At 30.1% G+C, this 72,089-nt stretch overlaps 1 protein-coding gene and 1 long non-coding RNA gene across 2 annotated transcripts; one reads left to right on the top strand and one right to left on the bottom strand.

Moving 5' to 3' along the window:
* Positions 1–32,343: 32,343 nt before the first annotated feature.
* On the top strand, positions 32,344–50,940 carry LOC121115582 (neuropeptide F receptor). Its single transcript, XM_040709660.2, has 5 exons — positions 32,344–32,462; positions 44,575–44,704; positions 49,156–49,395; positions 49,719–49,903; positions 49,997–50,940. Exons 2-5 carry the CDS (start codon positions 44,576–44,578, stop codon positions 50,772–50,774), a joined length of 1,332 nt encoding a protein of 443 aa, XP_040565594.1. The 5' UTR covers positions 32,344–32,462; position 44,575; the 3' UTR covers positions 50,775–50,940.
* Positions 50,941–63,352: 12,412 nt separating this feature from the next.
* On the bottom strand, positions 63,353–67,110 carry LOC121115581 (uncharacterized). Its single transcript, XR_011779731.1, has 6 exons — positions 66,678–67,110; positions 66,001–66,623; positions 65,243–65,913; positions 64,314–64,693; positions 63,844–64,226; positions 63,353–63,752 (listed from the first exon to the last, which is right to left on the bottom strand). It is a non-coding gene; the product is annotated as an uncharacterized lncRNA (long non-coding RNA).
* Between the last annotated feature and the right edge of the window lie 4,979 nt (positions 67,111–72,089).

Here is a 72,089-nt window from a genome sequence, read left to right on the forward strand (position 1 = left end):
GAAGTTAATTTAAACTACTACTTTAATAGTCAAACTTTTTAACAATACAGCACTTTCGACAACTAACGATCGTAGTGCATTGGGATGGGATACATAAATTTAATTTCACAGTTTGTAGTACTTTGTAGTCTCTGTCTTTGCATTTTTATATTTACACTACTTTGGTTGAATAAAATATGATCCTACTTACTTTTTCCTTTATTAAAAATATTTCAGTAATATATTTCCTTTCTATATTTGTTCAAATTTGCATCCGTGGTAATTAACTTATAACTAAGGAAACTAAAAAGTATTACATTTTATACTTAATATTCTTCCCCATTACAATTAGTAATTGTAGGAGGAGGAAAGCTCTATAGTGAATAGATTTAAATTGTAATCAAAAGTACTCCAGATGTGCAATGATGATTCATGGAGGGGGATTTAAAATTTAGGACATTTATGAAGGACCAATAAATGTCACTGATTTTACATCCCAAATTAAGGAAAGACACAATCAAAACAAAGTGTCTTGTTTTGCTGAAAGGAAATTGGAGATAATACAAAAACATTAAACCCGATATGCTCTAGATTTATTAGTTTTCTCTACAACTATTTTCCATTTTTCTGTCAAAAAATATACATATTTCTTAGAGTAAATTAAGTCAAAGTTAAATTAAGTATTGTGAACTGTTTTCACGATAATCGTGAAATAAATCACTTTTTATGAAAAAACAGGCAATTTCCATAACTTTGAGGTCGTTGGACATAGTTCAATTTTGCTGAAACTTCCCCAATTGTTTTTTTTAATCAAAAGGAACGGTTTTTTACTCGGCACTTATGACATATCGACAAAATAACAAATAAGCAACACCCTACTATGCATTTTATCAATTCGTGTAGGTCAAATAGCCTCATATGCGGATTGAATATTCATAGTCTACAAAAAACAATATTATTTCAAATAAATTGGTTTTATCCAATAGAGGGCGCATTACTTTCCCCCTAAAATGTGGAAGAGATACGTGGTGAGTCAACTATAAATGACGCTTGAGTAAAAATCAAGTTATTGAGAATTTCCCCTTATATTTATTTACCTAATAAATATTACCGCCCAAATAGTTTATATTTCTTCCATTTTGGGATTTATATTCAAATTTGAGGGACGGGATAAAATATTCAAGAATATTAGCTACAAGATGATTTCCACTAATTAATGTGACTCTAATTGGCCCCGTTATAACCTTTTGAATATAATTGGTCATATTCAATTATTCAAAGCATCAGATATTTGTTAATATTGTTAAAACGAAGTTTGTCATAAAATAAAGCAAAGTTGATCTGTTCTAGCTTTATTGTCATAGGAACAATATTATTAATTATTATTATGAACTATCTCTTCATTATACACTATTAAGCGATTAGATACTCTTATTACAAAGCTAGTATCCAAACTTTATGAAATGTGTCTATATCGGCTTGTGAAAAATGTTATACCATTCTCTTGTATGATGTACAAATATATACTGACTGGTCAAGAGCTACTAGCTGGGATTGTGTGCACGTGATAGTATCACCTCATGCCCCTAGTTAGAGACCCAACTATTTATATAAATAGTTTTTACTTAATTGAATGTGGGTTGATGACGAATATTTTGAATGAATATTTACAAAATAATTAACAATATAAATACATCTATAAGAGTCGAGTATCCTCATAATTTTGTAAACTGTCGAATAATTGACACTTTATAAATTAATTGATAATGAAACAACAAACATTACAAAAAATACAATCCTAAACACATAGACGTACAAAGAAAAATTATATATACTGTATTGTGTTCTTATTTGTAGCAAATAATACGGATTTCTGACGATTTTGGATGTATTTGTGCTGTATTCTAGGGTACGTAATTGATTGACTAGCATTATTAGTCAACCCCGGTATCTTGACTTTTCCACTAAAGGTTTTTAGGAATGCTCTATTTCTTGTTATAATTGAACTTGATTCCATTAGGACTTTATGTGAACATCCAGATTAACATAATTCCACTTTTTTTCCTTTTTCATCCCATAGTTTAGTTTTTACATTTTGAATGATGACAAAGTCTCCCCCTTTGAATTGCAGTAAAGACGGAGTAGTACGATTCAAGATTGTTTCCTCAGATGCTGTTTCTAAGGTTGGTAATAAAGTTCGTAATTCTCTTCCAAGAAAAACTTTAGCTGGGGATGTTTTATTGGTTGTAGTGACCATAGATCGCAAATACATAATATATTCGTTGAAACCGTTCTTAGATTTTGATTTCTTAAGTAGCATTTTAATACGGTTGACAGAAGACTCGGAGTTAGATTGTGGATTGTAAGGTGAAGATGTGATATGTAAAATTTTGTGATAACTGCAAAAATATTTAAATTCTGTGCGAAATTTTGGACTTACATCAGAGATGACGTAATTAGATATCCGAACATGAAGAATAAATTTTGAAGTTTTAATATTATAGTTGAGATTTTCATGTTTACAATTTGTTCAACAAACTTAATTTATCTACTATTACTAAATGTTTTTGACCTTTACATTCAAATATATCCATACAAAAAGGGTGCCAAGGGCGACATGGATCTAAGTAACTTTGTTCTTGTTTTTTATGTTGTGAATTTTGAAAGGTTTGACAACTTCACAATTATTTATAAGGTTCCCAATTTCCTTAGACATTCCAGGCCAAACGAATAAGTTTGAAGCAAGGAGCCTAGTTTTGGTGATTCCTTGATGTGCCTATGAAGGAAAGAAAGAATTTCCTTTCGAGCGGAGAGTGTGTTGTGTCTTGACGAGGTTGAGGAGACACAAACTATTTAAAGGTGGAGAGATCCAGGACGACCGAGAGAAGTGAGGAGAAGGAAAGGTGTGGAATAATAATACAACGGTTATTTATAGGAAAATTTGTATTCTTATTAATACAAAAACCTACTCTAATACATACATAATCACCAAATCTATGCCGGTGCTTAAACAGGTTCCGCTCCATGAACAGAAGCTTATTGATCCGCTCCATCCATAACCAGGCACGGACAAACCATTTGCTCTTGTATTTAAAAATTTTATCTCCATAGATCTCTTAGTCTATGGAGATAAGAACGCGCATCGGAGAAAGGAGAACACTACTCCTCATAGAGGTTTTAGGAACACGAGCACACTGCCCGTTCCTGGGAGAAATATCGTTCACCCTTATAGAGGTTTTAGGGACACAAGCACCCTGCTCGTCCCTGGGAGACATATCGTTCACCCTTATAGAGGTTTTAGGGACACAAAATCCCTGCTCGTCCCTGGGAGACATATCGTTCACCCTTATAGAGGTTTTAGGGACACGAGCACCCTGCTTGTCCCTGGGAGACAAATCAATCTCACTCGATATACCCTCATCCAACTCTGGATGATCCAGAAGAGAAACCATTGCACATTCATAACCCAATGATGTGAACGGGAGAGTAGGAATAACAGAGAACCAGAACTTCATAGGATGAAATACATTTTGAATGGTGTGGTCCCGGATACGGGCACACACTTCCCTTCTTGTAAGTGACCATGGTTCTCTAACCTTCCTCCACGAGTCCCAAACTGAGGCACATCCTGGAAGGAATCACGAATACATTACAGTGTTGTACAACAAGACGATTACCTTGGTACGTGATTCATGTAATTGAAGAGACACTATCAATATCTAAGAGAGATAGATAGCCCCATATCGAAGAGAGTTGATGTGACTCATGAAGGCTTTGTAGATGGGATCCAGGCTCTTTAGGTTGCAATGACGATATGGTTCCTTAATTAGCTTCATTTAAATGTTGAAATGCAGGATCAGAGACTGCCCTACACATGAGACTATCATCATACTCTTTCAATGCAGTTTCTGGTTCCCATGAAAAGACGGGTGCTCGGCTAAGTGCGTCAACGGCTAAATGTTTCTTTCCTGACATCCAAATAATTTTAATATTCTATCCAAGAAGTTTCTCTCAGAGTCTCATGAGACGTGGATGTGTAATTTCATATATACCTTTTTGAAAGAGGCGTATGAGAAGTCGATGTTCGACAATAGCAAAGAACGAATTTATTCCCTGTAGAAAAAATTTGAATTTTTCCACTGCTCTAACAAGTGCCAAAAGTTCTAACTCTATTGTGGCATAACGATACTGAGTTTCGATTAGAGAAAATGATCCACATTGGATTAGTTTGGAATCAGAATGTAAGAATAAAAGGGATGATATATTCGAAGTAATTGTTAAAGATGAGCTCTTAGGTTGTTGAATGAGCAAGAATCCAATTCCGTCGAGACGAGATGCGTCTGTTAAAAGTATAGTGTTGTCTTGTTTATTGAAGAAGTTGCACTAAAGATGACGAGTGACGATACTTTTGATCTTTTTGAGTGTAACTTCGTGCTCCGTAGTCCATAGAAAACTATTTTTATTTTTCAATAATTCCCTGATACATTTTGATAGATGAGCCAAGTCAGGTAAGAATGCAGATAATTGGTTTATTAGACCTAATAAATTTCGACACTCAGTTATACTTTTGGGGCACAGAAATGATTCAATGGCACTAATCCGATTTCCGGAAGGAAAGATTTTACTTTCAGAAAGTTCATAACCGGCGAGTATAACATTACTCCCAACTTGAAGTTTCCTTTTAGATACATTGATCGAGTTTTCTCTACCATTTAAAAGGAACAATACTAATTTTTTTTTTTGATCAACTTGTTGGAATTAGGAAAAATTATCATGGAAAAATCATATTTATCATTGATATATCCATCAAACGCCCTTGTTTTTCTCATTTTTGGACTGAAAGTCAATTGGAAACAAAGTGGGGCCTACTTTTTTTTTCTGAAAATTGAATGTCTACGCAAGATATTTTATAGAAAAATGTCTAGAATTGGTTTAAAAGTGGCATTCTTTAGTAGTGATCAAGGTGCTAATTTTTCTGTAATGTTCAATCGTTTCTGCTCCATATTCCATCTTTATATATTACAGATCTACTTACTTACAATTTCTTCCCTAACAAAAAACAAAGAAACACATGATAATATCTTATACAATGATAAATCAAAAACTAATTATTATCTCTTTAGCCGTGGCAATAGATTACTGGTAAATTGATATATTAAAGTATTAAAACATATATTTGTGAAATGATGTTAAATAAATATGAGTAAATTAAAAAAATACAAATAATAAAAATAAATTATAATTAAAAATAAAAATAATAAATTTTAATGGAAGTTATATGCAGAGAATCAGACAAATTTAAAATGACAAATGTATAGAAGTTATTAATATAGAATAAAACAAATAGATTCAACAAAGAATTAGCGACAAATGTAAGTTATAGATATACAAAAAAGATAATAGACATTTTTATACAGAAATAAATATACTAATTAGCAGAATCGAATATGCTAGAAGACAAGACTATCAAGAAAAGAGAGGCACATTATCTCTAAGAGTCTAGAATCCTCAACCCATTTTTCTTCCGATGAAAAAAGAGGCACACAAGTAATAAAGAAATCAAATATTATGTTGAAGTGTCTAGATTATAAAATTATCCTTATAAATTATACAAAACAAGCGCCACTTTATAAATGGAATTGATATCAATGTGATGAATTATTTATGCTATATATGCATCAAGGAAACTGAAGGACTCTTATCAATGAAATAGTTGTCTTAGAGTATACACGAAACATACTTGGCTTAAAAAGAAAATTCAGAATTTCATTGAAGGAACAGTGGATGGAGGATGATAACTCTTTTTCTTCCTCACTGGGACTTTCGGTCAATTATTCTGTCTTTAATTATTAAGAAGTAACTATCACAGCCTTGATGGAAAAGTGCATCCGCACAATGAACTATCCTTCGATTAAAGAAGATGAGATTCACCGAGTGAGGTACAAAGAGACAAGATCCCTTAACCAGAACATGAAGAGAGTATCAGAAGGGGTGTGGCTAATATCCAAATAGAAAAATATGAACTTCACGTAAAATTGTCATTAATTGGGAACTTTTTAAAGCATTTAACTAATAACATTAATTATATTCAAGATTGCGTAACCATAGAGACTTTATTAGAGGGAGATGTTGTACAACAGTTATAAAAAATAATGAATAAAAAAGAAGAAAGACCGCACACAACAACAGGTTTTTCTTTTCTAATCTCAAAATAGTTATATAAAGAAAGATGAAACCCAGGTTTAAATATTCATAAGAGATCAATAACTGAAACTAACAGAAAAAGTGCTACATATTCGATACTACATGCACTCGCCTGCAATATTTCAAAAATACGACTGCATCGTTACTTCTTAAAACAATATATGTTTATAATATACATCAAGAAACGCTATATCCAGTCCACTCCGTGACTGATTTTCATACAGATAAACTTTGATTTATTAATATAGATGCTAAGAGGTTGTGCATGGCTCTTTATGTTTCTAAATTTCACAATTTTTTGAAATAACAGTCGAAATTGAGCTTTTTAAATTAATAAATATTTTAAATGAATATATATCATAATATTCTACCCAAGTACACAGGGTTTTATGATAATGACAATACAAAAATTATTCATACAGTAGTAATAATGAAAGACAGTATGAATCCGTGTATTATAATATGTTAAAGCAACAATTGATGCATTTAAATTTCTACGAGTTTAAATAAATACCCTCATATAATAGAGGAGGATTGTTGAGATTACAAGTCATGGGTGAAAGGATTTAAATAGAATATGCATTTATTCTAATAACGGGAAACATGTATAGACCCAGTTGGTTTAACTTCTTTTATATTTAAGTATAGCTCTAATCTATTGAAGCTATACTTTTTTAATTTTCTATCTGATAAAAGTAGCCAAATGTCGAGGAAGTTTATTAGTTATTGAGTTCAATATTTATAACTATTAATTCTATAATTAAACATATATAACAAGTAATTTATATATTTATATATCATAATTTAAAACTATTAAATTTAGTAGATCTTAAGATGACAATCTCAATGGAACAACTCCAGCTGAAGAGAAAATTAAATTACGCTTTATTTACCTATTAGCTATTGAATTTAATAATAGAAACGCGATCTTATAAGCAGAGCTTAAGTGTCTTAGCTTAAGAGCTAATTTAAGTACAAATTATTTGGGCGGTGATTATGTTTGGCATTAAATACGTCTTGAAATTACGGAAAGTTCCGAACGTCACTTACTTCATCCTTTAGGTAACACTACTCTTCACTATTGGAAGATAATTCCAGGATCATTCATATAAGTTAGAAATCCTTCATTAAAATAGATATATGAATTTGGGTCCTTAAGCTGTAAAATAAGACTATATAAGACTAAATTTTTGCAGGATATTCTGATCGTGTTGAAGATCACTATAATCATCCATAAGATTTATTTTCGGCCTTTTCAACAGTAAAGAAATTTCTTTGTATCATGATGTATCCCTGCTAGAGAAATTACTGTATTGCTGGTGAATATAATAAATTTGATGGAATCATGTATGAATTTGGAACTCCTTCATACGTACTATTGTCAATACTCGGATTAGGAATACTGCTTAAGAAAAAATAGAGGATATTAACTAAGTATATTTAACTAGTATTAATGTCATACTAAAATAAAGAAGGTGGCTAGTAGCTGTACATTTGTTGAAAAATAAAGAAAATGTTTTAAACTAATAATGAATTATTTAAAAATTTGTTTGAAATCATTTATATTATTTATATTTTATGTAATTTATATTCATAGCTATCAGTATAATAAGAAAAACAAACTATGTAGTAACAATATATCGAAGTATAATTAAGTAACTAGTTCATGTTAACTTTTTATAGTTAATGTAATAAATATAATATTTAAGTAAAGAGCATCATTTTTCATATTTTTAGACGTTCTACTTTGTAAAATAAATTATTATAGAATGTAAAAGTTCAATTTTTGTAAATTTAGTTTTTTGAGATACAAGGGATGACAAAGATTGAACTTTAAAAAAAACACTATCAGTTCTAACCCATTCTATAATAATTTATTTTACAAAGTGGAACGTCTAAAAATATGAAAAATGATGCTCTTTATTTTGACGACAATTTGTGCAAAATAATAAAATATAATTAACCTATGTATTGTTAAAATGACTCTAGTGTCTGTTTATAATTTTATTTTGTAAACTACAAGAACGTACAAGGAAGGAATTCCTTTTAAAAAATAAAAGATTATATAATGTTATAATGAGTACACTAGTCGTGCCATTGAAATAAATAGAAACATGAAAATAATGACAATTTTATTACTTCATAAACATATTCAAATGAAATAATGAAAGAATATACGATACTATAATTATTGTGAACGGTAAATTCTTTTTTCATGTACACATATATTAATTAATTATGTATCACTTCATATCTTCTTCTAAGATTAAAAAATCAAATAAAAATATGTAATATTTTTTTAAAGTACATAATACGTAGAGTCAGCTGCTTTAAACCATGAAAGAGTCAAATTATGAAATTTAATAAACACAATCGAAAGGAAAATACACTGCATCTCAGTTTTTTTCAAAAAGTGAGTCGCATTATATTTAAGTTGAACTTTGTTTTGTTTGTAAATGAAAGAGGTTTTTTAAAGCTCGAAATTAATTTAAGTACAGCTTAAACTTAAGTTGAGTTAGTGTAATGAAGTTTAAGAAAAAAAAAAACGAAAAATGGCATGTTAACCTTGACAATATGAAGAATGTTTTTGAGGAGAGCAACTTGTATTGTTGTAATTAGTTGTGTTGCAGAATTTGCTTCTACGCTTAAAGTGACATGATTTGCATAGAAATCAATAAAATGTTGAGATCCTTCAAAGCTGACCCCAAAGGCCTATATAGAATTGATTCCATTTGTTTGGTCAATACTCCAGAGGGAATCCTTAGATTCTTTGAGAAGGCTTCTTGCTCTCTAACGGCTATAATTTGACCCATCCCCCTTTTTCGGAATCAATGGATTTTTTTCTTTTGTTGTGATTTGGGTAGTCGTCTAAACTTTTCCAAAGAACGTTCAATTTTTAAAAAGATATGTAATCACTTCATTGTTAAAATTCGAATATATATTTTTTTCTGACAGGCTTTATCATCCTTATACTACCTAACTATAAAGTTAGAAATAATATCATTGAGAAGATATAATTTCCGTGAATCGTAAAAATTATTTGTCGTTTTGAGCCAACAATATTTTGGAAATAGAAATGAAAAAAGTTTAACAAATTTATAACCCAGTGATAACTTTTCTTTCATGAATAACTTTTTATCCAAAAAAAAATGTCTTCCTTAAATTTTTCTTAAGCCTTCTACGGCAGATCCATCTAAATCAAGCTAAATCAAGAATGAGCATCCGAAATTTCATGCTCATTAGTACCATATTTCATTACTATGTCGTAAACACAAATGTGTTCCACAATTTCTCTTCTAAAGCACAAACCTTATGCATTTTCTATTGCAAGTAAATATGTCTCACATTTATAGATATTATTCAGGTTCACACGAACCACTACATCTTTATGAATTCTGTTATTTTCCTTAAAGAAATTTGAGTAACCACTTTTATTGATCCTCGATGACTTCAAGATATTATCATTAGGAGTTTTGCAGTTTACTGGACATATTTATGTGAAAAGTTTTTAATATTTCTATATAACTCCATAAAGAAATATATATACTCTTATAGTGATGCAAATCAAGTGTAATATAGGCACGTTTAAAAATAAGAAACCAAAAATCAACAAGGCAACCCAAACAATTTGAAGAATGTTTTGTAGGAGAAGAAGAACAATGCTCATGACGTTACATTAGATCAGCTGTGACAAGGGAGGAAGGAGAAAATTAAATAATTAAGGAAATTTTCTAGATTTACTCCGATCTAGTCCCCAATTTACTCTGAGTACAACAAACCATTGTAACTCCGTAAAAAATCCTCAGCGTTACGCTTCGTCTTTCATGAGCAAACCCGACATGTATTTAAGACAGTATGTTTACTACTGAGGAATTAAATAATAACGATAACTATAATAAGGAAAAGAAAATGGATTCTCCAAATAACCAATTCAAAAAAAAAAAAAAAAAAGATCTGGCTAAAAAAATAAACTGGATTTACATCGCTGTATATATACATAAATTCCCTCCTAAAAAGAAGGAGAACAATAAGAAACAACGACTTGCTTTATCTTCAGGATCACAGAAGACCACCTTCGACTCTCAAAAACTGGCCTCCAGTACACTGCAGTCCATAAATTACGTCGGAAAAGGGATTTCTATAAATTTCCCCTTTCACTAAAACTATTTCTATAAAAAAGGGGGGGGTTGACGGACTAGTGTTCCAGGAAATTAGTAGAATGAGTAAAAAAAAGTGACTCCTGCTAGATGAATAAAATCAACAATGTTTCCCTTGAATATTGTCGGCTCACTTGTTGGGTTATAGCTGAGTGGTTCATCCGCTAATAAGAGGATTAACAATTAAGCTATCCTAAAACACTCTCATTTTAAACCAATAATTAACCAGTTGTTATTACTTAAAAACTTCATTCGGTCCAGAAAATATTAAGTTGTAGAAACTATGTCAGGTTAATCTTTCGAACACGCATTTGATGCTATTTGTCTAAACATCTTCCATTTTAATTACTCCTTTAGCAAACTAAAGTTAGGTTTCTCCAAAGTTATGTATTTATTAACTGAGTCCAGTTTCTAGCTATTCAGTGAAATTGGAGATATATCGTTGGATTTTTAATAATATGAGATGTTTTAGTAGATTCTATTAAAAATCAATTCCCATAAATGTATACAACATTTTCTCTTTTTTTCTGATAATTTCATATGCTTTTCACTATTTTAGGCAGCTGAAGATGTATTTTTATTTAAACCATATTTTGCATGATTAACTTAATACATACCCTGTACCTTTTTCAGACTATTAAAATTAATTTAGTAAAAAAAAGTTTTTTGATCCACCCTAATACGCATGTTGGGATCCTCCCTGTTCCAACGATTATAAATGTATTGCTATAAATTTTATGTAATTCTTAATAGTTTTCGTTTAGGCATAATTATTGTAAACTTTAGCAAAAATTTATTTTATAATATACACAATATTGAAAATAATTTTTTAATTTCAATTTAGAATTGATTTATAGATATAAAAATACATTCTGGCAAAAATTTAATTTAACCCATTCTATTTCTTTCAATTAATGAAATATCCAAAGAAGAATAAATATTAAATATATACTATACCTAGTACATATGTATACATATATTTTGTTAACTGTAAATTTATAGTGAATGTACACGTATAAAAAATATACCAATTAAAAAAATGTATGATGGATAACATCAACTTTCAGAAGCAAGGTCCTTAACTAAGTACATACCTAGATACACATCAAATATGTACATTAACATTAATCATATTCTTCCATTTATATTAATATAATATTGTATTGTATTACATTTGTGCCAAAGGCACTGATTCTTCCATCTATTTCGTAGTAGATTTTTGTGGAGCGATGGAGATAGAATAATTATTTTCTTGAACACACACTAAGTTTTAATTAGTAGTATAATTATAATTAATTACAAATGCCATATAGAAACAAGAATATAAAACTCATTTTAAACAAAATAAAAACATACCTTCATAATTACTATAAAAATTACGCATAGTAAATTAAGATTACATTTTGAAATAATTAAATTACTAAGTTTATATTTAAAAGCGCTTAATTAATTGGTTTCTCGTATTTCATTTGGTATTCCGTTTCCAATTTGTGGGATTTTTATTCTTGGTAGAATATTTAGACTATATATTCCTTAAAATAAGGCATTTATTTTATTATCACGTCAATTATTTCTTCGATCTCCTCCTCATATTTAAAAATAAGTAGAAATGTGTCACAAGTAAAACTCGCCAATGATAATTCCAGTTTTGTGAAGTAACCAAAAGAATTTTAAAAAAATCGGATCTTGAGCATAAAAGCAGAGTATAACTGGGAACCTGCCAATTATAACTGGAATCCATTTAGCTCACTGTAATTCCTTCATCAATTCTATAGTAACCAATTTTAAAAATAGACAAAATAAGCTTCAAAGTATTTTCATTATTTGTCATTTGTTTCATTAATTTGATAGTCTCTTTCATTTTAAATTTAAGAAAAATAATATATCCAGCATGTTCAACAATATCAATAATTTTATAAACTTCTTTATTCAAGAAGTTCTCTAGGTAATTCAATATTTCAAAAAAACAAAAAAAACAATCAATCTTTTCACATGAACCCACAGGGAACATATTTTCTACCAAGTATCATTTTCTTGTAATGTAAACTTTGTATTTTGTTTATATTTTTTCTTTCTTAAATATTTTTTTTAGATATTATTATTCGTTCAAATCTTGTGAGTTTTTCATGCGATATCAGCGTCTTGCATCAGCTTACAAGATGTGTCAGACTATTTGGTATATTTTCGATAATTTTAGAAAACAGTCATTGCTATGTTTTTTTAAGCTTTATTAATATAGCCCCAGAAGCTTAATTTATAACTTTTAGTTTTACACTATTCTTTCAATTTTTGAGGTAGTATTTAAAAGGCTTATGCGCAGGGCTCGACAGAAACGCCGGTTGTAAATAACCAGACGCACTAGTACCCAGATCGTTATCCTAATAATGTTTAACTAAAAGTGACATTTCTAAGCAGGACCACTCTATAGATTCCAATTCCATAAACAGTCGATCTATTTAGCGTATTCTGTAAATCACTTTTTGTCCTTATTTCTGATTTGACACAACGGTATAGCATAAGGGTTTTCCTTCGAATCTAGGCCAATCAAAGATCTCCTAAGTATATAAGTAGTTTATATTTTGTGGTATTCTGGGCTATTAAATTTTTCACAGGACTAGAAAAGAAATTCATTGACTAGCCCTGTTTACTAGTGGCTAAAGACCGTCGAAACCTTATGTTATATCTAGCTTATCTCCATTATCATATATACATATATGAATTAACTTTGCCACTTTCATTTGTCGTTGTATAACCCTATGTTTAAGGAATTAGTTGATTATTTTAGTAGGTGTCTAACAAATTTTATTACATAACACTTTTAAGAACTTTTTTAAAATCAAGATCTTTTTTTCCTTTGTTCTTTAAACATTTTACAATATTTATCATATATTACTTTTTTATTTTAACAAATTCAAGAAAATAACTACCTTTTTCATTTAAAGTAGCGGTTTGTGTCATCTGCCTTTGAAAAATTATGCAACAAACTTATCCCAATAATAATATAAAAATCATTAACGAATTTGCCAAATCTTCATAATCATCAACTTTTTTGTCTTTAATTTGTATCACTTTTTGACATTTGTCAGAAGAAGTTGATTCTCTGTAAGAGTATTCCTTAATATTTATGGATTATTTTAATTGTATTTTATGGCTCTTACAATGACGCAAAAATACATAGATGTATACAATTTCTAATTATATTTATAAACGTGTCGTGTAAAATTTTTCAAAAGGATGCATGGAAGTTAGAAAATATATTTAATGAAATTTATTTAGGCATAGTAAAATATAATATAAGGAGAAAGAAAAGACACGACGTATTTATTAAATGGTATGCATGAAAATATTTATATTAACTTGGGCGGTTGCATACTAACTTTTAACTATAATCATCACTGTTGAATACTTTAAAAAAGATGCCACAGTCATAAAAATTTTTTCAGCAATTGTATTAAATGCATTTTACAAAAAAATAAAATTATATACATCTGATAATGGTGTGTGTGTGTCCCCCCTCCAATACAAATGTAAAGCCATTAAATAAGTAAGAGTAGCTAGGAAAGCTATTGTTTAATTAATTAATAATATATAAACCATATTAGTGAGAATTTTGTTCAGAATGGTTGCTACATATGATGATATAAAATTATAAAATATAAGTTCTAAATCATCTTTAATATATATAGTTATATCCATTTCCGTTAGTAATGCATAATGAACATAATATTATAATCTAGTTGCTGCTTCAAACCCGAAATGGCGTGGATAAAGTGATTTACATCTCCAAACAATATAACTTAAAAATATACGTTTTTTGTATCAACAAATTAATCTAGTTGAAATAAGTATAAAAACACAGCGTAGACAGAGTCAGTAAAATTTGAAAATACATATATTTATGTAATAAGAAAATAACAAAATTTCACCTAAAAAGATATGCGGTACGCCAACATAAAAACAATCTCGAGCAAAAATAAGGAAATCGAAAAAAATTCAATATACATTTACTTACTTCATATTTAAACACAACCCAATAGTACAAATATATAATTGGATCAATTATAGGCAATGTTCTCAAATTGGTGGAATGAGTAAAGATACATTAGAATTTTAGCTATGGTTAATAACCTTAATTTGATTTAATAGTCTTATATTGCATTTCAAATGGAATCTATTATTTTCTCATATTTTAATTGTAACGATCAATTTTCACTATTTGTTCAGCAATTTAAAGTACACCAAAAGGATTGATATGAATAAATTGACAATAATTTATTTCCTTTTATGTTGACGGGGACATACAGGGAGCGGGGATCAAATTGTTGCCTACTTTAAACCTTGATAACTTGAAGACGACATTATCAAATAAAAAACCGGTTACCAAATAGTAAAGCTATTCTCGTCAGCTGACGACACGTAGTTCAGTTAGCATCATTCTGTTATCATATGAGGAGATAAAGAGCTATAAGTGGAACGAGGAGCTTTTGAGGTCCGCCGTAGTCATGGCATTGGTTAATAATGGTGATGAAATCTCCAATTCAACAATTGCTTCAACCTTAGGAGTGAATTTACGGACTGTTCAGCGTATCTGTAAGAAGCTAAAGGACACCTGGGATGTCGATGCCACCATAAAGGGGGCACCCAAGGAGGAGGGCGCCGTCAGGAAGGTCAGGGACACCGACTTTGTCGACAAGGTGAAGAAGTTGGTTGAAGATGACCCTACCAGGTCCATGAAGGCCAAGGGGTAGCCGGAGACAGGCCTTGGGTGTGGCAACAGGACTCAGCACCCTGCTATGTGTCTAAAATCTCCATGCAGTGGTTAACCGAGAACTTTTATGATGTAGTAACCAAGGATTTGTGGCCTCCTAACTCTCCTGACCTTAATCCTTTGGACTATTTTGTCTGGGGCTATGTCGAGAGACATACCAACAGACATCCCCATAGCACCAAGGCCAGCCTGATGGACTCCATCAAGGAGGTATTCGGCAGCATGAACAATGAGATGGTCAGGAGAGCCTACGGCCGGTTCAGAGGCCGTATTGAGGCTGTTATTGATGCCAACGGTGATTATATCGAATGAATGGCTACTCTATACCAAATACTCGTCATAGTTTTGATTTTCAATAAATAAGTTTAAAAATGTATATTTTGTGTTGTTTTTTGTAGAAAAATATTTTGGCGACAATTTAATATCCGCTCCCTGTATTTAATCAATTGAAAAGCGAGCGAGATAGTGCACCGAACAAGTTGACGTTTATTTAATTTCCTGGAAGTTTCTACGTGCTGAACTTTAGCATTTTCGTGGAATAACTATCTCATTGCGTTACCTTGGTAATAAAAAAATACCCTATGTATTTTGATATCAGCTGTCGATTCCTTCGTCTCACTTGATACGTTATAGCTATTTTATATATAATTTTTGATAAATAAACGAAGTTATAAGTTATATTAAACTTATACTCAGTTTCCATAAGGATAAGAATACTAGCTCTTTTTTAATTCCATATAGTCGTCGAATATTTATATATATATTGGGCAATTTGATTAATTCTATTAGATTTTTTTGGCTTTTGGCTATCATGAAAAAATAGAAATGTATAGTTACGCTTTTCAGTAAATAATACTGATCAATATTTTAATTAAAGAGGGGATTTATGTAAAAAAAAACTGTATATAGAGATTAGAAAAGGATAAATAGTTCATCCATGTGGTTTTTCTTCATTTTCTTTATTATTTAATAGGTCGTTGGTGTGTTATTCGATGCTTCATGCACTCGCCTACAATATTTCAATAATACGACTACATTGTTACTTCTTAAAACAATATATGTTTATAATATACATCAGGGAGCGCTATATACAGTCCATCACGTGATTGATTTTCATACAGACCGATAAACTTTGATTTATTATTATAGATGCTTAAATTGTGCATTGGTCTTTAAGTTTTTAAATTTCACAATTTTTTGCAATAATAGTCAAAATTGAGCTTTTTAAATTAATAAATATTTTAAATGAATAATCTCTAATAATATTATACCTTATCTTAATAAGTTCGACCACCCAGTGGCCAGAATTCCTGTTCTAAACATTATAGTATTGTTACTGTTAATGTCTTCTCCACCTCAAGAGTCAACGGTAATCAACTTCCTGGGGGAATTGTAGAGATGAGAACATGGAAAATCGAAATTTTGAGGGGATTTCTGGGAAATTATCAGAAGAAAGGTGAAAATGAGGGCATTTTTAGTGTATAAGGTACAATTGACAACTTTTATAAGTAAGTAACTACAGTTATTATACTATTTCTCAGTTTTGCTTATGAAATTACAGTGGAAAGTTTGCTTTTTGTATTTTATTAACACCGTTGAGAATCGAAGTGCTTTTTGTTCTTAGCCTGTTGCTTTTTTTACACTGACAATGTATTTTAACAATGTGACATCATTGATAAATTGTATGTCAAGATAACGAGCACTAAAAGAAGAGATCCCACCAAAATTGTAAGTATACAAGCTACGGCCTATATTTTAGAAAAAGAAGGCCAGAATTAACAAAGAAAAACTTAGAATTATACAGTGGATCTTTAGTAAATTACTGTCATTTTTTATAACATACTTTTAAAAGGAAAACATATTTTTTAATAAATATTTTAATATTTGTATTACAACTTGAAGCCAACAAAAATTTCAAACCCTATATGTACTTAATTTCTATTACTACATATCAATATTAAATTTTTATATTATTTTTTTAATATATTATTAATTATGTTAACAATGTACAGAGTGATTTATATTTAGCTGGACATTGAAATGCGTCTATACTGACAAATATAAAAGTTCTTGAAAAATATTTCTTATTTGATTTAAAATAAATAATAAAACTATATATTCACATAATGTTGTTCAAATCGGCTTCCTCTGCACTTAATTTCAGTCCGAATTATATTTCTTAGAGAGTCGTATTTTTGAAGGACTAATATGTTAGGGATTTTTTCAAAGGATGCTTCAGTAGCTGGCATCAGCACGTCCTTGGCGGATCCGGATATAGTGTTGGTCTGCCTCTCGACCTACCCCTCCATCTAAAAGTTAAGGAGACTCAAATCAAGTGGGAAGGGAAGTCTTGTTTCAGAAGTTCACAAAGTTTTTTTGACACTAGTTATGAACAATATTTGTTGTATGAGCTGAGCCCCGTTCTATTGAAAGCAAATTTAAACTTTTATAGAAGGCGGCTAAGAAGGAGTAATTTATTTATTTCCATTCGAAGGTACTACTCCTCAGGTCATTACAGAGTTGGTTTTTCCGGATTTGATATATGTTTCGGATCTATGGAAAAATACTTGAGGGCTATTTCAGCGTTATGAATGTTATATTCGGTGAGAAATTGGAAACTAAGCTCAACATTAACAAGCTATTGATGTCAATTAGAAAATTTAATATACTTATTTTAGTTATATTGGTATAAAGATAAGCCTGCAATATGAAATATTTTAAACCTTTGGATTTTGAGAGAAGTGATAAATACCCACCGTTATGGATGTTACGGAAATGGACAAGCTTTTTGGACTCCCTGAACACATGATGAAAACTCTGTGATGTTATCCTCCAAAGACTAACAATGTTAAATATCATTTGAGGGAAGGGTTTTAGGTACCCAAAAATCATATTTAGAAAAAAAAAATTTTTTCCTGTTAAAGAAAGAATCACAAAATATTGCAGTTACGGATGTTACATTTTTGGGTTATGAATGTTACACGTCTGAAATAGAAAAAAAAATATCATCATAAATAGGGTTTTGCCCACATATGTTAACTTCAGTTGCCCATTTAAAGGGGCAAACCAATCTGAAGGGCTGACTCTTGTTTAGTTATATAACTTAGTTTATGAATATTGTTTGTCAGCCAAACAAAGAGAGTGCAGCCATTTGCTGGAAACTGCAAACTGTGGACTGTTTAGTTGGTGAAGAAAGTATTTCTATAGAATCACACAACTCTTTCACACACAACTATCAAACAAATACATCTATACTCACCACTATCACACTCACTCTCACTTAGGGATTTATTATTTGGTGTTATTTGTTGATTTTTATTTCTTTTTTACAAGCTAAAAAGCTAGGCCTTAAAGCATATTAAGTTCATATTAAAGACATATTGAAAAAATAAAATCTCATTCTAAAAGTGAAAATCAAAATTAATATAACCATCAACACCTCATTTTTTTGTGGGAACTGAATTTCGGTTTCCTCAGTTTCCTGTGTTGTCTTTTTGTGGTTCTGGTAGTTGAAGAGAGAAAATTGTGCAGGTATGATGCTTGAGCCGTTTTGATCCGTCCCCATGACACAATCTCGACATGATGTACTCCCTGTGTGCTATGAAGGCATCTTGCCACTTGCCTTTGAGCTCCTGTTTGTCTGTGAAGCTCTTAATCATATCAGGAGTCCCCTCTTCAATTGTGATGGTTGGGCGTCTCTTTGCAGCACCTCTAGCAAAATAGTATATTTATTCATAAATAAAGTAATTTTAGCATGCTAAATCTTATATTATTAAAACTGTATCGGCATGTACGTCCGTAACGCTGGGAAATAATAATGAAAATAAGATCAAGATGACACTTTCTGCTGATATGTCATCTTTATAAAACTTAGCCTTGCATGGAAAAATTGGTGGACATTGCATTCAAAATGCGTGTTTTATGAAAACTGTTCCTAAAAACCGTTATGGACGTTACATGAGTCGTCCCATAAACGGACATCATAACAGCACGGTCCATCAGACAATAGAAGGACACAAAGTACAAAACTGATTTACATATTGACACAACAATGAAAAGTAAAGTTAGAAGACATCTTTAAGACATTTTTCACCCCATACTGGCGATTAAGAAAGTCTTTATTTTGTTCGCTGAAAAATAAATATTTACTGTATTGTGTTTCATCATTGCAGTGAGAAAAACTTGTATTTTTATTAATACTATGATCAAATGGATTTTGTATTTCAAAATATGGACCTTGATGATACATTTTTCGTATGTTTTGTTATTTATTTGGCAACTTTACTTTTTCATGGTGAGGTTGACATTTGCAAAGAATTGCCTATAAATCATCCTTGGACAATATAAACTTTATGAAAGCTTCAAAAAGTTTTTCTTTCAAAATATCATGATCACTTCTGGATTCTTTGCTTGTTTGACTCTTCCTGCTTTATTTATTTAGTTTTTCTTTATGTTTTTAGGGTTTCAACATTCTAACCTTCAGGTTATTTCCTTTAATCCGAGCTAGTATTGAAGAGAATAAAAATAGTTCCAGCACTAATACTAACTCAAAAAAGAGTTTAAATAAAAATATATTAGACTTTTTTACATACTTGTTCAATATTAAGTAAAAGAAAATGATTTATAAATATAAAACCGTTAACAAAATATGTTACTCGAAAAATAAACTTTAATAAATTACATGCAAATACTTTTGATTTGTAATTTAAATCATTAAATTTAAGGCAATGTGCTACATTGTGATATATGTACATATTATGTAAATGATATAAAAACCGAAGCACGGTTTTGTTTTGTTTTCATTAAGAAATGTAAGATTTCTAAACTTTAGGGTCCTTGAACTACACTAAATTGTAATATAAACGGTTCAAACTTTGGATCAGACCATGACAATGAAAAGAATATCAGAAGGCAAATGTATATCCAAGTGAAAAAAATAATAGACCATAGGAAAAGGAATGACTGTAAAAGTGGAGCAGGGATTATAATACTTACTATGAAACCCCCAATAAATGTTCTTTTGAAGTTTAACCACTTAAAAGAACTGCAGAATATTGATCAAGGGATGTGAGGGGACTAAAAAGAATAAGGAGGTTACAGGAACCTGTCGAAGTAAGAATTAAAGATGAATCCGAAGTTGATCTTGTGAAGCTAAACAAAATTATGAAACAATATGGATCACATAGTGGGAAAATAGAAAACATATCATACTCCTTTCAGCTTAGAGATGGGGTGAAAAAATCATTTTTAGAAAAAGTAAATAAGATTAGCTCAGGGGGTTTGAAATTTAAAATTATATTATCCAATCCAATTTCTGCAATTGTCCCAGTTGCCGGAAAAAAGGTGGAATTAATTTGCAAAGTGCAGCAATCCAATGTTTTAAATGTCTTGAATTTGGACATAAAAGAAGTAATTGCAAGGTGGAGAAAAGGACTTCGTTCGATGAGTTTGAGGAAAAGTTCAGAAAAAAATTGGAACTCCCAATGTGAATAAAAATAATATGACAAGGACTATGGATGGGTCACTCATTAAGATGAACCAAAGTGATCGGTGGAGAATGTTGAGGATAGCTCAACAAATCCGGAAGGTCTTAATGTAGGAGTTAAGTCTGTACATTCAGATCTACAGGATAAGATGTCTGACAAACAGGAAATTAGTAAGAATTATAACGAACGTATTGAACGTGTTTCCACATCTAAAGTTGGACTACACTAAGTCATAAACCCCTTTATAAGAAGATTCCAAATAAGACATCAAGTCCTGGGAAAGAGTCGGAATTGAAGAAATCAAAGGAACATAGCGCTTCTGAAGATGTAACAGACATTGGATAGATGAATGAAAGAATGGAACCTGATATTGATTTATAAACAAATTATGAATATTGTATCTCTTAATGTGAATTCTATTGCCATATATGAGAGGAGAAGATAAATATTGAAATATGTGGCATCTTATGTTGATACTGACATAGTGGTTCTAGTAGACGCTAGAGCTCATGAAAACACTAACTTGTTTCCCATTACTGAGGATAACAATATAGCGTACTCATATGCTACCCAGAGAGAAAAACATCCATCGAGAGGTGTCATACTACTGATAAGAAAAGGTATTGAATACAAGACCGAGGAAAAGGACAAGGGTGGAAATTTTGTTGTTTGCAATGTAAAAAAGAAGCGTACCTGATAAGAACAGTCACACTTTATGGCCCAAATGTTGATGACCCCTTTTTTTCAATAATATTGCCCATAAATATCTATATGATCTGCCTGAACGAGTCTACCATTATAATGGGTGATTTTAATGCTGTGAATGACTTCATTAAGGACACAATGAATTATATCCATGGAAATAATCGCGGTGCTGTAATCAAAATAAAGGAATTGATTACTACTTTTTACTCTGATCACTGAAGACCCAAACGAAATTGCTGCAACTCTTAAAGATTACTACGAAAACCTTTATAAGTGTACAGATTGTAATGAAGATAATATGTGCCGGAAATGTAAGTACAATACAGCAGATTTTGTTGAAAATATAACTTTTACAAAGAGTAGTGATCGAATTCTGAATGAGGAAGATAAAAAAATTTATGGATACCAAAATTAGTACAGAGGAGATTTTGATTTATTTGAAAAATTATAAAAAGAAGAATAAGTCTCCTGGAATTCCAGGATTCCTGATGGAGTTCTACATAACCTTAGGGAATTGCTGGCTCCAATACTGAGCAGGGTATATGACGAATGTTTTGAGAAAGGACACCTTCCAATTTTTAGTGGTGGAAAGTTTAATTTCTTTAATACCAAAAGGGGAAAAAATATCCCCAGTATGTACAAAATCTTAGACCAATTACTCCTTTAAATAGTAGTTATAAAATAATGACCGGAATTCTCACTGGAAGATTAAAAATGGTTTTAAGCAAAATTATACATCGAGATCAGAAAGGGGTTGTCCCTGGTAGATTTATAGAGGACGCAGCGAGGAGTCTGCAAGACTTGTTGGAGGAAAAAGAAACTACTACGATAGCAATTGACTTTGGAAAACCATTTGACTCTGTTTCACACATTCACATTATCAAATCATTGAAATGCAAGAATTTTGGAGACGTTTTTATTCGGTATGTGGGGACATTGATTTCGAGAGCAGAATCTTGCATAAGTGGAAGTGGTCAACTAAGACATTTCAAGATCTAACGTTCTATTAGGCAAGGAGACCCTTTATCTGCCTATATATGTTTATAGTTGAGCTGATTGATACAATATATAATAATGACTGAATATGTAGGATATTAGTCGGAGACATGAAGGTGAAGACAGAAATTTATGCAGACACAATATTTTATAAAATAAATAGCCTTAATTTATTTTGAAATTGTTGAAACTACAATGAAAATAAGAATGAAAAAATAAACCGTTGTGAATAGAATGGTTCTTCTTAAATTGAATCTTCCATGTAGATTTCCTCATTAAGGAATATCGTCTATCAAATTAAGTAATAAATGGCTTATAATACGTTGATAAAGAAAAAAAATAGATGGACTGATGAGAGGGAATCAGTGTCATATTTTTTATAATATAAGGTAGATAAGTAATTCCCTTGGAATAATTACACTGAAAATTCTAACCAATCAATACACATTATTATTATTTTTTACCTTTGGGGAAAAAGTCGTGATTTTTGGGTTACAAGAATAACCTAATTCATTGTGTCCTTAATGAAGCCATTCACAGTATTAAAATCACTTATGAGACAAAAATTGCTATAAAAAGAAAAATACAGTTTATTCCTACTCTCTTATTTCTTTAGGAGTTCATTCTTTGTGTTCATCTCACATATGTGATATTTTTACTATTTAAATATGACACCCTAATCATTAGTTACACACGCTCGTTAGTACATTGTTATTTCTTAGATCGACAAGGATTTTACGACATCTAAATTTCCAGACGAACTTTACTTTATTAATATAGATTATAGACTGCCACAAGGAATATTAAAGTAGAATGACAGGATTCCTTATTCAAGGAATGCTGACGCAACGAATTGGCGATGGGCCTAATGCTCCTTAGTCCCAAATAGGTAATTTTTCAATTCTTTCAAATAACAGTGACATGTAAATTTGTTACTATAAACTTGACGTGTCTAAAAGCCCAAATTTTAAGTATTCAACAGGTAAAGAGTGGGGTTCATTTTCTCCTCTTCATTCCTCCAGTTGCCGTAGTCTTGAATTAACTAAATATTTATTGAATGAAGGTTGACTGTCATTTCATATGATACAATGATGACGTTATAAAGAGATCCAACAAAAAACTTTTTAGTTTTAAAATTTTTGGGAAGGGAGTAACTTCGAAGTTGTGTTATTTTATTTATTTTTTTTTTTTCAAAATTATGACATTTAAAATTTTTATACAAGATGACTTTTTTTAATTCAGAAATTTGCAAAATTGGAGAGGGGAGATACATGGTCCCTATGATTCTGGCATCACTACTTAAGATTAGATAGATAAACGCTTTTTAACTAATACATTTTACTAATAATTTACAACGATCATTAAAGTAAATATATTTAAAATATTTTGACATTGAATACTTGATTAAAGTATGAAAAATTCGATAGTCACTAATAAATAATTATACTTGAAAATAGAAGAAAGTTGTATTTAACATATTTAAGTCTTCTAATTACTTAATTTACCAACGAAATATACATGATAAGTACAGTTATACCTTCTTTTTTTTCAATCTACGAAAAACGAATGAACTCAGAAACTTTGATTAATTTAGTCACACTTAAATAAAACTTCATAATAAAACTATGTAGGATAAAATATATCGTTAGTTAATTAGAAGCATCAAACCCATCGTTGCAATAACCTTGATAATTTGAAAAACCTTTTTCTGTGCCATCGGAGGAGAAGGAGTTTGTTAAATATATATTTCATGTAATAACTATAAAAGAAGACAATATACTCCACATTTAATGTAATTAATTAATCACCAATCAATATTTGATGCTATTAATTTTTATCATTATATTTATAGATACCCATGATCTAGTTCAGATACACATAAAACATTTTCATAATTTATTTACTCGATTTAATTATTTCCTGTAGATGCATCTATGACTATGATACAATATTTATTTAGTGCTTTTGATTATGTACAAAAATTAACTTCAATTACCCATGAAATGAGACCATTTATTAATCATGATCGGTAAATATATCCTCTTACTTGTTATTACAGACAGACATAGTTATATACCCTATTATATTTGTAAACCCACACGCCGAAGTTGAATATAAAATAATATAGGCAAGAATATAATAAAAAATAGTTTGATATAAATTTTGATATTAATATTATATATTGTACTAGTTGAAAATACACAGTGTTGCCTGGCATTTTAGATTTAAAATAAAAAATGATAATAAAGAAATCCCAATTCAAAAATATATATTCAATGAATAATGCAAGTTATTACGAAGCATATTAATACTTCCATTTCAAGAACAGATTTGACAGATGATTTGAGGTAGGGTCTTCTGCAGTACCATTTTGTCCCACCATCGAACTACCAGTTCCAAAAAGAAAAGTAAGTTCTCAGAACCATAGAACCCAAATAGTTTGCTTGCTGTCTCCATAGCCACTGCTCTTTAGACGAATGCTTCCTATATCAACTTGTCTACCTCTAAGTATCTAACTCTTATCAATGAATGCGTCCCTCAAAATTAAAAACCTGTGCTCTTAAGCAGTAATTGAGTGGACTTCACAGTCATAAAACAGCTTCTTCAAGATTATGATATACGTAGGCTGCTACATATATTTCTGGCCTAATAATGAAAATGCGGATATTGATCATCAAAAATGGTTTTATTGTTTTTCAAAGTATTCTCCAGCATGATTTACATATACACTTTTGCATGCGTTCAAACCAATTTCCGAAGCTCTTTTTCCACTCCGATTGAGACACCTCCAAAACAAGGTTTTTAAACGCTTCAACAGCATCTTCTGGCGACGAAAATCGTTGACGACGCATTTTTTTTTTGATATGCGAGAATAAAAAGAAGTCATTGGTTGCCAAGTCTGGGGTGTACGGCGACCCATCAATTCGACGTTTTGGCTAGTAAAAAAAGCAATGGTTTGAGCCGATGTGCCAGAGTCATTTAAAAATAAATAAGAAGGAGTATCTCATTTATTACATCAACAATATAATTGATGCGTAAATTGTATATACAAGAAATATATTCCTTATTATATTTACATCATAAAAGGGTAGGGCAGCAAAAAATGGGCACGAGTGATGTACTCATATATACATCAATAAATAATTTTATTTTTTTAATTATAGTTAACAAAACATGTAGACAAGGTTTTTGCATAAAAAAATTTAAAAATCACTCAATATGGCTACCTTCATTATCAATCACAAATTTTATATGTTGCCTGAAGACCATGCGGGAGTTGATGAAAAATTCTTCTGACAAGTTTTCCCGCGCAGCCACTATGGAGGACTTCAGTCCGTCACATTTGGGTGTGAGGTCCTTTTGGTTTATCTATCCGAAGTGCCCCATATAGAAAATTCCAGCGGGTTCCAATCTGGTGAAGAAGGGGCCATATCTCTTTGGACCAAAATCGAGCCATGCTATCTGCGTAAAACTTTTGGCACTTGATGGACGTGTGAGAGGGTGCGACATCCTGAGTAAACACATAGTAACCCTCTGGGTAAGTGGTCTTTAGCCCAAGCAAGATGTTGTACCTAAGCACCTTATAGTAGGCCTCTAGGCCGATTTTATGTCCAGCCTTGATTAAGAACGGAGGCATCTTCTTTTCATCAGAGAGCACAACGGGGAGGACCATTGTTTGGGCCGGATATTTGGTGTGATAAACCCCTTGGGCCTCTTTTCTTATTACTGCAAGCCAGCGATTGTGCCAACGGTTATGGAATTGATCAACTCTTAAAATCTTTTTATCCAAGGGGTTTACCTCATCAGATATTCGCCCAAACAATGGTCCTCAGCGTTGTGGCCTCTTATAGAAATAAGATACCTCCGTTCTTTTTTAAGGCTGGACAGGAAATTTTCACAATTGGTCATTTGCTTTAATACATGTGAGGATTTTCTTGCACTTGTCGAGCCTCCTGGCTGTCATGCCCTCTGTCAGAAGGTAATGTGGGGTCTTTGTGACAGAAACTAATACCAAGTTGTGCTTTATAGCCCTCCTGATGGTCCTAGGAACCGCAGAGAAGTTGTAGACGAGGTAATTAATCGACTTAGTGGGATCTTCCTTTATACTTTTCTCCAAACTGAAGAAGAACTTCGAATCCCTCTTCAAATAATTATGACATCTCCTACCTGACATCCTGAAGAGGTTTTCCCTATGTTTTTTCATATTGGCCAACTTAAAAACCAGGCTCCTAGAACACTTAACAATGTCCGTAATCTTCATCACATCAACTTCAGCATCTAGGAAATCTGAGATGCGCTGCCTTTTTGCATGTTGCTTAATCATGATAATGAAATGACTAAATGATTAGTAAAGTTTGTTTATTTTAAAAGGATGCCAGAAACAGAATATAAAAAATAGTCATTAAACCTTTTCATAGTGATGAGAAAATAAAAATTAATTAAAATTCCCCTACTTTGAGTTCAACTACAGGGCAGAGTAGTAAAACGTACACAGTTAATTAATGTTTATTTTCTCCTGACTAAGACCAAAAATCAACAACAACGACATAAAATATAGAAACCCACGATAGTCAAAAGGGAAAGGAAAAAAATTGAAAGAAACATATGGTAGCTAGTCTTCTGTATTTTCCTTGTTACCAACTATTAATTATTATTTATAGCAGAGGTGCCCAACCAGTCGATTGTGATCTGCTAGTCAATCTTCAAGTACCCGAAAGTCGATCATGGGAAGATTTTGAAAATTCATTATTAGTTTTGTTTACATAGTTTTATGTCAAGCGGAATTTTAAGACAAGGATGATCGCTCGTCAGCCACTTTCTCTCCTTTTATCCTTATTTTTATGGGGTTTTTTTCTTCTTGGTTAAAAGGTATATCTGCATTTCATTAAATAAAAGATGCAATCAATAAAATAATAAAGCATGAATAAAATACTTAAACGGAAGTCACATAAAAGTAAAAAAATGGGGGTAGGATGACGGAGAGTGTAAAATGGATGATACCACATGAAAGTGCAAAAACTGCACATAGGATGTACATCCGATAAAAACTTTGAATCACTGAGTTTCCGGAGAGTACACGTTATTTGAACCACTTTTCAGAAGAGGACAGCATAATATTTTTTATAGCTTCAATAGCAAAAACTTTATGAAGATCAAAAGTTTCTACTCTTCAAATAGTTGATAAAAAGTTTTTCTGTTGGTTCTTAGCGAGCTTTTTTCAGGACAGAAGTCAAAATGATTACCAAACACATTTGAAAGGGAATGATGGGCCTTGTAATTGGTTTATACTTTTCAAAAATACTCGTGTAACACTCAAAAGCCGCCTTGTTAATGAACGACTTCGAATGAGTAGTTTCAGTAGCTAAATCCAGTCCAATTGTTTGAAATTCCGTTAAAACAATATAACTATAGGAAGAAAATGCCCAAACCAAGGTATTTTCAAAGAGTTGAATCTTCTTTCCGTAGATCTTAAGAGCAAAACTGAAGTCAAGTCAGCAATCAAAGACATGCAGTTGATGATAAATTTAGTGACAAAGAGATATGAAAAGATGGAGGATAATATCGTAAATTGTAGAGCAATATTCTCATGTTCTAGGTGTTTTTCACTTCAGTTTGATGAATCAAAAGATGTGGTTGTGTTGCAAATTTACTTTTTCATAAGAATTGTGTTTGAGGACATGAGTGCAAAAGAAGAGCTTGTTGCATCTTAAAGGATATAAACGAGGTGAAAACATATTTTAAGAGTTCATGGAGTCTGTTAAAAATATCTAGCTGCCACTTGTTGAGCTTGTTTTTATGACAAACGTTGGGTACATTTTGAGCAGAAATAATGGGTTTATTGAACTTTGCAAAAATAATAGGACTTTTCCAGACATTATTCATTATTATTGCATCATCCACCAATAGACTTTATGTGGAAAAGTATCAAAAATGGGAGATGAGATGCTGTAAATAATAATCGCTCAATTCGATCAAGAAGTTTAAAAAAGATGATTTTCCGTAATAATTTCAAAGAGGCCAATGTAGGCCATACATACATGCTTCTCCATACAAATGTAAGGTGGTTAAACATAGGTAGGGTTTTGTAACGATTCAGGCAGTTGCTCAAGAAAAATAAGCGTTTTTCGAACAATTTTAAGATGCAGATGGATTGAGGATTAACAAAGCCTCCTGGATTTGGCTTCCCTTACTTATATCTGAATTAATTAAACATATAATTGCAGGGGAAAAAATTTAATTTACATTATAAACTCTTTGAACACAAAGTTTATAGCTGCTTTCAAACAAGCTTCAGCATTGGAATCTGCGCTACTTTGATCAAATGCATTTTTAAAACAAATAGTTCAAACGACAAGCAACAGAATGTCACACTACCATACAAATTACTTCTTTCTTTTTTTTGCACTCGTCCTATTAAATGAGATCATTCATCAATCCATATGTTATTGGGTTTTTTTTTCCAATTTTATGCATAATTGCCCTTTTAAATTATTGAAGAAAAGATGCTTAAGTCATGTTGCATATTGACGCATTTTATACTTGTACATACAATTTATTAAACGTTTACCAATAGTATATATTGAGAGGTATTGCAGGAATAAAAAATGAGCTATCACAGGCTTAGACATTTCAAAAGTTGTCACATGTAAATAAAAATCAATGCATTAAAATAAATTTGCCCAAAACTTCTGGCCAACACCTCTTTTTGTCCGGAAAGGTTTCGGTACGAAGTTAAAAAAATGTCTATGAATCAAACTTTTTTTTCCAATTATATGAAAAAGCTTTATCAATTTGAAAAATGACTTTGTGAATTATATTCTAATATATATTCCTATTATTTTTTTCCCCTTATATGCCGTGTTTTGACAAGAAATCCTGGTGAGCAGCAGGACCATTACAAAGGTGCATGTTCTTCTGTAGTTTTTTGTTTAGCATTAAAAGAAAATAAAACATCGAGGCAGATGTAACCTGTAAAAATTTAGTGCACACGCTTTGCCTTTTTTTATTACAAGATGTCACTTTTGAATCAAGATTCTTACGTCATAATTCCGTACATCATGTATAGAATTGTGACGTAAAAATAACATATATGATAAATGTTATTAATCTCATTCAAATATAATTTAAATCATCATTCATTCAAATATAATTTAAATCATCATCCATTCAAATATAATTTAAATCACCATCCATTCAAATATAATTTAAATCATCATCCATTCAATTCTACTTACTTCATTCTTTCATGATTACGAGTATTTGATTTTTTCTTAGTTTCATTATTTGTCATATAAGAGGGAACAAATTATTTTAATAAATTCTGTCATTAATTTATAGTTGGCCAAAGCAAGATAAATTCTATAGCTAACATTTGAACAAAATATAAAAACCAAAACAGAGAAGATGCTGTTTGCTTCAGAAAAACCGTAGTCTTGATCTATATAGAAGAATTGTACATGATAGCTGTTTTTTATGGCAAAAAATCGATACTTGAGACAATTGTCTTGAATTTTAAATTTAAATTCAGGGACATCCTCTTCTACAAGCACATATTTATTGCCCTGGTTAGAGTCGCTTGCTTCAGAACATCGAAAAGTAAGATTATTTTTTTATGAATTATGTTATTCTACACGCAATTCCTAAATTAAATTCAGAATCGTAAATTTGCTGTCGGTTCTATTTCAATAAAGTAAATATATTTTAGTTTTCATTACATCAAAAAACATACTAAAAAAGATTTGAGATACTATTAATCCTAAAGTTTATTTACTTGAAGCAATCCTTGTTGGTATTTGAATTTATTTATTTCTTCTTATCACTTAAAACGCTCACTACATCTTAAGAGTGGAATGAAACTGGAAGAGGGTTTACAACTAATTATCCATGATCACTATATTTAATTATATCCCACTTTATCACAATAACTTGTTCTTTAATGCCGGAAGTGATGAAGTAACACGATCTTTTCTCAGATTAAATTCGCCAAGGAGCCTCTATCTAGTATATTTTATTTGATGAAGAAGGCTTGTGGTAATCGATAGGCATCCTAACAAATGACAGTCAATACAAATTACTAATTACAATACATATAGATTGACTATATTTTCGTTCTTGGATTGAATGATAGAATTGATGACGACAAGGCTAAAGAGTTACCGAAGAATAATCCTTCAATTTCATTTTCCTAATGGGTTTGAGGGAAATCAGACATTCCCCTTCATAGATTGTTTTGACAGACCCGGACGAAGGGGACGCGGGACTCCTAACTCTTTGAAATAAAAGAGCATTGATAGATTTGTTATATGAGAGCCATGAGACGAATGTCTTTGACTTTAATGGCGGAAATATGGACCCCTAATATCCCGAAACATGGAGTAGATAAGGAGGATAGATGAAGTGGATGACTGAATAGAAGTCGAATTTGAGATTCGAGTAGTAATGAAGTTATGAACACTCGAGTTTTTAAGAATAAAATGATTGGAAAATCGAGTACTTTCACAAGGAGTCTAATTTGTTCATACATTTTTAAGAAATATTGGAATATTCATGATGAAATACTTGTGGCGTATCACTTATATTACCGAAATAAATATTTGTTAACTGTAAAGCAGTGCCTTTGTAAAGAGATCAACGAATCTAGCTGAGATAAGGTGCAACGAGGGTCACTTTTTATAAAACAAAATTTAATCAGTTATTTTCGATACGCCACTTTCTTTTCATACTTTAGTTTTTTTCTTTTAGATGCGTTAGTTTTACTTAATTATTTAATTATCTTATGTGTATCATGCACGAATGTTTAAGTATAGATAGGTTGTATTCTAATTTATATACTACTTTGATTCAATTCATAAATGTTGGACAGAATGCTATTAGGAGTAGAGTTGTAAAAAAAATATGACCTTAGGCGAGCGAGATACTTTTTTTAGATGCAACACGAACAGTGTTTATTTTATCTTCCAAGCTCGAAGAAATTGATTCGTACAAATATCTACCGGACCCCAACCTAACTAACAAACATGTTTCATGGGAAGCGTCCAAGACTACATATCTAAGCCTATAATCGCATTGAAGATCCGATACACTTACTTATGATTCATATTCTTTAAAGAACTCGGTTGTTTTTCACTATTAAAGATTTTGTGTTAATAGTAAAATTAATATATTAATAGTTGGATATAAAAGAATAAATCTATTCTAAGAACTTTGTAATCCTATTACTTGCCTCAATTTAGTTCGGCAGTTTTTATTTCTATATTTGGGTGACTTGAACAATGTAATTTGTAAATAATGCAGTTAAAAAATGTAATAAAAAACAGCATAAGTACTTAGTTTTTAGAACAGTCATCAGCAGAAAATATTCTGGCATGATTTTTTCTTTTTTAATAATAATTGTTTCAAATTTTCAGATTGTGCCTCGAACGATCTTTTCTGGGAAACTCGAGATCTTCTCACAAGAAATAACATGACAATTTCTCTTCATTCCACATATACTTCTGTAATTATGATTCTACGGGTTTATTACGGACTTTAAATTTTCACCAAGGAGCCTTCAATTCTTATCTTCTTAAAATTATTCTTAAAAAACCGACTGCACCAAGTAATGATCTTTCGTAGGAAGACTTGCCATTAAAACTGATGCATTTTTTAATTTTTCTTCTGGGGATTTCGTATTAACTTTCCTGTAGATTTTTCTTTCCTTTTAACTTTTTGCCTATCAAGCGTATTTGAAAGTAGAATAATTGCATATATTTTATAAGATAATTTAAATGACAACATTGACTTAATATTTTAAATTATAAGTATGATTCTATGCAAGATATATATCTTAATATATTATACAGCTAATAAACTAAAGACACTTGGGGTTACATTATATATAACCCTATATTTTGTATTTCTATTTTTCTTTCAACTTATTTGTCCATTGTAGAACCATATTTTTATTTACAAACATGCATTTGAAGAAAAAAGAAGACGCTTTCAGAAGGAGGATATAAATTTAAGAGAAGACACGACAAAATGAGGGGAGAACAGAGTAAATTGAAGTTGCAAAAAATACTATAATATTCAGTTTACAAAACACTGTTGAATGTCGTAGATATCATTCAAGAGTGAATTGACTTTTTAAATTTACTAATAAGCCCACAAAAAATTAAGAAACTTGAGGTAAGAGATTTTCAACGTTATTCTTGAGTGAAATATATGTAATTGTGAGCATTTATTTTTTGGGTTTTAATTAATAAAATCATCCGGATGTTTTGTAAAATTCTTTGAACTTAAGAACAAACATCAAATAAGTTTATTTTTTAAAATAAAATTTCATATATTTTCGCCATATTTAACAATACACTAAACACTGCAGCTTTCAATTGTTGTATAATAAATTAACATTTTGTATATACACAATCAACTCCTGTATAAAATGTAAAAATATATCAATGAAAATTATTTTCAATGAAGATATTTCAAAAAAAGATAAAATGAATTATGGTTGTATCAAATCATTTTCCCATTGGTTTCATAACTATTTATGTAAAAAAAGGATGTTCTTGAAATCTTCAAATAGCATTTTTTTTTTTTTTAAATTATGAAGAAGAAGATTAATGTTAGTTGTTATTATGGTTTCTGAATTTGTTAACTTTAATGTACTCATAATATATTATAATTATTTACATCAATTTTTAAGGTAAAGAAAAGCTTCTATATATATCTAGTAATATTTGAAGTACTATTTTTTAAGATTATAAAATTTCAATAATTTCATAAATATGATTAATATTAAGTAATAAAATGTCAAATCTTTGATTCTATTAATAAAATTGAAGCGATAGATTCTAAATATTTGTATTCATACAAGGAACTAAAACATTTATGTCAAAATTCTAATATAGTTATCAAAACTATTATATAATGTAATATTTAAAAAAAAATATGGATTACTTATTAAGTGGTGTGTTATTAGGAGACCGACCATACACTAATCATTTTTTCACCAAGGAAGAAATACCCACAGGGTTAGGTGTTTCTTGAGAGCAGCGTTAATTATTGTTTGGTATCTCGATATTTTACTCTATATTTTGTTTTACTTCTTTAGCGGAGCCAGCCACTCCTTTTTAAAAAGCCAGTGCTAGGAAATTTCTTGGGGGGGTCCAAGTTCTTTTATTTTTTTCAATTTTTGCAACTGATATCTCATTTTTTCCAATTCTCATATGAAATAACTTTTTTTTTTATAAATAAATAATCCTTTTTCCCAAAATTAATATTTTGGCTATCCTTAATAAAAATTTACAATGATTATTTTTGTTAAATATTAAATGACTTTAATTGTATAAAAAGGCCAATTTTTTTTGTTCTATTATTTCCAACTCAATTGTAAAAAAAACATTTTCCGATTGGATTTCGTCTAAGTCGGGCTTCCCAAGTTACAGCAGATATTCCAAGACTTTTTCACTTACACATTTAATAATTTTACAAAAATTATAACCACTTTCAAATTGAGTGAAAGAAAAAAATATTATATACAGCTTTCTTTAATTTGAACTTTTACAAAACAAGAACTATTTATTTCGACAATTTTTAAAGAAGTTATAGATATATTTTGAACTCATATAAAATCATTAATTTTATGCATTTTGTTGAATTTACTTAGTCCATTTTATGCATGAATTAAATACACAGATATTTTAAATACATTATGTAATAAATAGACCACAAAATATCGAATAAATGGTAACTGCCATAATTAATTTTTTTAATTTTATATCCAGTTTTTTATTTTTTTTAAACATCTTGAATAATAGGGTCAGGAATACAAATAATACATTATATTAAATGGATGTATAGTTCTTGTAACATTATACACAAAGTAAATGCAAAAAACACTTATAATAATATGCAATTAGATCAAGTTTTATTTATGTTAAGCTCATAAATTATAAAATGTCGTTGTTAGTTTGGAAGGATATTGAACTCATCCTATAATGCTGATTTAGCTAGAAAAATAAATATTGCTATTGATTAAATAAGTTAAACTTAAATTTGTGAAGTTCATATTAAATGTAAAACTAACGTTTCAAATGTTATTAATAAATTATTAAAATGTCACAGTTTAAATACTTTAAAAAAAAATACTTTTATTTAACTTTTAATGAAATATGTGGTTATCTTCCTCGTGTATATTATAGTGTGGAAAGACCCTCATCAATAGTAATAGTAAATCATAAAACGTTTTTATTTTTCAAAAGAAATGAAATATGATCAATTAATGAATACTAATGTACTAGAAAAAACTGTATGGAATATATATTATATTGATAATATAAGCTTTAATATACAATGGAGGTTCGAATTTTTTAAAGCTTAAAAAAATACCCTTAACTAATTTATGTAGTATTTTTATTTGTAACTAGTAGAATAGCAATTTGATTAAGTTATGAATGAAATTTGTTGAGCTATGCCAGGTACTCCCCATAGTAACTTATCAAGGAAATAAATAATAATTATTGCTCTAGCATTGCTTATTTTTATCCCTAAACATATATATAGTATTAATATATTCACCAGGTGTGTACTAAATAGTGATGAAAATATAAATAATAGGAAATTGTGAATTATACAGACTTCAGTTTGCCTTAAAAGTGTTTGTGACTCGCCGAGAAGGGTTCTCTTGAAAATGTCATGGGAGACTTATTTTAAATGATTTATTTCAATTTCGTCACTTTCCCATAAGTAATAGTGATCTTGGCTGTTGGATTGACCCTGACTGCTTAAAAATGGTTATAAGCGTATATTGAATATTTTATTATTAAATCAATGTCCTATATGAAAAATTTCAGGACTCTAAAAGTTCCCAATTTTGAGTTTAATACGAAAATGGATGCAACGAGCTAACTGATATAGAAAGACAAGGAAATAGTTACTATTTGTTATTTAGATATAATAATTTATTGTAGTTGACAAAAAGGGATGCTCTATCAAATTATTATTTTGGTAGGGAAAGGGTAATGCAAAATTAATTAATTACAGTCTGTCAATGTAAAGTGTAAAGGAAAATAAGTTTTCGCCTGCTAAATCAATAAAAACTCTACAATCGAATTTACATATGTGGTGCGTCTACATAAAGACAATATTAGGTAAAGAATCAAAAAGAATAAAGAATCCCATTAATTTTTTTAAAATTCAAATTCGGGCCCTGATCTAAAATGCAACACTTTTTATAATGGCGTACCTTTATCATGTTTTTTATATTTTCATGTTTAGCCATAACAACGTATTGTAAAAAAATATCTAAAGAAACAGTCAACAATAAAAAAGTCAGCTGAGAAATAAGAACGTCATATCCAAACTTTATACAGAACTGTTGTGCAAATTCTAAACCAGGCTGGAACTTGTCATTAAGGCAAAAAATATATGTACTTGATTTAAGATACTTATATTTGCTCCGATATGGTCTTTCAAATAAAATATATTAATTTATCATTCTTTTAGTGTCAAGATCAATTTTTACTACTTTATTTACATCTTGAAGTGCCTTCAAAAGGGTTAACAATAACAATTTTTGATTTAAATTGATGATAATTTGTCGAGGTATACAAATTTAGCAAACAGTACATTTTGAGAAAAATCATTTTAGCTTGCTTTAGTGTTGACAGGCTACATATTATGTGAAGGCCATCTAAAACAAATATTCCATGAAAAAAAGAGCTATTTTCATATAAAGCAAGCGGGCAAGAGCAATTTCCAGCCAAAACTGGACAAAATATTCCCCTCCCCTCACACACATTTTGAGAACATCAATGACTCCAAACAAATACTGGCAGAAACAAAATTTGGAGAACTTATCATTTTTACATGAAAAAAAAATGGTATTTACCAATGCTAAATCCAACTTTTTATAGTCTATCCAAACTGGTTCACTTCACATATCTCTTTATAAAGTATTCACATCTATCTTACAAAATAAAAACATTACTCTTTTTTTGGTTAATTTTACGTTTATGTTATATAAACGTATGAAAAATACAAGCTATGTTTCAAATATTCCATCATTTTGTCTGGATTAAAATTAATAGTAATGTTGTTAATCCTTCTGTTTGTACTTGAATATTTTTTGGGATATTGGTATTATTTATCTCCTGTCTAAATCACTTTTTTCTTTTTGCTAAGCCTCCTTCTTAAGAGCGTCTATTACTTTTCATATGCTGGGAGGACTACTACTAACAGAGCTTTTTAAAGGTTTGTGAAATCCTTTTACACTATTTTTCGTTCGAATCGTCATATCTACCTTTCGTACATATTCCAAATTTCAATAGGAAATTATGGCTGTACTCTCCGTCGGTTTTCTCTGCAATCTTTTTTTCTCCAATTCGTTTCGAGGTAAAAAACACAGTCTTGCGGTATATCATCGTCGTTTGTGAGTTCTATAAACCTGTCAGTTACATCAATAACAGGGATTAATTCTAAGGCTGTAAAGTACTTGACTTTATTATCAAAATTTGAATAAGTTAGATATCTAACTTTTAAGTCCACATCTACAATGTGGCCATACAAATTTTTGGTCATATGAAAGAGACAACAAGTGATGTTAGAAGTCGAGGAGAGTTTCACTGAATGTATTTAATATTACCTTTTCGAAATCAACCATTAATGTTTGTGGACTCAATATTGGGTGTAGACTCTTTAAGATAAATATCTTTAGATTTCCTCGGCAATAAAACTAACAAAAATGGTATACCAGTCTCATTAATGACAATATGTAGGGTGAACAATTGATAACATATTTATTGAGTACATTTGAATGTCCCATAACATCCCAGTTTTACTACTCTTGTAAGGTCTTATAGGCCACTTTATGTTCCAAATACAATATTTATATTGCCATACATTCTATTGGAGTACATACGTACTGCAATTGACCAAATTAGATATTTACAAGAAGTGTCGAATATTTTTTTTAAAGAAATTTCTATAGTAATTAAATATATATGTATGTACATTTATTCAATTAATTGGTTAACTGATAGAAATCTGAAATCTTTACACTTCCTTAATTAATTATTATGCTTGTTCGTCCATCTATGAGCCTTTTCAAATACAAATAATCCATCATATCGAATTGATAACAAATATATTACGGTTATTATTTCTTAGCACTTCTTCCATTCGATCGAATCCATAGAGATATAAAGGCTCCATCAACGAATCACTGTCGTGTTTTTTTTTATGATTTAATTTGTTTAAAGTACCACAACGGTAAAAAATTCGAACTCCATGTTACTGTGTTGTGTTAATGAAGATTAACTTTTGAAGCATCCTTGTAATTAAATGTATCAATTAATTAATGAACACTTAATTATTGCAATTTGAGACAAATAGTTAAACATATTACCTTTTAATTTTGGAGTAGCATCAATGGGAATCATAATTACATAGTATTGGAGCATGAATTATCAAAAAAAATATTTATTATATAATTCGGCAAAGTGTCCGTTCGGCAATGTGGCCTAGAACCGATGAGCCTACCCTTCATGGCACACAGGGAGTGCATCATGTTGAGGTTGTGTCATAGGGAAAGATCAACCACAGGATGAACTTTACTGCTCAGGCATCATACCTTTTCTCTCTTGAACAACCAGAACCATAAAAAGACCACACAGGAACCAAAATTCAGTTCCTACGAAAAAAGTAGGTGTTGTTGGTTCAATTTATTTTTTAAATATGATTTTATGTCTTGAATATGCTTTAGAGTTTTCATCATGTGTTCAGTGAGTCCAAAAAGGTTGTCCATTTCTGTAACATCCGTAACGCGAGGTATTTTGTCAGTTCTCTCAAAATCGAAAGGTTCATATTTCAGGCTTATGTTTATACCAATATGTGGAACTCAAATATGTATATTCCATTTTCTAATTCAAATCAATAACTTGTTGATGTTAAGCTTAGTTTCCAAATTTTTCTCTGAATGTAACGTCCGTAACGCTGGAATTGCCCTATTATTATCTTTAAACTGTATATGTATAAAGAATATAAATTAAATGCCTGTAGAAGTAATATTGATTTCATATGGAAAGTTCAAAACAATATGCAACATTTAACAACAACTTCTAAACATAGTTAATGGTACACATAAAGGACAAAAAAGTGTGATTTATACACGGAACAGCCAATTTTTATTTGTCATTTTATCAGAAAAACTAATCATTATTTATTAAGATAAAATTTTGAATTGGGGTATTATAATTCTGTATAATTTTTTTCACAAAAGCACACCTAATAAGAAAATCAATGTAATTATAGTTATTTGTCTGAGAGGAGACATAAGTCATGGGCTGAAAAGTCTCAAGCTTCACACATAGATGGAGTTATTATTTTTATTCACCTTATTTTTTGTTAGAACCAACCTTCAATAGATAGTTGTCAAAATTTCATGACAACTTGATCTTTAGTTTGTGAGTTATTGTGCTAAGTGTGACGCTACTTTTGTTATTTCTAAAACAATGGATCAACAAAAATATCTTGTTGTAATTTTACACTGCTTCTTGATGGGGAAAATTACCGTTTAAGCTAAGCAAAGCCTTGAATATTGTTATGGGGACTTTGCTTCATTATAAAAATAATAATAATAACTTTAAAAAAAAAAAATTTTAAACAAAAACAAACAACACCATATTTTCTTTGTTAAGGCCGGGACTTTCCAGCTCATGTGCTATAAAAATACTCTGTAAAAGGGCAGCCCAAAAACCAAAAAGTTAGAGAATTGAATATTCTTAGTTAGTTATATTTCAATTTTATGCTTAAAAATAAGCATACATACCAAATTTTAGATGGATAGGAAAACGTTTTTTGTTGTCGCCACGGGATGGAAATATCAATGTCTCATATCATTTTAATATAACTCATTTTTTAGCATACACTGCATGGTAATTCATAAAATTCAAATTTAATAGTGAATAAATTATTAGTTGGTACCTTGCGTAAAATAATTTTAACAGTGGTTCTCAAACTTTTTTTAGTGAGTTAACCCCTTCGAAATATGTTTTCAGCCACATATTCCCTACCTAGTACAAACTTCTTCTTTTTTTTTTTTTGTAGTAAATAGATATATTATTTTGTAAATCTCACCTACCTCTTGAATTTTCTCCATGTACCCCCATTTGAGAATTACTATACTATTGATAATTAAAATGAGTTTTACATATTTATATAGCCCAACAATAAATAAAGAAGAAAAAATCATTGTGCAACAATTCTGAGTTAACTGTTTATTCTTTGTTATGTTGTTTTATAATATATGTGATAAAGTATAATTGAATATTTTTGTACCTCTCCAAGTATAGTCAGCGTAAAACAAAGTTTTGTGAAGATATGTTTAAAATGTCAGAAGAAAGTACAAATAAATGATAATCTAATAATTTTATATTATTTTAATGTCATTGCATATTCAACAAATCCTTTTAAATAAACTTTGTTAACAAAAGACTATAATTTGAAAAATGAAGATACTATTAATTAACAAGATAATACATTATATTTTCTGAATACGTGGTGCAACGCATTTTAAAACTCAGGTATAATAAAACACTGACTATCAATGAAGAATTTATTTTAAAATTTGTATTAACATAGACTTGGTTCAAAAACTCGTGCAAAATACAATTTTCTTCTATATGAAACTTAACTGCCAAGATATGAAGATGTGATCAAGTGCGTTTTTTTAGCATACGGTCGAATCTAAATCATTAATTAAAAAAGAATCTTCTTTCAAATAAATTAGTAAAATTGTAGCTATCAAAATCATAAATATTTATCAAGCAGCTTCCAACCATACTGTTTGTGCAAAAAAGAGTGGCAAATCAGATAGTGTTATATCATGAAAAATATAGAAATTTGGTACAATCTTTCACGAAGAAGTTACGGAGGGAAATGTTTTGAATGATATGGCTTTTAAAAATCTAGAAAATATGCAAGATGGTTTACTAGTGCCAACAAGAGTCTACTTTTGTATTTTTCTGAAAAAGATCCTTCTGATAATGTTGTATGTCTGGTAAATTTTGCCATGCTTGTCTATACTCCAATGCGGTTTACCATAAAGAAGAATTCATATGTAAAAGATGGGGTAAATTAAATATTTCAAGCAATATCCTTGATTAATGAGCAAGAAGAAAATGATTCTACAATTTATGTAAGGATATACATAATTTTTTTAATTTAGAAAATGTTCTTCTTGTATGATTTGTCATTATGGTTCTAAAATTATAAAAAACCTGCATAAAAGAGAATTTGATTTTCACGAGCTAGTCCTTCAAATTGTGCGATTGAGTGTTTAAAATACCTAAGTTAAATTTTAATTATAGTCAACATTATGAAATGATTGACTAGACCAAAGTAGAGGTGAATTAACCTATCCCCGGATTACAAATTATTTAGTATTTAAGAGTAGTTTAAAACATAACAGAACCATTATCAAAATATTGTAACGACGTGGCAAGAGATAACAAATTTGCAAAACTTACGTTAAGGAAGTGTCTATCCTCGTATTAGTCCAAAAATGACTTTGCTTTTCAGTAAATTATGTTTATTTTATTTCGATTTTTTTTAATGTCTATTTTAACAACGAAAATCCTTCATTTAAATATTGTTATATGTATTATATATGAATAGAATATATTTATGTTTTATTGGAGTTTTAAAAAACTTCAAAATATTAGTGTCAATGACACTAATAAGCTAGTGTTATAGTTCATCTTGTCAAAAGGGTACGAATAATAAGTTTACTTTGATTAATTATCATAGAAAGGACTGTTGACAGGGCTTGTTTTACATTTAGTTGTACCTTAACTAAAGGTAAAATGCAGGGTTTCTGTATTTTACGTAAAAATTTAATATCTTAAGGCAAGTGTCCCCTAAAAACCAGCACTGGTTCTAGTAATTATTGTTGAAATACTACTTGTCAAAACAAATACGAGTGTTATTTTAGAAAGTCATAATTGTATTTGTTTGCAGATTAATTTGGTTGTAAAACCTTTATCGTTCTCGACTCTATTTGTTACTCAAATAAATAATATTTAATAAGAATCTACTTATGAATATAATTAGCAATAGTCTTTAAGAATATAAAAGATTGTTTTGTATTATTATATTTTTTGATATAATAAAAGTGAGTATTTTACCACATTTAAAAATAGTAAATTTCAATCAAGTTGTTGGGAGCTAAAAAAAAACTTTTCAGAAATGAAATTTTGCATACTGTTGTTCAATAGTACGTATCAACTTTTTGTACCAGACATTTATCAATTTCCCCCACAAAGGTTTACGCCCCCCTCCCAAAAAAAAAAAAAAGAAAACCCGGATGTTCTACTTTAAAATGAAGAAATTTAAAAAATGATCATTTGCATTAAATCAAATAGTTAATTTAAAAAGAATATATTATGTCTCATATAATTATTTAATTAGTGAATCATTAAATAATGGCCATCATAAGTTCAATTAATTGGATATATGTTCATATGTAACTTTCAATGAAAGTCTATACATGTCGGAGCTTAAGGGGAAATTACATATATGGAGCCAATATTGATATCCGTTTGTTGTAGTTATGTTAACAAAACTGTAAACAATTCCATTTGTTTACAGTGTTAAAAGCTGCGTTGTTTTACATTACCTTGGCACTATTAGTCTACTATTGCCTTACAAACTCCTTGCGACTGTATAATTATCCAACGTCAAAACAGAAATAAAATGTTTAAATATTAAAATATTTAAATTTATTTTTTTATTAACGCATTTTTTTTTTTGATAAGTACTTTTTCTGAATGTGTATTGTCTCGATAATCCCTACTCTCAGGCCATATTTTTAGATTAAGATTCATTCGACGCTAGTAATCTTTCTGTCAAAATTTTATTTATTTATTCGTACTGTTGAAATCAACCCGAAAACAATAAGGAGTATGCAGTTCATATTTTGAAGAAAATAATTACTTTATATGGCTTAAGGCAAGCTATAATCTATATATGGATATATATTTAGTAACTTGGTTATATAAATAAAATTAACTTAAGTAAATATATTAAAATCAGCATTTGTTAAGTGATCATCAATTTTTTCGTATATATAATATTAGCTTAAGATAACCATTAATGTTTTGTGGATTTTAGGATTGTTCACAAATAAATACATGTGTGAAAAAGTCTGAAGTATAAGCTAAATATAAAACTTTCTTCGTAGGATTATATTTTTATAAAATAACTTTGATAATGAAAAAATATACACGTACTAAACAGATATTCTTTGAAATATAATATTTGTATACATATTTTTAAATATCTTATATTAAAGATTTTATTTTAATTGTGGAAATTTTACAAAAAAAGCAATAACAAAAACATCTTACGATGCTGAAAGATATGAAATCCTTGTTTGAAACTTCATTACTTATAAAGAGTTATAATCTCATCCACACATATTTATAACAATGATATGAAGTTATGAATAATGGGGTAAATTGTATAACTTTGCTTACTTTCTCTTTCTATCTTGAAATGTGAAATTAAATTATTTCAATCTTTATATAATAAGAAAAATCTTTAACGAGAAAAATATGTTTTTAGAATAAAAGGAAAGGGATTTTGAATTTTTCGACAAAAATAAGAACAATTAGTGCTAGGAAAGTTATTTAATTATTATAAAAAGTTGCAATAATTGAATTTCAACTTTCCCCTTACATAATCTACAATTTCAACATAGAAAAAGAAAGTAAAACGTGCGGGTAAACTTATACAGTGTACCAAAATAAGGTATATAAATAATGCTAACAAAAAATATATTAAATCTGATGGTCAATTCACAAAATAACTCCCCCTTAATATTTTTATTACATGATTTACGTTATTGAATACACACCATTACGTCAGCTATGCCCTTAAAAATGCATCTATATGAAAGAAAATGCATTTTTTTCATCATGCCTATAAAAGAAAATAATTTATTCAAATAAACTTAAAAGTATGTGCATTGTATTAAAAGGTTTTTTAACATATAAATAAGACTTAATTAGGAATAAAAAGATAACTTTTAATAGCTTTTACTATAGAGGCTTGAAAATATCTGGTAAGTGTATATAAAAAAACTCCTTAAAAATTGCATAAAAATTTGAACATTGCTACAAGTGCTACTATGAGTTCTTGGGTATATTACATACAGATTTATTATCCATGGCAAGTGAAAATTTTACATATTCATTCAAATAAAACACTCATAAACATGCTTGAAAATAGATAATAGGACTACATATAATAATAATAATACAATTGGATATGTAAATGTTTTTGTTTGTATATCTTTGTGGAATTTTTGGTCTGCTTGGAATTGCATTTCAATATAATTAAATACCAACTGTCCTGGAATAAGTATAATACTAAATAGTTATGGATCAAAACGATAACACTTTAATTCCTTATGTTGTGGTTTTTTTAAATTAAATAATGTATTTGATTCAACAATGTTGGAATGCAGTTGAATCAATTACATTAAAAAACATCATACTAAACAATAATGATTATCTCTTTTCCGAACAATCTTTTAAAAATAATATTTGGAAGACCCTTTCAAATTAATTGAAATAAAGCTTTATTCGTGCTAATTAAATTCTGGTATTTTAGCTGTTTGTAGCTTTCAAACAACTATTTACTTATACTCTTGGTTCTCTATGCATATCGTAGTTTCTAACATTTTTATTAAAATATATAAAAATTTACTCGGTATTATCTCAATCTATTATAAATTTCAAAATATTACGAGATTTGTTAGCCAAAAAGTATTAATTGAAAATGGTGGATAAATCAACAAATTGTTTATATTTATCGATACACTTTTATATATTTTAAGTTAAAACCTACAAATGCTACAAAAAATCTACTCCTGATCTGAAAAGAGTTAAATTTATCAAAAATGAATCTTTTTTGTAAATAAAATTTTTAAAGTAAAATCAACATATTTTTCATCAAAGTAATATTATCCTCATGAACTCATACTTATCTCTTTCCCTTCATAGAATTATGAAATTAATTACTTGATACATTTTTTAATTACTTTAAAATGTTCAAATTAAAAAATTTATTATTCATACTATACATAACATATACGCCTATGAATAAATTATCTCAACTTATTCCAATATTGGAAGTTTAATATTTTAGTGATGTTATATTCGCAAAAAAATAATTACTTATATTTATTTTTTTATTAAAAATGTTTAATTACATATTATTGTATTATATATTACAGGATGGCTCTAAATGAATCTTTAAATGATGGTTTGGGTATTCTTGATCCGTTTGCAATCACCCAAAATATGAGTAAAAGAGACGTTCTTGAAATATATGTCTTGGAGCTACTGGATGATTGGCGTTATCAAGTTAGTCAATAAAAACTAGATACACTTCTCAAAATATACTAAATTTCTATTATACCAATATCAAAGACTGGAAACGCTGAGAGTGTAGAATGTATCCCATACGAATAGAATCATTATTAGTTCAAATTTTGTAAAATGAATTTCATTTATTAAATGGCATTGCAAACTAGGTACACTAGATTTCTAGCATTGAACTTGGTACTCTATAACACAAAATATTGAATTACGAAATATTTTTTTAATTAATATCAAAATGATTTTGATGAAAAAATATCATTGTATTCGATCAATTATATAACTGAATACTTTCATTTTTTGCTTGAGACACACCCGTACGTTTACAATAACACATGGGCTAAAAAATCCCGCCCTTCACACAGAGATGGCACTATTTGTTTAATCTATCTTATTTTCAGTTGGTACTAACCTTCAAAAGATACTTGTCAAAACGACATGACAATCTGTTCTTTAGTTTGTGAGTTATTGTGCTTAGTGTGGCCCTACTTTTGTTATTTCCAAAACATTGGATCAACAACAATGTCGTGTTTTAATTTTACACTGCTTCTTGATGGGGAAAAATAACGTTTCAGCTAAGTAATGGCTTGAATAGTGTTATGGGGACTCCGCTTTACAAGTATAATGCGAGTAATAACTATAATTAAAAATAAGGCAATTTTAAACGAAAAAAACGAATTTTTTTTTCGGTCCTTTTCTTTCTACCTTTTTCCTCTGTATCATAGAGGCACTAAAAATTACACATGACCTATTACACCGGGACTTTTTGGCCCGTGTGACATAAAAGGTTTTGTAAATCCCTCTGTAGATATATGAATTAATGAAACGTTATATTCATTAAAAGTTCCTATATAAGCACAATGAGCTGGAAATTAATGATTTATTTACTGTTTCATTTAATACAATTATGTGTTTTGTGAACAGTATCTATATTTCAAGGAAAATTCATATATAAATCTTATTTTTTTTATTTGTAAATTAATCATTTTCATTTGATTTGTAAAATGAACGCCATTCGATTATATTTTTCATTCTTATAAATTTATTTTTCCTTTAAAAAAAAAATAATGCTTTAAATAATTAAATATTGTTTGCATTGCTTGAAAATAATAATTTTTTTTTAAACGGATGGAACAATGTAAACAATGATTGATGATGTTATTTCATGTGACTATAAATATAGATTTCAATATTGATTTTTGAAGAAAAACATCTCAAATTCAGTATAACAGGTAAGATGAGAGAATATTATACCTAATACAAAGTATTTTAATTACGCTTCTTAATCAAATGTTTGAAAATATAATAAACTAAAAATACAAGACTCCCATTGTAAAGATTGGGACTATTTATTTTTTTAAATAATTAGCTTTTTTGTATGATGCATTGTATGGGGGATTGATGTAAATTTTTTGCCCTGTTCCTTTTATTGTATCATACAGCTTTTCTATATTTATCTATTTAAAAAAAAGAAAAAAAAGGTCAGTGGAGCGACGTATTTCAATGATCAACACTCTCAGAATAAGTTATTCTCTTGAACTCAATGTGTGTAGGTTTGTGCCCGATCGTTCCTAGAGAAGGTAATATACATCATGTTTATGGACTTCAAAGAAGATTCCTATGTCAGATGCAGTAAATATAATACTATAATGTTTACTTATATCTAATCAATGGAACTATATCTGACCAATTAAAGGATCATTAAAAAAAGTCTAGTTGTTAGACAAATAAGTCAACCATGTCAATTCCTATTTATCTTTGTAGTATTCCAAAACTATAATTTTCATATTATTGTTCCACAATTTTTAAGATGAATTAATTACATATATTACATAATATTAAAATTTTACAAAGTATTTTATTCGATACTTTGTTGTAATATTTTATTAGAAGCGTAGCTGTACATTTGTAATTCTATATGATAGCCAAATTTCTTTATAGATATAATAATAAGACGAAGAATCAGCAAGAATTTGTATTCATTTCCTTTTGGAATCGGAGAATAAGTATAAAATAACTCATTACTTTGTATACTTATCAAAAAGAATAAATTATGAAATAGCCATGACGTATCAAGTGAGGCGGGGGAATTGACAGCTGACCGCAAAATACATAGCGTATTTTTGTGTTAGAGAGATAAGGTTGTGTTTTATCGCGGCGTTACCTCACTCTACAAAAATTTAAGGTGTATTTAAATAACAGATGTTAATGTTCTCCTTCTTTTTCCTAATGGGTGTTCTTAATGTTGATTTATAGAATTGGGATTACATCTTGTTAAGTTGAGAGCAATTCACAACAAAAAAAAAAAAAAAAATTAATTTTATCGTTGGGAAGAATTAGCATACTACCAACTGTTTTAGGGTTTATTTCGGTTTCTTTTCTGAGGAGAGGTTTCTAGATACAATAAAGTTAAAAATAGAGTTCTCATCAAACAAACAGACAAAATTGGTTTAATTAATATTGATAAGTACATTATAAAGCGGATAAGAACAACAGTTGACATGAACTTATACATTATCAGTGCCCTCAAGTGATCTATAATTTTATATGTACTATCTATAGGGACTATTTGATGTACAAGAATAGCCACTAGGACATCTTTTTTCTAATCAAAATCTGAATGGATCTCTGTCAAAAAAATTAAACTACTCCGTGGCATCATTGTCTTGTGGTGTAAACTTTTCTTTGAACTTGAATTTTTCATATTGTTTTTAGTCATAATTATCGTTTTAAATCTTATAGAGTTTTAATGCGATACTAGCGTTATGCAACTGCAAACAAGTCGTGCCGAACGTAAAACAGTCCCTATACATATTATTATATTTATAAAGAAGTTAAATATTATTAGGATAGAAATAAGGTTACACTTGCTTCATAAATATATGATTCCTAAAAAGAATACTTTGATAAAATAATTTTACTTTATACCCAGTATTGCCGGTCCTATGGAATTTAATCTGTCAGAAGGATAAATTAAATTATTAACGGAAAATAATTTCCTGCGCTTATCTGGCTCTGCCTAAGAATTATTTATCTTAACTTTTTTTAGAATGAAAATTGTTTCAACAAATGCTTTCTTGGCAAATAAGAATATGAATTACCACGACGAAGTAGGGTAAAAATTTATTATGACTATGAGAGGGAAGATTTTGAATTGAGTAGCTCGGCAGTTTTAGTTCATCAGTCATTTATGTATATGGATCTTGTTACGGAACATTTGGATATATGGATCCAATGAATTTATATATTTTCATTTTAATATCCGAGTTCTAGAAGCACGCATATGGTTCTTACCTTACACTTGATGTTCAAGGATCTTGTTTCTTTATGTCATTAATTGTCAAAAAAAAAAAAAAATGACCAACAAATACATCGGAACACAATTTGTATTGTTTGCTTTGTCAAAAATCTAAGATTAAAAAAAACTAGCAAAAGGTGCCTATTTCAAATTAAACGATGTTTCTTACTAATTTTGTGGAAAATTGAAAGAATACAACAAAACAAAAAATATTGATATGAAACTTGTATTTACTTAGTTGTAAGTACATTAAATTTCATAACAAAATAACACATTTCAACATACGTTGAAAAAAAATTAAATAAATTGATATCACTTATTTTTCTAATTATTGTTAAATCTTTGCATAAGAAATTAATAAATCTAAAAAAAATTATAATCATCACAACATAAATAATGTAACATATGGAGGAAACTTACCTCCCCTACCACCACCCCCTGTAACAGTGTTCATTGCGTGAAAGTGTGTATATTTCTACAAATAATGTATGGGAAAACATAATCTAAGAATATTTTTTTATAACTTATTTAATTACAAATATTTTCTTACATAGTAATGCTATAAATGTTATCACTTTAATAATTAGTTTTCTTCAAAAAATATTCCTTTACTGAAAGCAATTAAATATATTTTTTTAAAGTTTTATACATAACATAAAAATAACTCAAAAAAATTATTGGTGTCATATAAATAATTTATCATCAGAATAAATTGTTTTCCTCAAAGCTAAAATTAGAATTCTTTTACATATTGACGCAATTGATTAAGTTTACAAAATATTTTGTTTTTTCATATTTAATATTAAAAAATTAGTTTTTTTTAATATTCAGTATATTTAACTTTAATGTAAATATACACTTAACAAAGCATTTAACGTATTCTTAAAGGAATTAGTTTTGCAACTTTTTTTATGTTTATTTTTAATATCATAATTTTATATCATTAAATATTCATTAGGGAAAAAGTGAATTTTCACAAGGCATGAACAATTGATAGTTTATTTCAAGTCCTTTTTTGGAGAATAACCAATTTAGTTGAAGTACATACACAGCTATTTGTAGTAAATATGTACTTATTTTCGTATTTTCAATAAACTAAAGTGAAAATGAACGTTTCTTTTATTTTTATTCTTTTCAGTCAAGAGTTCGTCCTCCTTGGAATCATTTGCTCATAGCTCTTTATGCAGCCATGATAATATTTGGATCATTGGGAAATTTTATGGTCATATATATTGTTGCAAGGAACTCATCTATGAGAACGGCTCGAAACGTGTACGTCGTTAATCTAGCAATATCTGACTTGATGCTATGTCTTATCACAATGCCTCTAACACTAGTGGAAATTCTTTATCTGACATGGCAATTTGGAAATATAGAGGTACTTTAGTTAATTAGTTTTTGGTAAAAATTACCCTTATTAATATTGCGCTTGAATCTATTTTTTAATTTTTTTATTTAAAAAATACTATGTTACATTTATCAAATAATTTGATATTACTTTTGTCTAATCTATACAATTTAACAAATGAATGAAATATATTTAATTTTGATTGCTATACTAATCCTTATTGATAGCTTTCACATCTTAAGTTCTTCACTTTTAACCTCCTTTTTTATACTTTGAATTGTATGAAAAATTGTTAATTTTAATTTTTTGTACTTTTATCTACTATTTATAATGATTATAAATCTAATTTTAAGGTAGCATGTAGACTTGTAGGGCTTCTTCAGGCAACGTCAGTTTTTGTTTCAACGATTACAATTACGGCAATAGCTCTAGATCGGAGACGTCTTATTGTTGGGAGTGAACAGGAGAGCCCACAAGATATGGGGAAGATTATTGCAACAGTACCTTTGATATGGGGGACGGCATTGGTTATGGCTAGGTAATTTATAAACATCAATATACATACATTTTTGCAAAGATAAAAAAACCTGGAACGATCTGATATTAATCGTTATTTTTTGCCTCTCTTTAGCCCTCTTGCAATTTGGAAAACTCTCGAAAAGTGGACTGGGTGGACTGGTGATTTTTTTAGAGATGATAAAAGTAATTGTCCAGTATACAACGCATCTAATTCAACAACTACCTCTGATGAAAATCTAAATGACACATGTATACTAAAGGAAATCATTCTTTCACATTTAACAGAACTACAAACCTGCAAGGAAGTTTTTCCGACTGCCGGCCGTCTTGCTTTCTCCATATTTGTACTTTTATTTCAATTTTTACTTCCTCTAGTGACCATGCTCTCTGCATATTATCAAATTTGTCGTACACTTAGGGCTAGACTTGAACAAAGAATGAGACAACAACAAGTTGGGATTTCTTGCAATGCCTCAACTCGAGGGAGTCAACGTAGAAATTCCGTTCTTATTCGCAATGACCAACGACGAGAGCGAAATATAATTCGTCTGAGGAGAACTATCAAATTACTCTGCTGGATTGGAGCAATATTTTGCATCTGTTGGCTCCCTCTAAATATTTTAAATGCAGTTATGGACGCATCTACTGCTGGCGACGCAATGTCGGACGAAGTCTTTTGTGGGATTTATGCTGTTTGCCATGTACTAGGTATGCTTTCAGCATGTGCAAATCCTGTTATTTATGGTTTCCTCAATGAAAACTTTTCTAAAGAGTTTAAGCAAATAGGCTTGTGGTGGAAGACGAAAATACAATTTTGCACAAATTCCATTATGCTTTATTACAAACAACCTCGAGAAAAAAATTGTGTAGAAAATGATGGAAATGATTAAAAATATGTGAATTTTATATTTAACTTTGTCATTAAACAGGATTGTCTATATTTGTAACATATATTTATCACTAAACTGATACAGTATTTTTTAAATATTTCTTTGAAAATTTATTGTGTATGTCGAAAAACTAATAAATAAATAAATTATTGTTTATATTTTTAAAGAGTAGTACTATTACTTATTACAGATTATCTTGAATTTATTTATTCTTGGCAACTATTTGGTAGTATATAAACTAAAATAATATTCAAACAATTGAAACTGTAAAGTTCAACAATTTGTAGAAAATAATATTCTTCAAATAGTAATATAGTTTGATTTGCTTGAAAAAATAAAATGATTTTTCTGTAAAAGGAGCATTTACAATAAATTTAAATGACATGTCTAATCAAATATGTAGTAAAATATTTTATTTCAGGCAAATTAAAAGAAATATTTTATTCGAAGCTAATAAAGATAATTTGTTGTATGCAATATTATGGTAGAATTCCCTTTTTACAAGAAATACTCATTCAACCTAAGATAAAAACTTACATGTAATGACAAAAACAATTATTTTAATGTATATTTTAACAATTATTAAATATAAAGATGAAATACCAAATGTAAATATTTGCTATACTCTTTATATAAAATGACAGTTTATGAAAAAAAAACTAAAATTATTTAATTATGAATGTTGGTGTACAGAGATAATAAATAATAATCTCGGATATCTACATAAATAGTTGATTTACAAATAAAAGGTTCATAAAGGTCTCAAATAAGTAGCATCATGACCTTAAAAATTCCAATATATATAATTTTTTACGGAAAGTTTAACTTCAGAGAATTTACGAAACCTAGTACCACCAGCTTATGCTTTATGGCATTAATTTCATAGGGGAGATAATAGTAAATTTTGAACCCCTCTATACTAGAGATTTACTAAAGTATATTCTTAGAGATTTACTTTCTTTCTTGGGAATTTGGAATTTTTTAGTTTTTTAAGAAAAAAATACACATTATGGATCTCCTTCTACTTGGCCTTTTCAGAATAACTTTTTTCCCTTTTTTTTTTAAGATAATTTAAATAATATAAAAAACTTAGAACTTTTTATTATATAAAGTAAAATTACACGGGATTAAATCATAACTTTCTCTAAACAATATATAAATCATTTTATTTTTTTGAAGGCCACTTTTTATAAAATATCTTTTTTTAGAAATTAGTACTTGTTTACTTTTTTTGTGCAGAAAAAGTCAAACTTGTTTTTATTTTAATTGTTTTTTTTTTAAATAGGGATTTCTTAAATGATATTCTTCTGATAGACATTTCTATGAGTAAAAGCTAGGGATGTGCCAATACCAAATTTTCAGTGTGTTTCGATTCTGATTCAATATTTATGGACGATTCCGATACCAATTCCAAATACGATTCCTTATTATGATTAAAGGAATTTCATATAAAAATAACAAAAATTAGGATAGGAAAAAAAATACACCAATTCATTAATCATAATTAGTTATTATTAAATTTTAATTTAAAAAAGTAAATTACTCTCCGTGTTCAGGTGTAAAACAATTTCTGGTTGCCTCATATTAGGGAGTTTGACGCCCCTCTTTTGTTAAATATTTAAAATTACCCTCTTCGCCCCTCAGCCTCTATTCTAATTTCAACTGCAAAACTGCTATAAAAAACTAACCAGACTAAAAAAAGGTTTTTCTTTTATTTAACTGGTTCAGCCCATGAGATCGAATGGTTAAACTGTCTCCAGTTTCTAACTTGCCGTAGGATTGGAAATATAAATAAACTAGTGCTTCATTTCGGTGTCTTTTTTAATGGATCCAAGACGGGTACTGATAACTCAAACTTGGCTCTGAAAATATGGACTTTACTTCCGTTATGTTATAAACACTATTGCTCAAAAAACATTACGAAAAAAAAAATATTTAGTAAAAAATTTACTTAATAGTTTAAGAGTAAACCGCTACTAGGGGAGTTGGGTTAACTCCCCTACCGTAATGGACTTTTTTGAAAGACTCATGATACGATTCAAATGTATGGGGGACTAAAAATGTGGTTACTTCTAAATTGTTACTTTCAACTAAGTGGAAAATAAACAAAAATTGAATAGAATGCCGGCCAATCGATAAATGCAATCGCTAATGTGCCGTTCAACTGTCCATCGTGTCATCAATGAAGACCTACGGTATTGCACATCTCACGTCGCAAGAAAAAGCTTTTTAAACCGTCAAATTCAGGAAAAAAGGGTCACCTTAACCAAGGCTTTGATAAAGATAAAAACATTAGCCTCCCGAGGAAGATCTTGTCTGGTTTTTCTCAGATGAGAAAAATTTCTGTCAAACTCTGAAATATAAGCCGATGAACAATAGATGGTCAGCAAAAATCCTTATAACGTCCCTAACATCATAAAGATTTTGTATCTGCAGCAAGTTATAGTTCTTTGCGTTGTTAGCAGCAAGGTTCACGTTATGATACCTTTCATCTTTAAACAGGGCCTGAAGGACAATACCAAGGTCTACATCAGTGTTCTGCCACCAAATTCTTTCAAAGGATCCACAGAAGATTTTGGATCTGGCAGAATGACGGGGCACCCTAGGACACCAGCAAAAGAATACTCAACTTTTTTTTTTTTAATTAATAAAATGCCCCCTATTAGACAAAAGTATCTGAAACATTTTCATCGAATATTCCTCGTTTGTAATTAATATCTTAATGCCAGGTGTGCAATTCGTCCCTTGCTCTGTGGAATTCATACCTTTTCCCCAAAAAAATAATAATATCTCCTATAGTAGTTGAGTACTCCAACAGGAAACAACGAAATTTGATTGGTTGGAAAGTAATTGATACAAGAGATTCACTAAAAATAAACTTACAAGATGTTATCCAATAGTTGAAAAAATAGCCTTATTTATTATTCCATTAATTATTTTGAAAATTAAAACATTCATAGACATAGTTTCTTCAAAAAAAATTATTACAGAATATACCCAGTAAGTTTGTGCTATAACTTCTATGTGAGAGCAATAAGGGCTCCTTCTTTGTGGTCATGATGAAAGAAACAACAGTATACAAAATTAAGTTTTTCAAAAATTTTATTTCAAACTTTTTAGATAGTTTGATTATTTTCCTCGAAAATCTAAGACCTAATCAGAAATACCTGATTGACAGTTATTACATCTGACAGATATAAAATAGAAAAAAAAAAGGTGACATTGAAGTAACTTTTTAAAATTCTAATAGACATGAAATTGTTTGACATCTCGCTTATCACAAATGAGGGAACGTCACTGACAACTAGTAAGGAAGCTTTACAGTGATGGTGTAAATTTTTCTCGGAATTTATTCATCTGCATATATTAATCTAAACATAATCAAATTGTTAAAGTAACCAAGTTAACCCATCTAAGTTATCTATCGATTTAGCTTGATCGACAGAGTTACAAGGTCAAAAATCTTTAAATTAAGTTTTGTATATCAATATTTTTATTTACACTTTATTAAATTAATCTTCACAAAAGATGGCCCAAACACGTATTGCTTGAGCAATACAAATTATATTAATATAAACATATAGTATATTATATATCAAAATAACTTGAACGAACTAATTGATCAGTGAGTTAGATATTGCCTTCTCAATCATAGTTGGATTTAACATATAACAAATCCTGATGTTATTGATAAGTGCGCTGAATTGTTTAACAAGGTTATCAACATGGCATTAGATATTGGGTGTCCAAAAAGAAAAACTATCAGAGCGAAATAAATTACCTGATGGACAAACATCTTGCCAACCTAAGGTATGAACTCAATAACTCGAACCAAAGCGTCATTGTAGTTCCCACAGAACTGCAAAGAATGCTTATTGTTCAACCCTTGGAAAAGAGCAGAAATAATTTCGGAGGAGTTTCTGAAGCAAAGCAGAAGGTCCAAGAGATATCGCTAAACTTACAAGATTTCAAAAAAATTACGTACAACTCTATTGGTCTTCTGAAAACTGATCAGGACTACGCACAAACACATGCCCATTCACTAAAAATACTCATAGAAACTCATTTCACACAATGTAGACTCAGTACGTCTTCTGGAACATCCATACATGTAAATGATTTTAACATAGACTTATTGGAAAGCAAGAAGGTCATGGAATCCTTCTACTCCTTTGGCTCATTCAAAAGCTCGGGACCTGATAAACTGAAACCAGTTGTACTGCAAAAACTTGGGAACAACATCGTCACCTATATCTCAGAACTTTATAAAGTCATCCTCATCACTGGTTATACAGCAAGATGCTAGACAAAATGAAAGTAAGTTATCTGCCAAAACCAGATAAAAAAGATTAGAGCCAGGCCAAATCCTTCAGAACGATCACTCTTTTCACCTTTATGCTTAAGGGACTGAGCGGATTTTACACTGGGAAGTTGAAGAAGTCATTCCAACACTCCACTCAGAACTTGCTTATACAAGGGGCGTATCAACTGAGACAGCCCTTTCACAAGTGACTGATGCCATAGAAATATCCATCTATTAAAAACAAAGTACACTTGTTGTCAGTTTTGATTATACATGTACATTTGATTATATACCATTTCATTCAGCTGATGCAGCATTGGAAATACTCGGTATTCCCGAGTATAAAGTGTGAAGAAGTTTGTGTCAATCCAACCCATGGGAGCCCACAAGGGGGCTTTTTATCACCAGTCGTTTGGAATATAATTATAAATAGCTTACTTAATCATTTTTTAAAAGGAGCAATGTCGTTGGTGGCTACACAGACGACATCCTCCTTTTTAATTAGTGGAAAACATCCCAAAATCCTTCTCAATGCAATACAAAGGGTTATTGAATATACTGTTATTGAATGGAGAAAAGAAAATGGGCTTACCTTTAACCCATCAAAATCAAGCCTTATAGGCTTTTCGAAACCTTATATACTTAGAACAAAATACTTTCTATAATTAGAAATGGATGCCAAAGTGATGGAATATGCCACAAATATGAAGTACCTAGCTGTGACTTTTGATCAATGACTCGCCTGGACTCGCCAGAGCATTTGAGAAAAAAAGTCTCCAAGTGTTCTTGGATATGGAATATGGCCAAGACAATCATAGGACAAAAATGGGGACTAACCTCAGACAATATTCTCTGGTTGTTTGAAGCTAAGGTCAGACCTACCATCTCCTATGGGTTTCTAGTATGGGGACATGCAATCACTGCAAAGAAAAGTGCAAGGAAAATATTAAACATTATTCAAAGGAAAGCACTCATGGGAATTACTCATAACTTTCACACCAACTGAAGGAATGGAGGTGGTTTTGAGTATTGCTCCACTGTACATATCCATCAATGAACAGGTGACGAAATAAAGATGGAGAACGAAGAAATTATTCCATGAACCCTAGGATGGAATCTGTAATCTTCCCAAACGTCGTGGGCATCGGTTCCATAGTGATAAAATACTTATATAGGTTGGAATAGATCAATCAAGTGACAACATAAAAAGTAGTTGCATTTGGATAGATAATAGTCAGATTAAGTATCCTGGCGAGATCATCTATACGGACGGGTCTAAAGGAGAAGACCGAAATACTGGGGTTGGATGGGACATCACCAAATTTGTCATTCAATGGCTTCATTGAATAAAGAGGCTTTTGTATTTCAAGCAGAGATTTTCGCCATAACACAAGGTGTAGAAGCACTTCTAAAGGACGAAAAAACACTGAACTATGCAATAATCAGATCAGACTTCCAATCAGCAATTGCTGCAATCTTTAATTGACTTACTAGTAATAAAGAAGTTTTAAAATCTAAAGAAACTATCATCAAAAGGATCTGTGAGATAAATATGAGTGGTGCAAAGGACATTCAGACATTACAGGAAATGAATTTTCAGACCAAACTGGGCTGTATCACTGCGACCCCCGGATTTACCTCACTGAATAGAGAACCATTTGCACGTATTCATGTCCGAGTTCAGCTGTTTTACTGCATTTAAAGACAGTGCAAACACTCTCCTTGCCATGGTATTTGCGCTATGATGTACTGAGTGTACATCGGCAATAGCAGACAAAATGCCGTCCTTATTTTCGAGAACCCAGAACAGTATTTCAGCCACCACGGTCATGGCCCCCTTTACGATCCAATTATTGGTGAACGGGTATTTTCACTTTGTTAAAATGTGCACCGCTTTAAACAAAGCCTCTTTTACTTAATTTACCTTCTTTGCCGGTTTGTTAAACAAAGACTGTTGCCGTTGAAGCGTTGTCTTGAGTTCTGTTATCATGTCATTTTATAGATTGCTACCCGTAGGAAAGTCCCTGGAAAAATTGCCATGGACTTAGGTGAAATGTTGCTCCACATTACACATTTTACTGACCGCCACTCTGGCCCCACATTTGAGACCCATATAACGTTGGCAAAACAAAATTCTGTCTCCCACTCTTGGTGAAAATGGTACGTTTTAATCCACTTGTTAGTTTAGACACTTGTTGCTATCTTAACTCATTGAGGCTGAAGGTTTAACCTTTTTTCCGAATTGAAACAACTTTTTCTATTGAAAAGATATTTTTTAAATAAATCAAGAATCTATGAGTGTCAAAATTTGCACCTATATTATATGACTATTACTTAACAATTAAGTATTAACATGCAAAAAGGTATGGCATAATTTTTTTTACACAAGATACTCTTTATTTGTTGTCCATACAGGAAAGAAATTGATATTACTTCCTCCATATCCAAATGATATTTTTTTTAAATGGATTTACAAGTCTCAAAAATTGTACATGTATACCCTTTGTATATATATTTTTTGATTTACCCACTGCAATTTAGAAAATATCCACATCTCTAATGACAACATTAATAATAGAATACACCAATTGTTGCCAACAACAACGATTTCTTCGTATGCTAAAAAATGGTAACGATTTACAAACCTAAGAATAACTAAGGCTCTACATAGAAATTTACCCGACACACCATTGTGTAAAACTTCCAATAGGTTTTTTTTCCATGAGAATTTACTCCAATTGATAATTTTGTAAATCATAAATAAATAAAGAACATTTTATTGCTTGCAAGTCTTTAAAAATAAATTTTTAATGAATTCTGCATGATATTAATGTCATGAATTTATTTTTGTCAAGTTATCATATGTGCATTGTTTTTTTTACTTCTTTACAAAATAAAAATATATAAGTATATTAAACTTTTACCATAGATCCTAAAAACTTTTTTTTTTAACATTAAAGTCCAATTTCTCTTTGAATAGAAAAAATAATCATCATATGATCTCATCTAAAAGAGAAAAGTTTTATAGCAATTTAAAAAAAAAGTTTTTAGTTAAATCAGTATCATTATTATACCCCATGAAGATATAATAATTGAATGTGATGCTTTATATTTGAATTGGTCTCAAAATAGCTTCTTTAACAACTTTTGAGAGTACATCTATATATTTGAAGTATAAAACTATATTTTATAATTAGTTATCTACTTTTTATGCTCTTAAATTATATTCTCAGTAATGCAACTTTCCTATATACTAAGTATGCGAAAACAAAAAGTTGTTTTTTTAAATTAATTTTAAGAATTATAAACATACATAACAATTTTAATTAAAATTATGTTCCTTCTATATTTTGGGAAAATTAGGTTTAAGGCAATTATGATGCATGAAAGAACAAATAAAAAAACCTTATAATATATTAAGATAAATCTAAAATTTTGTGAAAGCGACAGCCAAAAATATAGATTGGACAACAATAGAAGATATACTATTATTTTCTATTAAAAAATAAAACATTGACGTTTTACTTATATGAACAATATATTGAGTTCAAAAGATATCTCACTAAACTTGTATAAAAGGGAAATTAAAATTGTAGGGGAGACTAAAAAAAGAGCGATCACTTTTTTTTAGTTCAATTACCCAGAGCTTGTTTCTCTTAGACACACCACAATTTAACACAACATATGAAACCATTTAAATTTTAAAATAGTTTTTCAAAAATTATTCCAGAAAAATGTTGTAACTGTCTCAATAGCAATGGACTATTCAATGTAATTGTTTATTCAAGAATAAATAACTAGACCTTTGAAAGTTTTTTAATGTTCGAAAAAGGGACATTTGAAATGATCCCCAATCTTCCCTACCTGTTCTTCCCCATTTTTCTTTTATTATATGAATTCGTCGTTTGTAAAAGATCGAACTAGAAGAAGTACCTTTCATATGAAGGATCCGGTAAAACTTGTTTTTCTTAGGATTATAATAAGTATATATTCGAGGTGGTCTATCATCACTAAAATAATATTGACCAAACAATGCAGGTGTTTGATTCAACCTTCACCATTGAATTTCATTGTAATGATGACTTTGTATTTGTAAATTACATCTTTGGTTATTGAGTGGATTGGAAAAAATATTTCCCGAATGTGCTTCTAATTCTACATTCTAGATGGGTTCGATCAACATTCTATTAATAGACGTAATATATTCTTGAGGGCGTCTATAATTATTTTTTCGAGATCTATATGAGCATTGAGAGTATCCCTTCTTCCTCGGGGACGATTTCCCATAACGACGTTTAGACCTTTGCTTCAAAACCATTACTGACAAGAAAAATGTTACTGGAGGGAACAGCGGAGGTAACTTTTACTCTTTTAATGATATTTATAAATAAAATCGTAACATGATGAAATACGATACGAGGAGGGGAGAGGCGGGGGTGAATTATTTATTGTAGAGTAGAATAATACAAAAGAACTAACTGATTAGCGATTATATAAAAAAAGAACGAATGTGGATAATACTGTACCACTTGTACTTACTAACAATCAAAAACGCTTTCAAAATAGTGAACAGAATTAAATCATCCTTATGCTAAATAAGGATATTTATAAACTATAGAAAAATACTATCGGGGGAGAGGCCAGAGAGAATGGAAAAAGGGTTAAATAGGATTAGTTCCACCCTTTTCAAGGCCAATAATGGAGCATTAAAATTTCGGAAAAACATAACTGAGTTGTTTAGATTACGCAATGAGAATGCTGAAGGATCAGCCAAAGAAAAAAAAGGAATACTGTAAAACAAGACAGTATTTTCAGAGAATGGGGAGATATTAAATTAACAAACCATATCAATGAATGCTCAGCAATAGTACCAGGAATACTAACATTATCCTGGCAGATTAATTAAATTACTATTAGTAAATGGCTATTCGATACAAATTTCAAACATTCAAGATATCATAGAACCTTGCAAAAATAAATACCAGAAACGTTTGTACAAACTTTATGCAAGACCCCTACTTTGACACTACAGGGATGTGCAGGTAAATTGGGACATAACTTAATGGGCTATACCTCCTGAAATTTTAATTTTACAGAATACTTGTTTGTACAAAAGTTATTTATCCATCGATGAGTTCGCCGTTTGTTGGAATGAGCTTGTCGAAGCAGGTCCGGAGGAGGAGCAGGTCAAGAAAAGGTTTGCGGGATTTGTGGGCCAAGCTGTTGCGGGGCCTCTCTAACTACACCTAAATGATATAGTACATAGGGTTGAAATCGGGAGAGTTAGAGAGCCAAGTCTACAGGCATCAGAAGTCGACGTTTTTCTCCTTGAGCAACGAGGGTCTTCTTGGCCTTGTAAGTGGGGACTGAGTCCTGCTGGACCCCATCCCGTTAACCCATCGTTGGCTTTCATCTCCGTGATAGCATTATCCTTCCGGTGCGCAGTTTTTGGGGTATTTGTCAGCGTCGACACACTCTTTTTGGTTGAAGAAGATCTGCGGCATCACTGTCTCATTAAACCCGATGACCCCCATTTCGATGCAACTACTGATAAGTGATAACGATAAGTGATATCACATCGTCTCCTCGACTAATAATACTTGCTAGATAATCTAGATTGTCGTACATATGTTAAGTGAAAGAAACATAAATAGATATGTGAAAAATGAACAAACGGTGCTTCTAGCAGTAATATTGGATTTGTAAAGCTTTTCATAAAAGTAGTTGGTCGTCCCATTTTACATTTTCATTGCTATATATAGGGTTCGTAAGCAAAAATTGTACTGGTAATTAACTCTCGTATTCTATGAGGAGGTTTTTGCACTTTTTTTTCACATTCAATCCTTGGTCTTTCGTGTATAAAAACCAAACATAAACATTTAAAAGTTATTCATCATGAGTGAGCAAAAAGGAAGCGGATCTTTGATTTCATTGACGCAGGAATTAGTGGGAAATAGATAGAGAACAATATCCAGGATACTCGTTTTTAAGATTGCCTTAAAGAAAAAATAATGTAAAAGACCCCTCAAGGAAAGCAAGAAGTGGAGGATAAAATTTGAAGAGGGATTTTGAATTTTGAGTTCATGGCCAATGTAGAGAAGACCCTGCCAGATCCATTAATCACATCTCCAAAAAGTTATCTGTGGCTAAGGGAATCATTAGGGTTGCACAAACGGGAATTTAGCTTATAAATAAACGAAGTAAAATCTGCTTATAATGGATTATTAATGCACGTTGGCTTAGTAGAACGATTGGTCCAAAGCTTAAATATGATAAAGCTATTTCCAAACATTAAAAAAATAATGATTTTTTCGGAGTTACATGATGATGCCTGGCTCAGTAGGTCAATATGTTTTACTCATCTATTTATGAATTTAAATTAATTAAATGTTTAGCTACAAGGTTATGGTAAAAGTATTGATATTATGTTTGGGATTATCATTGCTTTTAAAAGCTCCGTCTTTTACGGTGCTAGGTAATTTTGCCTTAAAGCCATTTTGACTAAAGGGTATTTCAGCTTAATATATAAATTAATAAAGTTAATAAATTTTGTTAAAATTGATGTTATTCTGGAATTTTTTAATGGAAATATATAATTTGAATTTCAATAAATTGCATTACATGGTTATTTTCTGTTGGAAAAATGATGGAACCATGCCCCAAAATTTCAATGCATACACCAACAAAATCTCATTATCTAATGTATTTGAAGAAGTGACAATGTAGTAATGAAATTAGTATAATAAGAAAAAAATATATTTAAGAACAGGAACGATTTGAATAAAATAATTGCTCATTACTTCTTAGTTAGTAATTATCATTGGACATTATTCATACTAGAAAAGACTAAAGGATTGGCGAACAAACATAATATGCGGCAAGAACATAGTTCCAAAAGAAAACAAACATTTAATGGATTTTAAAGTAATAAATACTAGATATTTTGATTTAGAAAATTCAAAAGGAACATCAATATCAATCAAAAATAAACAATATCGACGTATAAACCTCATTTATTTATATATTAAGGCGAAATACCCTCGAGGTAAAATGGCTTTAAGGCAATATGTCCTAAGGTAAAATTACTGGGGACCATATTTTCCAACGTCAATAAGAAAGTAAAAGTTACAAATACTTTCAGAGACTGACAAAGAACCGTAAAAAATTGAGTTATCAAGATTGCTCAAGAAGCCTATTTTACTTTAGTTTTAGGCTCTCTGAAAGTCAGTTTCCTTTTAAAATTTGCCAAGTTTTGAACACTTTAAGAAATTCTACTTATCATAAAAATCCTTATAATGTAAATTTGACTGAACTATAAATATATATGTTTGAATAGCTTAACATAGATCATTTGGAAAGGGAGTTTTTGAAATTCTAATGTAGTTCCATTTGGAAACATCTGTTAGTCAGTCTTAAGGCCAATTTACAAGATCATGACTGATACAAGTTGCATGGATCCGTCATTTTAATCATGACAAATAATTATTGTTCGCTTGGAATAGTATTGTGGAAACGTTTGGTGCTCTCTAAAGAGCCATAAAAGCATTGTTTTCTTCACTAAACTGCATCAAAACGAAAGGAAGAATCGGTGAACAGATTATGGCAGCTCAGTTTGTGTTAAAATAAAAACCCACACACTATAAACCCAATATTAAAGAATTGGCAATTAGAGTAGAGCATCACAAAATAAATAAATATGCTAATAATTTTTATTTTATTTTATATTTAGTTTTTTATAGAATGGATTTTATATGCTTTATATATTGATAGTGTAAGTTAGGCTTGTGTAATAATAACAATAATTATAACAAAATATACAAGTACTTTAACCTTATACCAAATAAACTTTCTACCTTTCTATTCGTTTCATTAATCATAACCATACATATAACTAATTATTAATCATTATGTCATCAATTGATTATGCCACTGTAGTTTGTGTAATAATATAACAGTATACATACCTAAAATTATACGTCATTTAGAAATAACAAGCGATGAGGAAAAAAATAGTAAAAAGTTTTTGAAACACCAACTAACAAGTCTTGCCATCCTTACTATATATCGACGATATGGTTGTATTATTAATTTATTATCTTACTCTGTATTTATCTAGGATTAATGAATTATAACACGTTCGTTTATGAGTAAAAATATCCAGTTATAGATGGACCTCATGAATAAACAAACTTCTTCATTTCGATGAGATTGAAAGCTTTTATAAGACAATTATATTTGATTTTATATATAGGCGTAAATTAAGTTATCGTCGATATACGAGTAAAAATATATTTTTGCTTCATAAAAAGTAACTGAAATAATAGGATTTAATAACTTGAAAAGACCAATTTTATCTTCAAACCCAGCAAAAGATTGTCAATTTATCCATTGCTATTTTGGTAAAATGTAGTTTCGTAAAATTCTAGAAAAATATTATTTCCCTCAAGTTCTCTTGAACAACCCTGTTTTACTTTGAGACTCCATTGACTCGGCGATAGCATAACGAGACAGAACGACTTTGCTGCTATTTGACTACATTAATTTTAGGAAATTGAGATGGCGAACGATATGGAGTGGGATATTCCAGGAGACAAGGATCTTGATCACATTGTTTATAAAACTATAGGTTTTAGGATTTGCTTCAATTAAATTCCTTCAATATATCTCCCAAGTTCCTAGCGTAAATAATACTTTTAGTATATCGCCATAATGAGGAATTGTTTCATTGTTATAGGCTTAAAATCACAAAGATGGGATATCAAATACCTAGAAGAACATTTGTATTTCCAAACATTTTTCACCTCCATTTTGGGTGATGAAGAATGCAAATTTGCAATCACAAAGCTAAAATGTCTTCTTTAATAACATATAATGGCAATTCAATTTTTTTCGATGGTGAGGGTAAAAAAAAAGTTTTTAACTATTTGAGTGTAATTTCTTTCCCAGACATCTTAATCGTAGTATATACTAGACTACAAGAAAACAATTATGTACGACATCTTATCCCTAAATCCCATGTGTTCTTTCTCGCTAAAGCAGTCAGACATACTTCACACCCGTCCAGAGGAGAGATTATTCTTATAAAGAGTCCTCTCAATCCTCAGCTTGTGGTTTCAGATTCGGATGGGAACTATATTGTGGTAGACTTCCTTAAAAAAGAACAACATTGAATGCAATTTATGGTATTAATTCAAACTCAAAAGATTGATTTTATAAAATAGTGGAAAAATACTCGCATTCACTGGGAAATGAAGCCCTCATTGCAGGTGATCACCTTAAAAATCAAACAGAGATGCTCGTGGATATAAAAGGTAAAACAAAAATCTAGACAAAATTATTAAAACTCTGAATTTGTGCGATCTGGGGTTGACCACAGAAGCAAACTCTCTAATGACGTTTCACAAAAAGAACAAGTCTGGAATGGATATATATGGACGATTTGATTAAGTTTTTTCATCATACAGAGCATTAAACCGTCCTAAAGAGTTTAAATTCCTTCAATGCTACATTTCGGATCACCACCCAGTGTCTTCATTATTTGGTTACCCATCTCGACCACGTAAGTAATGTTGGAAATTGAACGTGTCCCTGTTGGACCCAGAGGATAAAGAAATTTCTGGAATGATAGAAATGAATAGCTTTAAATTTTCTAACAACCTTGTTTCATACTTGGACGCTCTAGGGGATAATGAAATATAGTCAAGAAAGATATTTATACAAAGACGGAAAGACTGCCAAGTTATGAAAAAATTTAAGGAGTCAAATCGAAAAAATCAACGACAAAAGCCCTGAGGAGATCTCAGAAATGGAGAAAATTACTGATTATGAAAATAGGGGAGCTATGATCAGAATGAGACAGGATTTGGTCAAATTAAATTTAAAAGGGAAAACGTCCATTAGTATTTAGAGGACACTTTTCGTGGGAAAAAGCTTTAATCCCTTAAATTATCTTCAGGTGAAGTTACTGAGGACCCAATAAAATTTTTTAAGGAAGCTACTTACTTTTATACGAAATTGTATGGTTCCCACGATTGCTTACCAAAAAAATTGTGCAGTTTCTGTCTATTATTAATATTCTGATTATTTAAAAAAAAAAATAGAAGTGTGATGATATTAAATATTATCATCCAATTTCTCAACTCAACACATCTTATAAGATTCTTACGGGCATACTTAACCAGAGGGTGGTTAAAATCCTCCCTCATATTATATCCACAGCACAGAAAGGCTTCATGAAGTATCGGGTTCTAGTGGAACGTTCGCTTCAACACGCTATGGATTATTGCGTGCGCACAAAAACAAAATATGCAGCCCTTCTGGTCGATTTCGAAAAACCCTTTGACACATTGTCTCATAAGTTCATAATAGAGCAAATTTTTAAGTATGGGTTCCCTAATGGTTTCGTAAAAATGGTGTCAGCAATTCTACGAATTGCTTCGTCAAAGATTGATTTACCAGGAGTGAGTAGCTCAACAAAATTTTGGATCGGAAGGGGAGCTCGGCAGGGTGATCTTCTTTTACCATCCCTCTTCATCATATCAATGAACACAATATACGAGATGATTATGAATGATTCAAGAGTTAAAGGTATAAAAATGAGAAACATCTCGTTAAAATGTTTGTTGTATGCAGACCACCTTACTGTATTTCTTACAGGGTGTGAAAATGACTTACTGAAATCTTTTAATTCATCCATATAAGACTTACGATTAATCTTGGGAAGGAAGAAATTTTGTCGAACTACGAAGAATTCCTGATGCCACACCTTGGTAACTTTGCACTCGTTACGTCAACCTCTCTACTTGGAATTGGAAGTTGCTTTGTCCAACCATGAGGCTAGAAGCAAGAACGAAAATAAAACAATGAATATTCTCCAAAGAAGTATCATGATTTATAGGATCACTCCCCTCTGTAGGTACGAACCAATGTTAGCAAGGAGCATTAACGTCCTTCCAAAAGTTTTTCTTCTAATGAAGTACTTCCCATTCTCAGTTGAACTGTGTGATGAAGTAGGAACGATCTAGTTTGGAAGCTTTCCAGGGCGTACATAGCGAGAGATAGAGTTAATACTCCGAAAAACGGCTGGGAACTTGGATCTCCAGAAATTAAGTCTATGTGTCAAACATTAAACTGCTCCTGGATGAAAAGACTGAAGATTTCTGAGCTAAAAGAATTAAAGAAAAGTTTATAGAAGTTACTAAATACAACTTCTTGGACAGAGTATGTATGGGGCCAACGGAGCTCCTTTCAGTGACCAAAAATGCGGACCGTATAGGCGAGATATGGGATCATCATGGGCCGGTATTTTCAATTCCGTGTTTCTCCTTCTCGGCCCTAACGAGCCATTAAATTTTAGCCCGAGACTGAGAAGTAGAGATGAGTTCGCTAAGGAGGTAGACTTATATTTAGCTTGCCAATTCCTCTGCCAGGGGGAAGTGGATTTGAAGAATTTTATACTATTATGGAGGGCTCGAATGAGTTTTTCACAGGCTGGTTGCCATGTGTCAAACGAGCCTCCGATTCCATTCTTCTTCGCTGTGAGCCGTCTGAAAAATCAGAAAATTAGAAGAGCCGTATTTAAAAGTCAAAGATGTACTAACCCCGAAGTCGTCGTGTGGAGAAGAATGGAGAGGCTTGGTCTAGACTGGAACTCTTCAAATGTGAGTCCGCGCGTGATATTCTAAAATCATTTTTGCGACAAAAAAAAAAATGAGATACCCCTGAGGAATGGACGTGTCATTTTGTGGAACTATAATCGAGACTTCTCTTTTATTTTTGTACTCGTATCGCCCCTGTGATGAGAGTAGTAGAGGCTGAGATCTGGCTCCATTACAAGAAGAGGTTGAGTCCTTCCGATTGGCTAGTCTCGACCTAAGTAAACATGGAGGAAGCTCCAAAGATAGAGTTTATCCTAGGCAATGTTCAGGTGATAATATATGCGGCAAAAGTAAACGATCAACACGTGCTGGTAGGGATTGCAAAATTAGTCAAAACATTATTAGTGGAGCTTGACTCTTTTAAAAACGATGGATTAATGTTATTAAACAAAAGGGTTCTACAACCAGTTCATCTAGGAAAGGAGGGAAGATATTTGATTTTATACATGTTTCGTGTGTATTTATTTTATTATTATTATAATTTTACATTATTCTGCTAATATCTTTACAAGCGCGTGGGAGAAACATAAAGAACGTTGTATTTTTATATGATTACCTATTTTTTCCCCACTTATTATTTATTGTATTTATGTAGCTAAAGAGGTCTTTGTCTTTAGGCACTAATTTTAAACTATAATGTTTATTTATATTTGTTTATTAAATGTACCCAATTTATTATGATGTATTCTTATATATTAAATAATGTGAAATAAAGGCATTAAAAAAAAGAATGCAAATTTGAATTAATGGTGCATAATTAAATTCATATTCCAAGACATACATTCATAAAAACACAAGGTAACTTGTATGTTGGATGTATAAGAAAAGTAAGTTCACTCCTCAAGTTTTAAATAATAACAGCTTAAGAAAAGAAAAAACTCCTTTTCATATTGCCAACTCAAAAAAAAAAAAAAAAAAAAGCGAGCAACCAACAAAAAAAATTTCAATTAGAAACTATATCCTGAATATCCACTGTATTGCCCTTTAATTTTTTTTAATATGAAGTGCTGTACACACTTATTTGATAACTTACTACAGGGATGAGCAACTTCCATGATAAAGAGGGCTAATTTTTTTTAGCGCTATCATTGGAGGACCACATGACCATTTAAAAAAATATATATTCTCGATCTATTTGTAGGGCGCAATGAGTGAGAACGAGGGCCGGGTGTAGTCTTCGGCCCGCCAGCTGCCCATCCTTGTCTTACAATATTTATAATCATTCTCCTGTTTGAATATTCAATAAATTAATTTAATGTAAAAGTAATACAAGTCTTAAAAAGTTTAAACAGATCAATACAGAAAATTAAATGTATAAAAAATAAAATTGAACCATACACCAATACAGTATAAAGATCAAAAAGGGAAATCTAAATAGTATATATACAAGGATCATTGTATAAAATGAATGAAATTTCGCAGGCGTTTTGTTCACATATTGAAAAAGGGCGACGTTTAGCAACAAGCTACAGTATTCCAACTGGCTTATAAAATCTTTTTTTTTTTTAAATCTGTTATTATTATTATTTTATCCTTGAGAAGAGAATGCTTAAGTATTGAGCAATGTTACAAGAACAAGGTTAGACAAACAGAAAATGGCGGGGCAAGCACAGCAAATTTATTAAATAAATATATTTCTATTTCTGGTGACGTCATTGGAACAAGTCTCGGTTATTGATCACGGCGTTGTCTTGCTAACACAAAAACACCCTATGTATTTGGTTGTCAGCTGACGATTTCTCTTGATAGGTCATGGTTATTTCATAATCTATTCTTTTTCATAAATAAACAAAGTAATAAGTTATTCTATACATATGCTCCGTTTCCAAAAGAACAGGAATACAATTTCTTCTTGATCCCACGTCGTTTATATGATATACATATTGGCCATTTTAATATTTTTATGAAGAAATTTTGCCTATTTCTTCATAGAAATAATATAATAACTTATCATGACTACTCTTTTAATAAAATTTTACTAAGCAAAATTTTAATACCGTATCGAATATAATGTGTAATTTTTTTTTTAAATGGTGAAGATGGTGACAGTGACAGTTAGCAACTATATAATATATAAATAGCGATTGGTAGGATTAACTTATTTGGCTAACTACCAGATGATTTCGGGCCTTTTTTCTGTTTCTTTTTGGATAAAAGTTGTGTGATACAATAAAGGTAACTATAGTACATAAATTTAAAAAGAAAAAAATGATATTATTATCATAGAAGTGGTTACTCTATATTTCTTAAGTGATATTTTACTAAATATAATGCCAAAAGTGAGTTTTTAAATTTAATAAATTATCAAACACTAAGGCTCAAAATGATGAGCACAAATTCTGGCTTTATCAGTATTGAATTTGTCTTTTCTTCGACTAGCCAAAATTCAAGCCTTCCCTCTTGCAAGGTCTTTCGGCAATCGTTGGTATGAAGCGCCACTTAGGTAGATTTATTTACCTAATTAAATTAAATATATGAACAATAAAAAATATTTTAATATATTATTTTCTAACCTGTGTTAAATCTATTTTATTGGGAATAAAATATGAAAAAATAACGGATTTTATGTTTCTTATTTTTGTAAATACGACAAAGGGTGCGGATTTCGGATCTTCCAATCCTGTAGATAGATGATAATCAATATATGTTATCCTCAATATAGATATGTAAAAAGTAACTTATCATATTTTACAAATTCTTGAAACATTATCAAAACTGAGCGGGGAAAATCCATCATGGAGACAATTCTACAATTAGAAAATAATTTCTTTATAAAATATTGTCATTACTAATTGTGATTCGGCATGTTTTCAATTAAGTTATGGATAGATTTATTTTTCCTTTATCATGTAGCATAGATTGGGAAAAGCAGTGATACTGCTAGTCAAGTCTTAAGTCTTGCTCAAATGTCCAACTTCATAAATATTTTCGTTGAGTCCTCATATTTCATTCAAAGTTCATTTCAAGTTTATAATTTTTGTATATGTGCAGGTAAATTGGGATATTTTTTAAAGCCAAATAACTTAGAATATCTTAATTCTAAAGGATTTTTTTTACAAGCAATGTCAAGTTGGGTGTTTATTGAGGCACAAAAAGTTTCGTTCAACTAGGTAAACAAAGAAACAAGGAGAAAGGGAAAAAATTGGCCGTTGTAGAATTTATTCACTCGTACACAATTCTCCTGCGTTTGCCTAAACGCTATCCTACCTCAAGTCGACGGTCTACAGGATCTATGACAAGAGAAAGATAACCGACCAGTCCGAACAGAAGTTCCACAACGCAAGAAGAGAAATCCCACGTTTCTGCCGGACCTCAAACGATCGAAACTACCCGCAAAAAAACAGCGGAGTCAGTACGTGGATAGTTCAGAGGGCGGTAAAGACCAACCTGAAGTTGACCTCCTACAAGTACTCGTTGAAACACATCTTGACATCGAAGATTAAGGAAGCCCAGTTGAACAGGAGCCGCAAATTATTGAACCTCCTCAAGGATAAACGTCGTCTTTCAGCGAGGAGAAGAAGTGGATCGTAAATATGGTATGCAACAGCCAAACTACCACTTCATACATGACAAGCAGCAAAAGGGACCCATGGTTGCTGGTCTCAGTCATGACTCTAAAGGTCATCGGGTGCAATGGGACATTGATGTTGCAGATCTTCTTCAACCAAATGATGAAAGCCGACTATGCAGCAATGGATAGAAGTCAACGTTTCGGACAAAGTTATGTATTTTTCTTTAGATTTAACCAGAAAAATCAACTATTTATTAAAACTATAGTTCATAGTATCTTAATCATATTTATGTTCTAAAAAATTATCAACGTTATTTTAAAACAAAAAAACATAACCCTAATCGGTCTAGACGGTAGAATATTGGATTTGTAAATAAAATAAAGTTTGGAAAAATTTGTTATGTGATTCATTTTTATATAAATTTGTTATGTGATTCATTTTTATATAAATTTGACACATAAAAATTGATGTTTAAAAGAAATATCTATGATTTTTTGAAAAAAAAATCAATTTTTTCATCAAACGTAAATTTTAAATTTTTATGAAGAAATGTCAGAATATTTATAAACTTCTATCTAAAGCTACAGTATTTTCAATTTTCAGAACATTTTATGTAATATCTTTGGGAATATTTGAAAAAAGAATCAATTTTTGTAGCATAATTTTTTGACATTATTCTTACTTATTTGGTTTTGCAAGTACAAATCAAATCTTGTTAGGTTTGTGTCTCTATTTATGATTCCAATAAATAAAAATTAACTACTTTTTGTGCAAAATTAGTGCTCAAAGCTTCGGTATAATTTCAAAGTCTTATTATAATCAATAAAAAATTGAATGTATGTAAGCTTTGTTGTCGTTGGAGCATCTACTAAATTCAATTCTCCAAGAAAAGTGGATGGCAATAAATACAATGGTATAATTAGAGGGACATTTTTAGACAAGTATTTCTTTCCTATAAAAGTAATAAACAACTATCACATATCTACTTCTCTTGGAATTGTACACGTAAAAGAATGGTCTGGTAGTTCACAAACTCTTCTATAAACTTATGAAAACATGGATTTTTTTTTTCCAGTGAACGCCTCTTTTTTTTTTTTTTTTTTTTTTTGCCTCTTTTGATTCCTGAAGAGTATATTCTAAAGAAAAAAGAACTCATGGGGGGAAAGAATGAAGAATGTAGTTTCATTGGTTTTCTTAAAATCTATAAAAAATTAAACGAACTTATCCAAAATAGAATTAATAAATATTCTTTTTCCTCAACATAACGATTTCTTGCCGACGTTCACTTCTTCTCCTACATCTGACACATTATCCTAAGATTATTCGCCCTCTAAATATTCGGGAGAAAATACTTCTTCAACATTATCGACTCATGTATTACCAGGTATCCCTCAACATTATGTTATTTAATTATCTTAATTTGTAATTTACCATTTTCTACTATGACACTCAGTATGCAATTTTGATCCAAAACAAGGACTCTCATATGAACCTGCCACTGATGTTTTTGAATTACGTGGAAAATAAATAAAAATTGTTTTTCATATTCAGACTGTGATTTTCACAGCAAATATTTTGAAAACATTAATTTTAAGGAAATCAGGATATTTTATTTTAGATGAAACAATTAAAGTGTGTAAGAATAGTTCTACAAATTAACTTTTTCATAGTTATTTTTGTTGTGATGGCAACCAAAAGAAAGTTTTGGTAAATGTTATTTGTCATAAAATATTATATTAAGTTGTAGTTAATACACCAAACAATAATTTATTTGTATTAAATTAATGTTTATTTTGTTAATTGAAGAATATAACTATACAGAAATGTGAATAAGTAAAGCTTA

Source organism: Lepeophtheirus salmonis, chromosome 4 (genome assembly GCF_016086655.4).
Source record: "Lepeophtheirus salmonis chromosome 4, UVic_Lsal_1.4, whole genome shotgun sequence".
Lineage (NCBI taxonomy): Eukaryota > Metazoa > Arthropoda > Copepoda > Siphonostomatoida > Caligidae > Lepeophtheirus > Lepeophtheirus salmonis.

What these genes read in the sequence shown, in the direction of transcription:
- LOC121115582 (XM_040709660.2), top strand. Translation starts at nt 44,576, where the DNA reads ATGGCTCTAAATGAATCTTTAAATGATGGTTTGGGTATTCTTGATCCG. An exon ending in GGCAATTTGGAAATATAGAG is followed by an intron (nt 49,396 to 49,718) that starts GTACTTTAGTTA and finishes TCTAATTTTAAG; the next exon opens with GTAGCATGTAGACTTGTAGG. An exon ending in ACGGCATTGGTTATGGCTAG is followed by an intron (nt 49,904 to 49,996) that starts GTAATTTATAAA and finishes GCCTCTCTTTAG; the next exon opens with CCCTCTTGCAATTTGGAAAA.